This window comes from Solanum dulcamara, chromosome 7 (genome assembly GCF_947179165.1).
Source record: "Solanum dulcamara chromosome 7, daSolDulc1.2, whole genome shotgun sequence".
In the NCBI taxonomy this organism is placed as follows: Eukaryota; Viridiplantae; Streptophyta; class Magnoliopsida; order Solanales; family Solanaceae; genus Solanum; species Solanum dulcamara.
In genome coordinates, this window is record NC_077243.1 from 16,009,594 (window position 1) to 16,066,201 (window position 56,608).

At 34.0% G+C, this 56,608-nt stretch overlaps 4 protein-coding genes across 7 annotated transcripts; 2 read left to right on the forward strand and 2 right to left on the reverse strand.

Annotated features, from left to right (window-relative positions):
- The first annotated feature begins 806 nt into the window (after positions 1–806).
- Positions 807–4,085, forward strand: LOC129896461 (40S ribosomal protein S12-like). Its single transcript, XM_055972376.1, has 5 exons — positions 807–897; positions 1,257–1,300; positions 2,820–3,111; positions 3,558–3,623; positions 3,822–4,085. The coding sequence occupies exons 2-5, from the start codon at positions 1,293–1,295 to the stop codon at positions 3,879–3,881; spliced, it is 426 nt and encodes a 141-aa protein (XP_055828351.1). The 5' UTR covers positions 807–897; positions 1,257–1,292; the 3' UTR covers positions 3,882–4,085.
- Positions 4,086–5,644: 1,559 nt separating this feature from the next.
- LOC129894338 (mediator of RNA polymerase II transcription subunit 22a-like) lies at positions 5,645–7,842 on the reverse strand. 2 transcript variants are annotated; one of them, XM_055969982.1, is made up of 3 exons: positions 7,514–7,842; positions 6,979–7,044; positions 5,645–6,450 (listed from the first exon to the last, which is right to left on the reverse strand). In XM_055969982.1, exons 1-3 carry the CDS (start codon positions 7,661–7,663, stop codon positions 6,193–6,195), a joined length of 474 nt encoding a protein of 157 aa, XP_055825957.1. In that variant the 5' UTR covers positions 7,664–7,842; the 3' UTR covers positions 5,645–6,192. The 2 variants fall into 2 exon arrangements, with proteins under 2 accessions (XP_055825957.1, XP_055825958.1); XM_055969983.1 differs by lacking the exon at positions 6,979–7,044.
- Positions 7,843–8,720: 878 nt separating this feature from the next.
- LOC129894339 (zinc finger transcription factor YY1) lies at positions 8,721–17,337 on the reverse strand. Its single transcript, XM_055969984.1, has 6 exons — positions 17,045–17,337; positions 15,639–15,697; positions 15,260–15,459; positions 12,921–13,010; positions 10,146–10,289; positions 8,721–9,413 (listed from the first exon to the last, which is right to left on the reverse strand). Exons 1-6 carry the CDS (start codon positions 17,128–17,130, stop codon positions 8,868–8,870), a joined length of 1,125 nt encoding a protein of 374 aa, XP_055825959.1. The 5' UTR covers positions 17,131–17,337; the 3' UTR covers positions 8,721–8,867.
- A 34,429-nt stretch (positions 17,338–51,766) lies between these two features.
- On the forward strand, positions 51,767–55,629 carry LOC129896734 (calcineurin B-like protein 4). 3 transcript variants are annotated; one of them, XM_055972693.1, is made up of 9 exons: positions 51,767–51,885; positions 53,506–53,663; positions 53,898–53,980; positions 54,138–54,197; positions 54,370–54,478; positions 54,600–54,652; positions 54,739–54,819; positions 54,916–55,028; positions 55,169–55,629. In XM_055972693.1, the coding sequence occupies exons 2-9, from the start codon at positions 53,582–53,584 to the stop codon at positions 55,230–55,232; spliced, it is 645 nt and encodes a 214-aa protein (XP_055828668.1). In that variant the 5' UTR covers positions 51,767–51,885; positions 53,506–53,581; the 3' UTR covers positions 55,233–55,629. The 3 variants fall into 3 exon arrangements, with proteins under 3 accessions (XP_055828668.1, XP_055828670.1, XP_055828669.1); XM_055972695.1 differs by having other exon boundaries at positions 51,768–51,834; XM_055972694.1 differs by lacking the exon at positions 51,767–51,885 and adding an exon at positions 51,901–52,033.
- The last annotated feature ends 979 nt before the right edge of the window (positions 55,630–56,608 follow it).

The following is a 56,608-nucleotide window of genomic DNA, read 5'->3' on the forward strand; positions in this document are numbered from 1 at the left end:
TGCTAAATGTGAGATTTTTGGACTTGTAGTCCAAACCCCTGAAGGTGTAAAACTAGTTGATTATAAATGGGTTTTTGTGCGTAAACGAAATGAGAGAAATAAATTTGTAAGATACAAGGCACGCCTTGTTGCACAAGGATTCTATCAAAAAAACGGGGTCAACTATGAAGAAACATATCTCCCTGTTATGAATGAAATAACTTTTTGATATCTCATTAGTTTAGTTGTACATAAAAATCTTGAAATACATCTAATAGATGTAGCTACAACTTACCTTTATGGTTCACTTGATAATGAAATTTACTTGAAAATTCTAGAAGGATTAAAATTGCTTGAAACATGTACTAAGTCTCGGGAGATGTACTCAATCAAATTACAAAGATCATTATATGATCTGAAACAATCAGGGCGTATGTGGTATAATCGCATTAGTGAATATTTGATAAATGAAGGTTATATAAATGATGTCATTTGTCCATGTGTTTTCATTAAGAAAACGAAATCAGAATTTGTTATACGCGCCGTTATGTTGATTGTATGTGTGCTATGAATGTCATTTCTGTTTTACAACACCTTATTCCATTATGTCTTATCTATTATTTTACAACACTTCCCCTTGGATATTTATGTAAAAGAAAAATTCTCTTTTCAATTCTCTCTCTCTTACAACGTTCATTTTCACTTTATTATTTTAGTTTAGTTTATAACAAATTCAATAATTAAGGATGCATCAATTTATTTATTATTTAGAGAAAGAAAGGAAAAAATAAAATCATGAAAAGGGTAGTATAGTAAACAGCCACTGCTTTAGGGTTCATAATTGATCATCTCATATAAATTTTCGTCTCTGTCTTCTTCACTCCATTACTAAAGTTCTTGACATCTACATTTTTTGAGGTGACCTCTTTTTACCATTGCTTAATCTTTGCAAAAAGGAACAATCTTTATACTTCAAGATTCATGTTTTGATACAACCCTTTGTTACTCATTGCATAAAATTTTACTGGGTTTTTTCATACTTTGATTTATGCACATTTATCATGTTTTCGATTTGAACTTTATATATATAGTATCAAGTTAATTTTGAAATATATATATGTATATTAAAGATGTAATCTTTGTTAAACTTAGTTGTATTTGGTATCCAAATGTTGGATCTGCATATTGCACGGTATATTTGGGATGAGGGTTTATGGAGTCTATTGTTGATTCTGTTTACCTGACTGAGTTCCGTGTTTTACTTTTGAGAGGAACAGGTTGCAGAGTTTTTGGTATACCATTTTGCTGGAAAAATGTCAGGGTGAGTGGATATCAACTTTATTGTCAATTTCAGTTAGTTTACTTGATTGTATGTGTTGCTATGAATGTCATTTCTGTTTGTTATGATCTTGAGACAACTATTTCATCAGCTTTACCAGTAGTTTTCGCAGCTTAGTGTGCAATTATGTTTGTATGTGTAGTAGTTACTGTTATCCCGTATTCGAGTGCTATTTGAACTGTTCTTTTATAATTACGTTCCTGTGTTTGCGAGGAGTCTTTAGTTTGGTTAGAGATTTGTATGCCAATGTAGGGAATAAGTGTGCTGTTTAGACAATCTCTAGTTTCAGGGAGTTTGTTACAAATTGTTGAGTATTTGAATGAACGTTGTCCAAATACAATGGAATTAATATATTGGGACAGTTGATTGATTGTAGTACACAAGACTATATACAATTGTAACATGTTTTGAGATGTCAGAAAACAAGAAAAAAGAGTGTGTTGACCTTATTAGTTTGTAGTTGTTCTATAAGGAGCTTCAGAAGAACACATTTAGCAGAACCTTGTAGGACTTTGCTGCATTGCTATGTTGATTGCTTGAAGCAGATCCAAATACCACTTGCCTGATAAAACTCCATAGTTTACTACAAACCACCGAAAAACATGCTATCACTACCCCAAATATAGAAGTGAAAGGTATAGCAAGTCTTTTATCCATAGGTTGGCCCTGAAATGAGTGACGACTAGTGATGTTGATAGACAAGACACCGTTATTCTTCACAATGTTTGTCTTGGAGAAAATGGGCTTATTTTGGGGTTTAGTTTTATGGCAATGTAGCGAGTTTGGTGAAATGTTTTATTTGTTGAAGTATGTAGATGAAAAGTGAGGTCCTTTTTCAATGAACAAATGGGAAATTCCCAGTGTAGGAACCTATTAAGCATTGATAATGACTTGAGATGGTCATCAATTCTCTGGGAAATTCTTTTGTTTCCTTCTCCTTTTCCTTCTCTGCCCTCCTCCCTCTTTTCCAGCCTTCAGTATCATCTCTTTATCTGTCTCCTTCGTCATCTTACATGAATATCTTGAGATCGCCCTCCATCTTTTTATGTAGTAGATTTAAAATTTAAACAGGAAATAGAATGGCTCACCACGAAGGTTTTAGTTTATATGGAGCAGCATTCCTTTCCTTGTTTCCGGAAAATTGTAGAATGACCCGTAGATAACAGTTCTCACCTGGTATCAGATGTTTTACTTGTCATGTCAACATTTTAGTTTAGTCCAAAATTATGAGAATCATCTTATGTTTTGGAACTTCAAGTCAAGGGAGGTATTTCTGTTCCCTGGAAACCATCCATTGGAGTTGGTATCTTAAGTTAAGCTCTCTCCCTAGTTTCCCTTTCAGTTTGCCTTTGCTGAAAACTGGACTTTGTTTTTTTCACTTTTCTTCCATTATTTATGCCACAATGGATAGTAATCTGTCAATTAATTTTGTTCGTTTAGTTTTCTGCTACCTTTAACTTTTGCTAGAGGGTACTCTACTTAATATTCCCTTTGACTGTAGAGAGGATGTTGCTGTTGCTGTTGCCGAGGCTCCTGCTCCAGCACTTGGAGAGCCCATGGACATCATGACTGCTTTGCAGCTGGTGCTGAGGAAGTCTAGAGCTCATGGAGGCCTCTCTCGGGGACTACATGAAGGTGCAAAGGTGATTGAGAAGCATGCTGCACAGCTTTGTGTGTTAGCAGAGGACTGTGACCAGCCAGATTATGTCAAATTGGTCAAAGCACTCTGTGCTGATCACAATGTCAGTTTGATTACGGTACCGAATGCAAAAACTCTTGGCGAATGGGCTGGTGTAAGTTTATTTGAGATTGCTACTTGCTACTTTTTAGCTCCAAGTCTCTCTCAGTTACTCTCTGCCACTCTTACCTTTTGATTTCGAAAATGAACTGGAATGTGTGTACAATGAAGGTCCTTCTTACCAATAAACCTACCGATTGTCTAGTGGTACGACCACAACACGTGATGTTGTGTAGGTTAGGAACACGCCTTGCTGAGACAATAGCTTGTTATTTAAGTGGAGAAGGGTAGAGGGGCAGGCACGTTATTCACTGAGTTTCGAATTGTGCGCTATTAGTTATCAAAAGATAGACCTATTGGTTGTTTTCAAAAGAGTTGGCTGCATAGGAGGGTGATAATTATTAACTTCCTGACTTCTCTTGATGTGCATTTTCATCATCTGAATACAAACTTTGTGTCTTTTTTTCCTTCAAAATTCTTATATTTGGAATCTGTTTACAGTTGTGTAAGATCGATTCTGAAGGGAAAGCAAGAAAGGTGGTCGGCTGTGGCTGTGTTGTTGTTAAGGTATATCCATGAACTGCTGCGTATCATAATCTCTTTCTAGCATGTATGTATATAATATGGTTCTATATCTTCCTACTGTTAAAGGAATTTTTCTTAGGCTAGATATCTTTCTTGAAAATGGTGAAATATGAATAGAAACTGATAAGTTGTAAAATGAGAAGATGTTTCATCATAGTTAATCTTCTGATCATTTTGCAGGATTATGGAGAAGAGACTGAGGGTCTTCATATTGTCCAAGAGTACGTGAAGTCCCATTAAATTCGCACTTATCTCCCTACCAAAATGATAATCAACAAGACATTAGTTCTGCAGTTGATTTTCAGTTTTTAAGATTAGGTTGAATTTTGAAACTCTTTAAGCCTAGTGTCCTTCCAGTTTTGTTTACTCGTCTGAAAAGAATATTGATTTACTAGTTGGAAATCGGAAACTCTCTTCTGGTTTATATGTTATGCTGTTCTTTTAGTTTGATGATAACCTTCAAGAGATTTTAGGTATATAGATTGACAGTATATAATAATTATACTATAAAAGTGCAATTAAATTGGATATTGCGGATTTTATTTTAGGTTGCTATGAAAAGTCTTAAAATTTTCTTTTAAACGACTGGTTTAAATAAAATCCATCTATGGTTTCTTAAAGTTGGCACAAATTTTTATTTAGACACCTTAATTAGGCTTTGTTTATTTTAGATATCTTAGATCTTGTTATATCATTTTGACACTCTTTTTATATTTTCAAAATCTGTCTAAGTGCGTACATTCAAATGCCTCCTATTATGTGGAAAAATAAACGAATCACTATGTAACACGTGGACCAAACCCCACGCCCCACCCCTCTTCTTCTTCTTATGCCCTCTTTCCCTTCTCGTTCTTTTCTACCAAAAAGGCAAGAACAAGAACAGGGGTTAATTCACAAAATAAAATAAATTGAAAGAATAACTTAAATTCTATCAAATCGAGAAGTTTTTATGACATTTGAAATAAGTTGATTTCTAGTGTTGCTTTGATTGGGATTTATAATGACAAATAAGTAAAAGAGATTTTTTTTATTTTTTTCAAGTGGAGGTTCTTTATTTCTTTTTTTGTTCCCTTGAAATCAGTTTTATTTCTTAATTTCAATGGAGAAAGTAAAAATATCAATCATTTTTTTCATTTGAAAGAAGTTGATTTCTTTTTTTGTATCCTTGCAATTTGTTTTGTTTCTTAAAATGAAGCAAGATGTAAATTTGATTTTCAAAGAAGATGAAAGAATAAAGAATGTAACCTAGTAAAATTTGTAGAATTTTTAAAAAAGTTGTGTGGTGATGGAGAGTGGTGGAAGGCGGAGAAGATGGAAGGGAGAAAGAGTGATGAAGAAGAAGGAGAAAAAAATATTTATAAAAAATAAAGTCTCTCACGCGCTCAAAATTCGTGCAGCACACGTGCTAAGCTGAGTAAGCGAAAAGTGTCAAAATGACACAACGAGGCTTGACATGAGGTATCTAAAATGAACAAAGCTTAATTAAGATGTCTAAGTGAAACTTGGTGCCAATTTTAGGTGGCCACCGATGGGTTTAGCCTTTAAATAATGGCAAAACTACCGTGATGCAATATTCGGTGGTGAAGGCGAAGCATGAATGTAATGATATACAAATTTTATCTATAGTTTCAAATAATTATGTATCATACCATTTATTAAGAATTTTCTATCATATATTAAGAAAAATACACCTAAATACATGTATTTTTGCTATCAAATACACTAAAATAAAAAGAGAGGTGAGTGAGATATTCATGTAGTCCAGATAAATGTGAATCACACTAGATATACATTAGATATATGTATTTGGTGTGATTCATATGTATATGGGATACTAGATACAAGGGAGAGTAGCCAACAAGATGGGAGAGAGGGTCCATTTCGATACAGTGTATTTAGAACAAATTACACCTAATTTTGACTCATATATCCTGAGATATATGTATCTGGTAAGATTCGTACTATTGCAAACTAGAATATATCTAAATAATTAACTCCTAAACTAGTAAAATAATAAATACATTATACATTTAGTTTCAAAAATTATTGTACTCCCGCAATCTTAGCAACATAAGTATTATCTTTGGGTGTAAACATAGACATCGTGAATGTCATCTTCTCAATGCAAGTAAGCAGAGCAAGAGACAAAATAGAGATAGCAATTAAGAACCAATTCAAACAAGAGTATTTTTGTACTTCCTTTCATTACCTAAAAGACTAGCTCATGTGGTTTTCATGCTCGACTTTAATGAGAACCTTGCAACCAAATAATTCTCCTCACCTTGCTTAGCATGAATCTTCTCAAAATGTACCTTAGCTAGAATGCAGTTGATTTGTTATAACAAATACCTACTTAATGAGGTTTGTTTCACTTGTAAAAGGCCTCATAGTAGTAATAGTTGGTTGGGACCAAATTGGATTTCTCATCATTAGATTGTTTGTCCAGTAACCTCATAATAAGTATAACCACCTTCAAGGTAGACAAATATACTTGGCAAGGGGAGGGAGAGGGAAAACCAACGGGAAAGAAACAAAATGATTGTAGGTATGTTTAGGGCATTGTTTCTTGGTTGTAAGAAAGCAGACTACTGGTTCTTTCTGCAGAAGAATAATAATGTGACTCAAGGTCCTTAAGGCTAGCAGCTGCCTCCTCTCCAATTCTAGATAACATGCATTCTGTTTTTTCAGTCTGTTTGGTAAATTCTTCTGTTCTCTGCTCCACGTGATCATTTAGGGATGCAAATCCTGAAAACATAGCTGTTTGCTTCAACTCCGATACCAACTTAAGCAGTGAATCAGCTGCGTGAACCTGTCATTCATTGCATCCAATACATTATATGAGATAATAGGAGAAAAGTTGTTTTTGAAAGTTTGAGATGCAAGCACAATTTAATAGCTTAAAATCTTTGCATCAGCTTAAAAAGGTTAAAATGACATCAAGTCTTGCTTATAGCAGAAACACAAGAAGCTATGTCAAGGATAATAGATGAATAGCACTCACAAGAAGGCACTGAAGCTATGAGAAGAGTCGGAGAGAGGATCACACTTATAGCCTAAATGCTTCGCTCAAATTGGAGATTACGTTTTCATTAAAAAAAAAACAACTTATGCTCTTTGTCAGTTTGAGAAATCAAGTATCAACTATACAAAAAGAAGTTGATAATGAGTGAAAAAAACTAAATCACAGAACCACTTTAAAATGGCGATGACCTTTGTTTTTGCAATATGTAAGTTCAAGTCAGAGAGCAACTTTTCATACATGAATATTGTCAATTTGCTAATACAAAATGTATTCCACTCATATGCAGATTCACATGTAATTTAATTGAAACCTCACCATCCTAGATGCACGCATCTCCATCATAAATGCTTCTTGTGAATTTCTGACTGGTGGATCATTGACCTATTATAACCAGTTATCATCAAGTGGAGAAAAATACATTAACCATCTGCAAGAATATAAGCAAATATATCTCCTAGTTTCACTTTTAAGAGTTTGAATCTAGCATAATGGCCTTAAAATCAGCAACGGAACAAACGAGCAACAAAAGAGGTGTTCAAGACAAACAAAGATATAGACTTCTTCACTTTTCTCCATATCATGTCATCTCAAAGTTTAATCCATTAATTGTTTACGTTCTCCGTAGAAGTAAGTTAAGTTCATATATGATAATAGAGCAAATTTCATTTGAAACCTACGAATTTCGTTCCCAAATTAACTCTCACATATTAGAGATATCAACAATGATTCCTACGACAACAACATACCCAATAATCTCACAGTCGAAATTTTTAAAAATATAAATTTATACCAAGGGTAATTTGTAACTGTAATGGGCGATCTGTATTTAGTACCGGAAATGGGGGCATACCCGTGCAGCGTTAACAATGAAGCCATAGTTATCAACGATATTCCCAATATCAGCATCCACTCTCTGCAGTAAGCTCTTCTGCTTTTGAGCTGCGGCGGCGGCGGCGGCAGCAGTTGGTCCGCCTCCTCCAACATTTGCTCCTTTATTCATTGTGGGTTGAAACCTAACTACTTTTTTAAATCAAAAATCGCAATACTCAAATTTAACAGAGAGCAGGGGAATAGAAATACAGTGGATTTTTATGCTTAGCTACCTCAACGTGCTGCTACAAATCAAGCCTATTCTACTAATTTCTTATTTTCTTGCACACGGAGAAATACCCACAAGTCACATTTTATATTACTACCTACGTCCCATATATATTAAAAATATTTATCTCATATTACTTGATCACTTACTAAATTAAGATGAAATTAATTATATTTTTCTTATTTTATCCCTACAATTAATATGACTTTGAAGGTAAACAATTCTCAATACTAGCTATTTCTATACTCTATGTATATTGCATTGATATAAACAAGGGCAAAATGATAAAGTCTTTCGATGTATTAATGATTTTTTAATCTACCATGTAAAGTGGAAATTGCTCATCAAATATGAGACAGAGGTAGTACCATGATTTGATGTGATTATGTAATTTTTTTAATCTTTGTTTATTATTTTATTTTATCATTTGCCCTTTTTTATATTGTGATATCACATAATTATGAAAAACGATACAATATATCCAACATTATTTGTATCAAAATAATATTTGATACAATATAATATAATATAATACGATACATTATGAAATAATATATATCGATCATCCAAACAAGTAGTCATTGTATTTGAATATGAATAGAGATATTATTTCATATTTTGCAAATAATTCTTTCTTTACTTCACCAACATCCAGTAATTGCAAATACTGATGACCAAAGTATTTATAAATACCGCGTTCTATATTTACAGCTACTGAAATATTACAAGTGCAGTATTTATGGTCTGTCGTAGAGTAAAGCTCAATTAACAAATTCATGACCATCTTCAAATGTCATATTGAAATTCCATTTAATTGTCCTTTGTATATATTGTTAGAATTATATATATAGGAGATCTCAATTTATGAAATAAAAAATGAATAATAAGCTCACATAGTGATGCAAAGCTTCATGTCCCATGGTACTATGCTGAGAGACAACTAGATATAGTGGGGTTGGGAAATAGCTAAAACCCCATGCTTCATAAAACTTGAAGAAAGCATTTTAGACCAATAACAAGCAAGGTCCAATCCTATTTTCTACAGTGACAACCATTTATCCCAAAACATAGTAGTTGACTACCTATGAGTATGTATGAAATAAGCCTAGTCATCTTCTTCAGTCTCTTCATCATCGTCATCGTTTTCACCATACGTCCATCCATCCCCGACATCATCCCGTTCCTCTTCTGTTTCTTCACTATCTTCTTCATTGTAGTTCTCTTCTTTAAGCGGCCAAGGCTTCTTCGATATACTTAGATTGGCTTGAGAAGCACTAGATGAGCTTTTGCGTGCAACTTTTAAAGGTGGCTGCTTTAAACTTGGTTTTGGCCTGATCTGTTTTTGAATTCTTCCGTTTCCACGTCTTGCAGCATATGCATCCTGATCACTGCCTTCATCCATCTCATTGTCAGCAGTGGATTGAGCATTTCTCGCGTTCTCCTCTGGGAAATGACCAGGGTGCATGTTCCTTAAATGAAGATTCAGCTTGTATTCATGGATGTAAGATTTGTCACAACCTTCATACGGACAGCTGTAAGGGCGGTCAGATGATGATGAGCCATAAGCTGCTGAAGAAGATTTCGGAGTCTTCACCGGCTTCTCCACAGGTGGGGTATACTTTGGTGTATGTGCATGTGCATCTGATGTGTTCTACATGATGAAAAGATTTTAAATTGTAATCAAATCCAGCTTCAAGTGCTACGTTAGAAGATGCAAACCAAGGTGCATCTACATGTGATATCTCTTCAGGAGACAATTAGCTTAAACATCTAGTAAATCATTAAAGGAAACTGTCAACACAAACATCACAAAGGGATCTATTTAGTGATGCATGAAGTGACACAGGACATTAATTCCTGCATAACTACTGTCTTTTCTGGTAAGTCCTGGTTATGAAGTCAACTTCTATTCTGCGCAGTATACTTAAAGGGCCATGAAGCCAACCACTGACAGGACGATAAAAATTCTATCTACACATTCATATCGAGGAAAAGATTACACATTGAAAATCATCTTTTTCCTTTAAAGATCTTTGATGAGGCAATGAAGGGGGAACATGGGGCAGCGAAGGGTGGTGGTTAATATGCAACATACAAAATATCTCCAGCAAGAATATTGGAATTTATGGGCAAAGAAAATCTCAAGATAAATATACTCAAAGAAAGTAAATACATGTGCATGTGAAATCTAAGTTCAGTTAGGTTTACAAAGAGGAATTGGCCCAAATAATGTTAAGAATCCAAAGTTGGGAAGAAACAACAAGTGATTATTGATGAAACATTTAGGACATATAGCACCTTGTTTGCGATCAAAGAGAGCAAAAGTTTAAGTTTGTATTAGTATATCATGGTCAAGACAAGGACGGTAGAGCAAATTGCAAACCTTCTGGTGAGTAGATGAAATATGATTTTTAAGCTTGTACTCATGCGCATATCGCTTTCCACATTCTGGATATGGGCAGATATGATAGTTCTCCTGGGAGTGTGTTTTCATGTGTGATCTTAAGTTGAAATCCAGTGAGAATGCCTGCATTGATGTCGGGAATCCGTGAAATTGAAGCACAATAAGAAGCAGAAGCTTCATAAAAACATATACATACAAGCATGTCTGTGTTCCTTCACATTTATCCCGAACAGAACAAGAAACAAGATGGAATTCCTACAGTAACAGAAAGTATTTGGGAACATTTTTTTGATGGCCAAGATATCCTGAGGGCCATCTGGAGCACAGTTTAAAACTTGGTGGATAATAGGCCATACGCTACCCCTCTCCATTTAAATACCAAGCTTTTATCAAATTATCTGTGACTGGGTTCAGACTCATGATGTGGGTCTAATTCATACTACATGTGTTGCTCTCTTATCAGTAAACCATAGCCCTCGGCCAGAAAGAATTTGGAAACACAAATTAGGGTTATACAAACACTTTGCTGTTTTCAGCTTTTTTGAGTGTTTGACTGGTCAACTTAAAGTCATTTTGTGTTTAAAATAAGCCTCAATAAATAATTGAGTTTGTTTGGATGGACTTATTTTAAGCAGCTTATAAGTTGAAAACAGCTTATAAGTCAAAAAAAATAAGTTGGGTTGCACCTACTTTTTTTTTTATAACTTATAAGCAGTTTCCAACTTATAAGTTACTTAAAATAAGTCCATCCAAACAGGCTCTAATTCTTTTGGAGTTGTGGGACATAGAGGCCCATCATAGGGTGCCTAGTGAGAAGCGAACCTTGCATCTTTTGCATAAAAGAAAGTTTCCACTTTGTTTTTGTTTATCAGGGTTTCTTCTCTTTATTTTATTATTTCCTTTTTCTTTAGTTTTTTGGCAGAGAGAACAGACAGGCTACTCCCCACTCAGCCATGGAGCTGCCAGGAAAGTGCACAATCACACATGTTGTATTTGTTCTTCGCTAAATTACTATGTATCAATATATGTGAACCTATTTGACTGGGCGCAAAATTAAAGAAATAAATGGAAACTTTAGGAACTCGTGGTCTTAAACAAGTAATAACATTTGTATGGTTATTTACCATAACAAGGGGCGAAGCTACACCTTAGCAAGGGTGGTAGATGAACAACCTTCGTCGGAAATTTTTTGCGAGTATACATATTAAATATCAATACTTTTGGATATATACTAATTGTTGAACACCCTTGACCTAGCAAAGAAAGATAACTCAATGGTTAAGGTTGTTCAAAGCTGCCTTAGTGGCCTGGGTTCGAGCCTAGACTTAGGTGTTTTGTTTAATTTTTTTAGTTCCGTTTTTTAACTTAAAAAAGAGAACAAAACATCAGTTTATTTTTTTACTTTCCCTAAAGTATGAATACTCTTGACGAAAATCCTGGCTCCACCACTGAATATAACTCTACCAAGAGAGTGCTTCTTTACGTTTGATCCTATGTACTGATAGAAAGGAAGCTATAAGTAATGCAACTATGAATCTTATGAATTCTTCCCATTCAGAATCCCCCTCCAATCGACGCCAATAACCACACACCCCTCCCATTGTCCCCCCTCCCCCCACCCACTAGTTCTTCCTTCACTCTCACCCCCCCCCCTCCCCCCCAAATGTCTTTCCCAAGACTCGTCTCCTCCCTCTTTTCTTCTTCCTTCCCCTAAGAACCCCCTACTACCCACCATCGGTCACAGTGGTGGCGTGGAGGTTATCCCTGATTGAATGAATTCTACTACGTCCATGTGTGCAGCTGCTAGGGAATAAAGGGTGGTGTCACATGGTGTTTTTAAAGATGAGGAAATGGCATGAAACTGAAAGGGGTGAAGGTTGGGAGGCGTGTATGGTGTAGCGACAGTGAAAACGGATTGTGTGACTGAGAGTGAGTGTAAATGTTTTTGTTGCTGGAGATTCCACAGTTTATGGAAGGAAACTGGTGATTTTGTTTTTTTAGGTGGGGTCTGGTGGTTGTGGTTTCAGATGCCATGAAGGAATTTTGGTCGCTGTTTACATGGTGATGAGTCGCTGAGGATGAAGGTGAGGGAGGTGATTTCAGAGGTTGAAGGTGGCTCTTGGAGTGGTGATTTGAAGGTGCACTAGTGGAGCAACGGTGGACGGAGGAGAAGGGTGGTGGCGACAGAAGGAGGAAGAAGGAGAAGGTGGTGGCAGGCACTGACAGCAATAGTGGAAGGGTGGTGGCGGAAATGGAGAGAAAAATGTGGATTTTTAAGGAAAAAATATAACAATTATTTTGGGATTGATTTAGAAAGAGACCATTCTTTTTGGAACAAACTAAAAAAGAAATAGGGTCACATAAACTAGAACGAAGGGACTACTATTTTCCATTTCAGACAAACATTGAGCACTTTGCAGTGCTTAGGAACCATTCTTGACATTCCAATTTCCAATACGCATCTAAAATCCACATAGCCAATGTTGACAATGTGATGGTTTACATAGTGTGCTTACAGAAGATATATCCTCAAATCATCGAGAAGTTGTTAATAGTTTCTTCCGAAATTCCCACTACAATTATAACTAATATTGGTATTGAAAAATGTCACATATATCACCAATATATGAAAGTTAAAGAATGTAGAAATCTCATTTATATACAAGAGTAAAAGATTGCATTATTATTATAACAGCTGCATTAGAAGCAAAATGTACACCGGGACAAGTATTTGGATAGCAGATGGATTATTACCTTACCACAGCCTTCATGTGGACACACATAGTCTCTTTCTCCAGTGTGAATAAGAAAGTGTCGTTTTAGCTTGGAACTATCCAAAAATTTCTGCAAAAAAATACAAGGATGCAATTATAGACCTGCAATAGAATCACAAAGTAAAAAAAAAACAAAAAAAAAAAACAATAAAGGAAGCATATGCTTGAACTTGCAAATCATAGGAATAAAAGGACTTGTTTTTTTCTTCACCCTAAACAGTTTGACAAACTAAAAATCCAATCATGCATGATTAGCACACACTTAAATCTATCGTCTCGCTTGCTTTTATGCCACCAATAAGACTATTGGTTTTTTTTATGGTAATCTAAAAGATTCACCAACACACTATGCATCGACTCCTATTTTGCGCAAGACTCCTTCGATGCTCAATCTCTTCAGTCCAACAGAAAATCAAACAATGCTCTGAAAAATAGTTACCTAAAGTGAAAGTCTTGGTTTAGCATCATACCTTTTTAAAAGAAGAAATGTACCCACTCCATCCCAAATGATTTACCCCTGAACCTCTTCTTCAATTCCCTAAAGCAGTGTCTACTGACCAAAAATTGACACTATTATACATTTACCCTTGATGGCACTGAATGGAATCTCCACTCCAATTCTTTTTTCCTTCCGTTTGTTTATTCCACAATCCACATTCAAACAAACTTTTGGGATCTCTCATTCTCACTAGGAACAACCATTTCAACTGTTATTAGTTTTATTTATTTCTTGGCCTTTTGGCTAAGATAAATTAGTGATAGTCTAATTACATTTATTTGTTTTTATTAACTATGGTGTCTTCGTTAGCTTGCTCGCACCTTGACTACTCTACCAGGTATCTACATCCTCACCAAGGTTTACAACTATTATTAGTTTTGTTCTTCCCATTCTTCACTTTCTTTGAGATGCTTCCATTTTTGGCCAAACAAACAACATAAAATATTTTAATTTTCTTTATAGTAGGAATGACCTTTCTCCTAGCAAAATCATCCATGGAATAGTTTTCACCAGATCAAACATCATAGTAGAGTTATAGATGGACAGTTTAGGGGAAACCATGATAAAATGGCTGCTTCTCTGAAGTCTGAACGAGTGAGAACAAGCAAAAAGGTGGACAATCAGCATGGAGGGAGTAAGTTTTAATGAGAGACTGTTTCTCGACAAGAGAAGACAGAACTTAGTTATTTGCATAAAACACGTTGAGGACTATTTTATGCAAAAAGAAGTTTGATATGACAAATGTAAAAGCGGACTTTTCCCTGAAAAGTAAGCTTTAAAGTCTCACATTCCAATGCTATTGAATAACGAGAACTGTGTCAATGAGACATCCCATCTGAATATTCTAGAATTGTGTTGCTGAGCTCCAAAGATCCTTAACATCTCGGGTTCTAATCTCCCTGGAAGCAGGGTAACTTCACTTACAGTTAATTCTCCCTTAAAGTGATAACTTTTTGTAAGGTGGTGTCCGAGCAAGCTCTAATGTGATAACTTTATAACCAAGAAGTTGTACACTATCCCACTTAACCAAAAAAAAAAAAAAAAAAAAGAGGAACAAACTACATTGATGGGAATTATTATACTAAAGTATGCTAAAGATCATCTGCATGAAATATGAAATTTCTCAGTCTGTCACGTAAACAATGAAATTTCTAAAAACTCCATTTCTTTCACTGAAAGATAACTCAACATCACAAGAAAGATCTTTGACTCTTCTCAATTCCCTACTTGATAATGAGTAATCCTTGAGATTGAAGTGTAGTAGCAGCTGTTGTACAAACCTAACTGGTTTTCTTTTTTCCCCATTACAACAACATACTCAGAATGATCCCACATGGTGGTGGGTGGGGTGTACACAAACCTTACCTCTTCCTCGTGTAAGATAGAGAGGCTCTTTTCTAGCAAAATCTGAGGCTCAAAATGGTTGAAGACAGTTCAGCAGTAAATGAAACAATGCATTCCCAAAATATAACTTCAGTGAACTTTTGTTTGATAAGTCATAGTGTAATACAAATGCTCAGCCAAGCAATATTTATTACGAAAATATCTTATGAGCTCAAGGAGAACCTATGGTATCTTGAGAAGCAGATTTCTAGAAGGAAGCACTACATGAACAAAGGTAATATAGTTGCGTAAAAAAATGAATTCCATGTGCCCATCTCTTTCTCCCCCCAATCAACCCTGCCGGAGTCCGGAGGATAATGTCATGAAAGCAAAATAAGTAAAATAGATGGTAGAATCAATAGAATGAAATAATCAAGCTCATCCTGATGCTCTAAAGCATTTAGTGCAGTCTCAATGCAAAGACAATAAACTCTTACCTTTCCACAACCCTCATAGTGGCACACATACTGCCTCTCCCCGTGGATGTGAGAATGCTTCCTCAACGCCCCAGCATCAATAAATGTCTTTCCACAACCTTCATAGCTACAAAGAAAAAGAACTTCAGTAGTTGACTCTGGTTCTGACACAGGTACTCCTGGCTCTTTTGGCTTCTCCTTCAGAGCTTTTAATGTGGCCTCTGATAAACAAAATAGACAGGGAGGAATATAAAGTCAAATTCAATGTACAACCCAAAAGCCACAGCATATGATTTAGCATTTGAAAATCCAAAAAAGATAGGAAAAATAATGAATATAAGATTAATCAACACAGGACTATCCGAAAGATGTATAGGAGCTTTCAGAATTCAGAACTTACCATTTACCCACTTTAAGATGTAGCACTTCCCACCAGTTGCTACAACATCTTGTGGGACCCTGGGATAAAAATGATGTTAGTAAAATAACTAAAACATGGTAGGAGTTATAAAGAAAACACATGGCTAAAAACACTCTCATCAGTCGGTGACTAATGACAGATCCTCTGAGATAATTAAAGGATAGGTTATAGAAATCAAACATGTGTCTAACCTACTAAAAGTTCAGGCAAGTTATAGAATGTTAGCAATACAAGGAACACGATCCAATGCGATTTTCTAGTTTATAATTTGTAATCACTCCTCCAGTCCTCCCTAACATGATTGTGAACTGATAAGTTAACTTGGAGCTAAAGAAGCAATTTGTCCTGTGGTCTCTATTGCAGCTTTTAATGGCTGAATTCTAGGTCCTAACCGTCTCCTGATGAAAAATACCCACCGAAGACGTTGCAAATTCGAGGTTGCAAAACAACTGATTCATACTAAATCACATCATCTTTCTCTTGACTAGAAAGACTTCCCTTTTAGCATCTTTACAATTTTTCCCATCTGAGCTTCATAACAAATAGTCAGTCCAATGTACGGATAATGGAGGAGAGTTGTGGTAGGTTAACTGTCACATAAAAATATTCCAACTATGATGAATTCTTTGAATACTGAGATCTAATAGAGTGGAACAGATATAACGGATTTATGCAGCCAATCGGGACTAATTTGTGATTGAGGCTTAGTTGATTGATACTATCCTTGGATAATCATAAATCTATTACTATTTCCTCCATAAATGCCCCATCACAGTCAAATTTACACCCAGTAAGACAGAAGATGAAGCTATCAGATCCTAAACATGATAAAACTATCCCCATAACTCCACCAAAAGCACATTACTGAGACCGACATTGAAAAAAGCGTTCTTTTAATCAAATTCGGTTCATTCTGACAAACTTCTTATTAAAAACTAGCGCAAAGCATGCCCCGTCACGTTACAAACAAATGCCTATCCTTTAACTTCTACCTCATACCTCTAAGTCTCTAATTTGAAAGAAAGAAAACAAGAAGCAAATTCAATTCATAGATATTATTGCTTGTGCACCGCTCCGATAGAGCACTACAAAGGAGCTTCGAGTAGTGAAAAGGTAAAAGATGAACATATGCAACTCATGGTGTATCCCATCAACTAGACCACAATCCCAGGAGATTGGACTCAGATAACTGAATCTCCAGTATCTATCCCCGCTCCATTTCGGTCCTTAAACCAACAGAAATCCTTCTCGCCTCTTCTATCCCATGCTCATGAGTACCATGTTTTGCCATACTCAAACAGGCAGATGAATTTTAACAGAAAAAAAGTATAATTGAACAAATGATTAATACGGAATTGAGATTAATTTTGAACTGTTTAGCTTACCATTCCTTGAACCATTTGGAAGCAGGAGCTTTGGACTTGTATATAGGGCGTCTTTCAAACAGATGGTGAGTCATCTGAGTTTCCATCTCCTCCTTAATCGGTGAACTGCAATTTCTTTTGAGTTTAATTTTCACGATTAGGTTTAGGGTTTGAGTTCATTGTTTGCGGGGGAAATTTATTGTTATTTTTGGGCTCCGACAAGTTAAAGGAGAGAAGTGAATCCGCCATTGTAGCGGCTCTCCCAGAATCCGACTCATGTCGGGTAGAGTGTAATCAACCCGAATAATAAATGGCAACTAATTTTTTTTGCCGAAAAAAAGTTGATAATAATATCTTTGTGTGAAATTTATAATTGGACTAATATATAATCGTGCCCTTTTAACTTTTCAAATAATATTTATGTCCTTTAATTTGTAATTTGTATAAGTAGATACTTAAATAAGTAGATATATGCGTCCTACGTGACAATTCAAATTATATGTGGTGTCCTTCGTGCATTATGTCACATAAAATGTGTGTTTAGTTGTTCAATTCTATACAAATTTAAGCACATGCTTGTGCACGCCCAAAATTGAAGAACATATATGTCAACAAGGTCAAGTTAAATAATTTTGTTAATATATTATGCCTTTATAATAATTTGCTTAATAGTTTAGCTCAACCACAACATATTGACCCATTGAAAAGAAACCTAAAGTTACATGATTTCTTATTTAGATACCTAAATTTAGGATTGTTTCGATTGAACATTCAACCTATTTAAAAGTTGTCTAATTAGACATTCTTTTGAAAATCACCAAAAAGTTAAGGAGAGTCTAATACACTCGCCAATGAAATAATGAAGTAACCAATTAACTTATTACATGTTGTAATTTTTGGTCAGAAAATATTAAAAGATTACAAGAAAAAGAGAAAAAGAAAAATTGTTTAAACTTATTTTTTTTAAAAGATATTCCAGTATTGAAAGAAAAAAAAATCTGAAAAACTCATTCTCATTCATAGGAGTCCCTCCTTACCAAAAAAAAAAAGTGGTGATGCTCAAATTTGATTCTCTTTTCAATGGACATTTTTTTAGATCGAATAATTTTAATTTTAAATAAAATATGTTTTGATAAATGAGAGGAAGGGAGAGAAAAAAAAGTGACTACAGTGGTGTATCTTTATTTTTTTTTGTTGAATAGTAACGGTATTTTTCAAATCTAAAAAATAAAGAAAATGATAATGAAAAGAAATATTTAACTTACAAATTATTTTTAAGTAAAATTTTTTATTAAAAATTAGAAAATAGAAAGCAACAATTGGAATTCGGAGAAAGACTTTGACCCTCTTCCAAACCTTTTTTTTCATTTATTTAATTAAAAAATGTTAATGAAAGAGAAATAATTAAAGTTTTGCCAAACTCAAAAAAACAAAAAATTTATAACACCCCGTATTTTTGAGGTAATAGACTTAGTAAGTTGAAGATTTTCGAATCGATTTGCCCGTTTACGATTGTCCATTAAGACAATAATAAAAAATTAATCCGTGCCACGGTACAGGATATTTGCCGATGGATGGAGTTGTTAGTAATTTGCATTACTAAGATATTTAGAACAACAATTTGGAGAACTTGATAAGAAACAACAAAGTTTAAAGAATATTTTTGAAATAAAAAACTTAAAATCAGTAAAAAAAAATAGAATCTAAAACAGATCAGAAATAGTATAGAAAATATTTTTCTCAAAAAAGAAAATCGAATTCACTTAATGCACAATGTCTCCTAAGAAAATTATTCTCTTCAAATACCCGAATTTAATGAAATATATTCACCCATGACAGAACGATTTTACTCACCATTTAACAACAATAAAGTTACTAGAATTTATTTGTGTAGAAAAAGAAGAAGTTCAGAAAATTCGTTGTTAGAAATAAGAAAAAAGACAACAAAGAATATTATGAACATGTACCCTTCAGAAAAGTCATAACCCTGCAAAATAGTCACAACCTTCATTTTATATTCACACCTTTTAAAATTTATCATTTTCATTCACACCTTTTAAAACCCGACTGTGTGTGCGAAATCGAGTTATAGAGGGATAAGTGAAAGATAGTAAAAAATGGTAGCTTAGAAAAGTCAAAAAAACAAAAGCAAAAGCAACAACTTTTGAAAAAGCAAGCTAGCAAAATTTTCAAAAGTTGACAGCAAAACGCGTATAAAAAGTTGGCAGAAAAATTAACCCGTAGAAATTTTTTGCGCGTTTTTGTTTTCTATAAATAGAGGGTCTTTTGCTTCAAATTATTCAGACAAAGTGAGAGAAAAAAATACAAAGAGAGTTATACACCAAGAAAAATATTGTAGTCTTGAATGTCCTCTTTAGTAGTTGTTCCTTTTACAAGAGAGAAATTTTAATTGTTGTTTTCTCCTTGTATTTGAAAGCAGTGTACTCTCATATTATCATAGTAAAATTCTTTTACCCCGTGGTTTTTCTCCTCTATCTATTTGAGGGGTTTCCACGTAAAATTCTCGTGTTCAATTTATTTTCATTATTTATTATTATATCAAATTTAGTTGTGGTGCTTTCTCCCCCCAATAGTGGTATCAGAGCCAAATTGACTGTTCTCTTTAGTAGTTGTTCATTTTACAAGAGAGAAGTTTTAATTGTTGTTTTCTCCTTGTATTTGAGAACAGTGTACTCAAATATTATCATAGTAAAATTCTTTGACCCCATGATTTTTTCCCTCTGATATCAATGAAAGACAGTGTTACATTCCGTATTTTTGCATTTTGGATTATTCGTAAGCTAACGATTATAAATTCAAGGACTTTTAATTTTGAATTTTAAAAGGACATGATTTGTTGTAGATGCCAAGTTATATGAATAATTTATGTGTAGTAAAATACATCTCAAGAAGGACCCTTAAGCCAAATCAAAATAGAAGCCATCAAATATGTTTTTCTTAAAGTCACGTTTCGGGTAAGCTAACTTCGGGAGGCCATAACCTCTTTATAATTTGAGAATTTGGGAAAACTCTCAAAATGAAAGTTGTAGATAATTGAAATATCTTTTCAACCATAGGTCATAGGACGAAATGTGATATCGGAGTAATAAGATATAGACGTTTTAAGTCTGACAGGCCTAACAAAATAGTGAATTCGGCCCAACCCAATTCTAATTCGGGTCAGGCCCAATACCCACGAAATTAATCTAAATTTTATCTCTTCCTTCATAGTTTAGACTAAGAAAATATCCAGAAAAATTTTCAGAGAGAGAGAGAGGGAAGTTCTTGAGAGAAAAACCAAATCCGACCAAAATTCGAGTCTCGAAATCCGAAGCTCATGAAGAGAAAATTGTTGTACGTCGCGTTGACTTCAATTTGAGCTAGAAATCAGCCAATAAGGAGAAGATTTTATGTGGTTGCTGCAAATTTAAGGTAATATTAAAGTCTCCTTTTCATTGTTAACAAGTTTAGTTAGAGTTTTAACGGATTAGAACGGAGAAAATAGTGTTATAAACTAGTTGGTGATTTGTTGAGATTTATGGGTTGAAGGGTTGTTTTAGGTAGCTTAAATAGATGGAATTAGCTTAGTGATGATGTATAATAATGGTTGATATTGTTTTGATATTGTTGATGAGTTGTTGTTCTTGAATTTGGGGGGAAAAAGTGTATGAAGATTGTGAATGTTCAAACCCATTTTCGGAATTGAGTAGCTGGTAGTAATTCTGGAATATCTCATTGTGTAGACCTTCGATTTTAGATATTAAATATGTTTTGGAAAGCTAATACAGTACCTACAACTCTTATGTTTATGTCTTAGTCTATATCTACTGTTATTATGTCGAAAACTGAGGATGAATCATAAGACAAATTCTGTCCAGATTCTGGATTGAAAAATCTTTCATGTATAGCTGTTCGTATTTTGATGATATCTCTTTGTAGAAAATGATTTTTAAGTTGACTAAGATTCTCATGTTCAATTTATTTTCATTATTTATTATTATATCAAATTTAGTTGTGGTGCTTTCTCCCCCAATAGTGGTATCAGAGCCAAGTTGACTGTCCTCTTTAGTAGTTGTTCATTTTACAAGAGAGAAGTTTTAATTGTTGTTTTCTCCTTGTATTTGAGAACAGTGTACTCAAATATTATCATAGTAAAATTCTTTGACCCCATGATTTTTTCCCTCTGATACCAATGAAAGACAGTGTTACATTCCGTATTTTTGCATTTTAGATTATTCGTAAGGTAACGATTATAAATTCATTCGATTTTAGATATTAAATATGTTTTGGAAAGCTAATACACGTACCTATAACTCTTATGTTTATATCTTAGTCTATATCTACTGTTATTATGTCGAAAACTGAGGATGAATCATAAGACAAATTCTGTCCAGATTCTGGATTGAAAAATCCTTCATGTATAGTTGTTCGTATTTTGATGATATCTCTTTGTAGAAAATTATTTTTGAGTTGATTATTTTTGCATTGGAAACTTAAGACAAAGATCTAAATGTTTCATGAAGGTCATAAAGTCCAGTTTTGCCGTTTGCATTTTCAAAATACGTATGGTACTTGACTTTCCGAATTTACTGCTTTGGTAACATGAGTCAGGTGGAAATATTGTAGGCTTATTGTCAATAATAAATCATATTTTGTGTTAATATTTTGGATTGTTGATGTTGATTGATGATTATATGGCTGGTTTGAAAGTGGGAAAAGTGAGCGGTATAGGGGAGGTGCTGTCCAATTTTTTTTAGAAATAACCTACTAACGATAGACTACGTTTTATTCTTGTTCCTAGCTTAACCATAGTGCTTAACGTTTTAATATAAGTTGAGATAATATTGGACAACATATACGTATAAATTCTAAAGGTATGTAAAGTTAACATTTTCTTCTTTTGGCATGATCCATATGAAACGAACGAATGACATATGCTTAAATTCCAAAGAAACTCTTATTCGTAGATATACTCGAATGACTACCGTTCTTGATTTTCAAAATTTATATTGTTATGTCTTGACTCATGTGTATGATTCCAGCCATCCTAGTTGGTATAACTCATGTTGTGGTATAATTCATATTTTAGTATAATCCATAATTGGTGTGATTTATAATGACTATTGTCTTGGTTTTCAAATGATGGACTGTTTTGCTTATTCTATTAAGTCTCCGATAATGATCAAATTTCACAAGGTTGCTAATGATACCTTATTCGTGCATATTGTTATGGTATTATTCACCGAGTCCTACAATAGGCCGGGTATGTTATCATGTATGGATTTCACTACATTATTCACCGAGTCCCTTACTAGAAAGCCGGGTACGTGATATGATAATATGATATTATGATGATATGACGATATGATTATGGCACCGAGTCATATAATGGGCCGGGTACGGTATTAGTGTATACTACTCTATTCACCGAGTCCCTTGCTAGAGGGCCGGGTATGGTATATATATACATATGACGATATATTGATATAATTGTGGCACCGAGTCCCATAACGGGCCAGGTACGATATATGATGATGATATGCATGTCTTCATTTTATAAGACACAGGTACAGTGATTTATTGATTATGATACTTGACTCCTGAATCTTTATTTCAGATGTGATCTCCTTTACGATATTTTATGCTTTATATACTCGGTACATATTTCGTACTGACCTCCTTCTTCGGGGGGCTGCGTTTCATGCCCGCAGGTACAGATACTCATTTTGGAGAGCCGCCACCTTAGGATTCTACTCAACGGGTTGAAGTGCTTCATTGTCTCGGAGCCTAAACTTTTGGTACTAATCCTTATAATGTATATATTTGTGTATTTAGGGGTACGGCGGGGCCTTGTCCTATCATATGCTATTGTTAATCCTCTTAGAGGTCTGTAGACACATGAGTGGGTTGTATATAGATATTGTCCGGTGTACTAGTATGGCTTATGTTTGTGGACGTTTACATTCGGAGTGGAAGCCTTGTCGGCTTACATATTCTGTTATCTTATTTTTGTCAATTAAAACTCCCCAAGAAATAGCTGATTTTGGTATATATATAAGTGACCGTTTGAGACGACGTGCTACCCATATAAATTCTATATCGTGTTTAATTGTCGATTGATAATAGATAATATGTGTGTATACGAGTGTCCAATTCGGACACTATTCATGGCCTACGGGGCTAGGTCGTGACAGACAGTCAAAAATGGTAGCTTAGAAAAGTCAAAAAAAAACAAAAGTAAAAGCAACAACTTTTGAAAGAGCAAAACCAGCAAAATTTTCAAAAGTTGACAGCAAAACGCGTAGAAAACGTTGGCAGAAAAATTAACGCATAGAATTTTTTTTACGCGTTTTTCTTTCCTATAAATAGAGGGCCTCTTGTCCTCATTCAAATCATTCAGACAAAATGAGAGTAAAACATACAAAGAGAGTTATACACCAAGATAAATATTGTAGTCTTGAGTGTCTTATTTAGTAGTTGTTTCTTTACAAGGAAGAAGTGTTAATTGTTGTTTTCTCTCTAAATTTGAGAGAAGTGTACTCTCATATTATTATAGTAAAATCCTTCTACCCTGTGATTTTTTTCCTTTATCTGTTTGAGGGATTTTCACGTAAAATTCTCGTGTATAATTTATTTTTATTATTTATTATCATATCAAACTTTAGTTGTGATACTTCCTCCCCAATAGTGGTATCAGAGCCCTCGATTATTCTGTCTATTTTATGCGAAGGTACTATTTGTGAATAGTAAATTTTCATGAATAGTAAAATTCGGTGAAAAGTACTATTTACGTGAATAGTAAATTTTGATGACGGTACAGTTTGTCGCGATTGTTCGCAAAAATATTTAAAAATGATCTAGAAGTGTGTGAAGTAAATAACAATGTCGAGTACAATAAATTTTAAATTTGAAAAATTCAATGGGACTAATTTCTCATTGTGGAAAATGAAAATAAAAGCGATACTGAAAAAAGACAATTGCTTAGCTGCAATTGAAGGCAGACCCACAGATTTTATTGATGACAACAAGTGGAATGACATAGACAGCAACGTAGTTGCTGATCTACACTTGGCACTTGCTGATCAAGTGTTGTCTAGTGTGGCTGAAAAGCGGACGACGAAGAAAATATGAGATACTCTTACGGGATTGTATGAGACCAAGTCTTTGCATAATAAAATCTTCTTAAAAAGAAGATTGTATCATCTTCGAATGACAGAGTCCATGTCAGTAATTGAACACATCAATACTTTAAATACTCTATTTTCGTAACTTACAACGATAGGTTGCAAAATAGAGGGGGACTGAACGTGCGGAGCTTATATTTCAAAGTTTGTCTGACTCGTATGATCAACTCATCATCAACTTGACGAACAATACAGACAGTCTAGTTTTTGATGAAATTGCAGCCGCTGTCTTAGAAGAAGAAAATCAGTGCAAAAATAAGGAAGATAGACAAGCAAGTTCGCAGCAAGCTGAAACTTTGATAATGGTGGGAGGAAGACCAATGGAACGTGGCCCCAGTGGAAGTAACAATAATGGTAGATCTCAATCAAGAAGTAAGAAAAATATCAAGTGCTACAACTGTGGCAAGAAAAGGCACTTCAAAAAAGATTGTCGGTTCAAAAAAAAGAGTGAACACCCCGATCCATCAAATGTTCAAGAGAATATTACATGTACCTCGGATGATGGCGATATTTTATGTAGTGAAGCAATATCAAATAATAAAGGCAGAAAATATTTCACTAATGTCTGGATCATGGACACAAGAGCAATATGACACATGACTTTTCGGAGAGAATGGTTCCATCAATATAATCCTATCTCAGGAGGGTCTGTGTTCATGGGAGACGATCATGCTTTGGATGTTATTGGTATTGGGTCCATCAAAATAAAAATGTATGATGGCACGATACGCACTATCCAAGAGGTACGACATGTAAAAGACTTGAGGAAGAATCTATTATCTTTGGGACAATTAGATGATAATGGATCTTCATATAAGACTTATGGTGAAGTCATGAAAATATCCAAAGGAGCGCTTGTATTGATGAAAGCAGAAAAACTTGTTGCAAATCTATATGTGCTTAAAGGTGAAACATACCAAGAAGGTGAAGCATCAACTGCATCAGCAAGTTTATTTGAAGATTCAATGATGATATGGCATCGTAAGCTTGGCCATATGTTGGAACGAGGTCTGAAGATTCTTGCTGAGCAAAATCTTCATCCGGGGCTCAAAAAGGTTTCACTACCTTTTTGTGAGCATTGTGTTACTAGTAAGAAAAATAGACTGAAATTTAGTAGTTCCTCTGCTAAAAGCAAGAAAATATTAGATTTGGTCCACTCTAATGTCTAGCAAGCACCGATGGAGTCCCTAAGAGGAGCGAAATATTTCGTTTCATTTATTGACAATTACTCTAGGAGAAGTTAGATGTATTCAATCAAGAGGAAGTCAGATGTTTTTTCAGTTTTCAAAAAATTCAAAGCGCGGATGAAACTTAAATCTGAGAAAAAGATCAAGTGTTTGAGGACATATAATGGAGGAGAATACACTGGTGATAAATTTGATAACTTCTGTAAATAAGAAGGTATTAAATGGTAGTTTATGGTGGCATATACTCCATAACAAAATGGAGTAGCAGAGCGGACAAAAGCTATGTTGGCAACTACAGGGTTGGAAAAACCATTTTGAGCAGAAGCAGTCAAAATCGTCTGTTATGTGATCAATCGGTCACCATCAACCGCAATTGATCTAAAAACACCAATGGAGATGTGGACAGGAAAACCAATTGATTATTCTCGCTCACATATACTCGAAAGTCCTACTTATGTTATGTACAATACCCAAGAAAAATCAAAGTTGGATCCAAAAACGAGGGAATGCATTTTCTTAGGGTATGCTGATGGAGTCAAGAGGTATCGCTTGTGGGATCCCGCAACCCGCATGGTGGTAATCAACAGGGATGTTGTATTTGTTGAAAACAAGATACAAGCAAAAGAAGGTAGCACTTCAAAAGAAAAATCAGAGACTACTACAGTTGAAGTTGAAGAAATAGAAGAAGTTTCAGTTTCTTCTAAAGCAGCACCAGAGCACGAAGAACAAGTGTAAGCTGAGATCGAAACTCCACAAGTTTGACGGTTAACTAGGGAGAGAAGAGAACCAGCTTGGCACTTAGATTATTCTATGAAGAGCAATATTGCATACTGTCTATTAACAGAGGATGTAGAGCCTTCAAATTTTCACGAGGCTATGAAAGGTCAAGAATCATCTCTGTGGGTGGCAACAATGCAAGAAAAAATTAAAGCTCTTCATAAAAATAAAATATGGGATCTTGTTCAATTACCACAAGGAAGGAAGGCCATTAGAAACAAATGGGTCTACAAGATCAAACGCAATGGTAATGATCAAGTGGAGAAGTATCGTGCAAGATTGATGGTGAAAGAATTCGCTCAGAAAGAAGGTATAAACTTCAACAAGATATTTTCTTCGGTGGTTCGACTCACAACAATTTGAGTGGTCCTCACAATGTGTGCTATATTTGACTTGTACTTGGAGCAGTTAGATGTCAAAACTGCATTTCTTCATGGAGACCTTGAAGAAGAAATTTACATGCTCCAACCAGAAGGTTTTGAATAACAGAGAAAAAAGAACTTGGTTTGCAGGTTGAACAAATCTCTATACGATCTCAAACATGCGCCGAGATATTGGTATAAGAGATTTGATTCCTTCATTATAAGCCTTGGATACAACAGACATAGTTTAGATCCTTGTGTTTATTACAAGAGATTTGGTGATGAAGATTTTGTTATTTTGCTGTTGTATGTTGATGACATGTTGGTAGCAGGCCCCAACAAAGATTGTCTTACAAATTTAAAGACACAGTTGGCTAGGGAGTTTGAAATGAAGGACTTGGGACCAGCAAATAAAATTCTAGGGGTGCAAATTCACCGAGACAGAAATAATAGGAAGATTTGGCTTTCTCAAAAGAATTACTTGAAGAAAATCTTGAGATGCTTCAAGATGCAAGACTGTAAGTCAATTTCTATCCACTTTCTATTAATTTCAAGTTATCCTCAAATATGAGTCCTAGTAATGAAGTAGAGAGGATGGAGATGTCTCGAGTACCGTATGCATCAGCAGTGGGAAATTTAATATTCATCATGATATGTACAAGACCTGACATTGCACAAGCAGTGAGAGTAGTTAGTCGATACATGACTAATTTTGGTAGAGAGCATTGGAATACTGTTAAGAGGATCCTAAGATACATCAAGGGTACCTCAGATATTGCAATGTGTTATGAAGGATCAGACTTTAATATTAAAGGTTATATTGATTCAGATTATGCAGGTGATCTTGATAAAAGCAAGTCCACCACAGGTTATGTGTTTACTCTTGCTGGAGAAGTTGTAAGTTGGGTTACAAAACTGCAATCTATTATGGCTACATCTACGACTGAAGCAGAATATGTAGCAGCTACACAAGCTAGCAAAGAGGCAATATGGATGCAGATGCTACTGGAGGAGCTCGGGCACAAACAAGAGAAGGTTGCTCTGTTTTGTGACAGTCAGAGTGCTTTGCATATTGCAAAGGATCCGGCATTTCATTCAAGGACAAAGCACATACAAGTACAATATCACTTTATTCGTGGGAAGGTGGAAGAAGGCAGTGCGGATATTCAGAAAATTCACACTAGTGACAACCAGACAGATATGTTTACGAAGCCGATCAACAGTAACAAGTTCATATGGTATCGATCTTCTATTGGCCTAGCAAAAACGTAATATTGTAGTAATTGGGTAGAAAGGATGGTGTGAAGACTTAATTCTCAATTAAATCTTCAAGTGGGAGAATGAAAAGTCAACAAAGAGAGCAGCATTTCAATTCAACAAAGGCTGCAAAAGAAGGAAAAACGCGTACAACAAAGGCTGCAAAGTTTGAAGGAAAATGTGTATGCTTTTGAAAAGCAAAAAGTTGACAGAAAACGCGTATAAAATTAAACGCGTTATTTTCTTACCCGTTTTCTTCTCCTTTAAATAGAGGGTCTCTTGCCCTCATTTATATCAACCAGAAAGAGAGAGTAAGAATACAAAGAGAGTTATACACCAAGAAAAATATTGTAGTCTTGAGTGTCCTCTTTAGTAGTTGTTCCTTTTACAAGAGAGAAGTGATTTCATTCCTTAATCCACTAATTTCTTTCTTCATATACCTCCCCACCAATAGATAGAGACAAATAGGAATAACCGAACCAACTCTACAAAATGCCAGTACCATGCAGCTGCTTCAAAGCCAACGTGATGCTCCTTGGTCAGATGACCAAGATATTGGCGAATACCACATATGATCGAGAAAATAGTACTTGTAATCACATGAAAACCATGAAAGCCAATTGCTAAGAAAAAGGTAGAACCATATTCACAGAGGATTCTCCTTTTTTTTCCAGAAAAATATTCCAAGAGAACCCGTATCCTGAAGGAATCAGGTTCTCCTCCCCCCGACGATTCACTGGACGACTAGAGTGTTAATTATTATTTTCTCCTTGTATTTGAGAGCAGTGTACTCTATATTTTAATAGTGAGATCCTTCTACCCCTTGGTTTTTCCCCTCTATCTGTTTGAGAGGTTTCCACGTAAAATTCTTGTGTCCAATTTATTTTCATATTAATTGTTATATCAAATTTTAGTTGTGGTACTTTCTCCGCCTAACAAGAAGGTCAGCACAAATAGCATTTCCCACCAAATTCTCTTTCAGGTCAAAGAATCGATGCAGAAAAAATTTAGTACGATGGAACAACATTGGAACCGGAAGCAAGTGTGTTATATAGCTGAAAATTACAACATCACTATCAACAGCTTGATGGTTTGTTGGCACAAACCTAGTGATGATGCTTGGAAATTGAACACGGATAAAAGCTTCATGAAAGATCAAAACAAGGCAGGGGCTGGCGGAAATGTTAGAAATAGAAATGGGGACTTAGTCATGGCCTTTGCGTATCCGACTCATTTCTACCCTAACAACTTTAGCGAAGCCTATGCCGCCTTAATAGGAATTTCATGGTGCTGTGACAAAAATATCAGGAGCATTGAAATGGAATTGAACTCGATGATCGTTAGCAACATGGTCAAAGGGGTGACCAGACCCTGCATCAGAAGAATATCACGATTAGTCATTGCTATAGAGAAAGTAATGGAGTTGCAGATGCTCTTGCGAAGCATGCCACCACCCTTCAAGAAGATAAAATTTTCCTACACAAAGAAGACCTTCCTAAGGAGGCTATTGGCCCCATTAGAATGGATAAGAAAATGAGGCTACTGGCCCCATTAGAATGGATAAGATGCAGCTTCCATCCTTTCAAAGACGAGCAGAGAAGCATTCTTCTTGGTGCTACGAGCCCCCATGATTCTCCTACTTTTGTAGACGTCAGTATGTTTAGGCTAAATCTAGCTATTGGTTACTTCTATGTTTATCTAGGTTTATAGAACTTCCATGTGTTAGAACTCTTATTGCCAGTTTGGATGGACTTAAAAAAAGTAACTTTTATGTATAAAATATTTTTAGAACTTTGAAGTTCTTGAAAGTTATTTTTATAAATAAGCAGTTGAGTGTTTGGATAAAAGTGCTTAAATGAGGAAAATGATGTGAATTTTAGGGTTAAAAGAATAAAAAGAATAGTTCGGAAATTTACTTAAAATATAAGGGATATAAAAGTAATTTCCATGGTCAAAGAAAATGACTTTAAGAACTTAGAAAAAAAAAGTTAGGAATCCTAATTTTTCATTTTTGACTGACTTTAAGAATTTTATGGCTTAAAGTTAGCATTAGACAAATACATCAAAAAGCTAAAAAGGGACTTTAAATAGATTTTGACCAACTTAAAGCCCATCCAAACAGGCTCTTAGTCTTATAAGGCAAGATCTCTTTGGAGTATTAACTCCACTGGATGCTCTCTTTTTGTGTCTGGAGGTTAGGTTGCCATGTCCCCCCTCTGGTTTTGTAATTTTTGCTAATTTTATTTACATGTTTTAATTTTTAAAAAAATCAAAAAATCAAAAGAGTTAATTCCTAAAGAATGCGTCGATCGAGAAACTAATAAAAAAAGTTATATCGAGAGAAAAATTGAGGTTTTATTTATGTTTAATTCTTGAAGTTAATCAAACAACGGATGTTGAGTCTCTATTTATAGTTGATTCTAGATAATAATCAAAAGAGTCATATCGAGCAAGATGATAAGTTCTTATTCATGGAAGTAATCTAGAAAGTTTCCAGGAATTTAATGTAGAATCGAGTCTCCAATCGTGCTTGAATCTAAAAGTTAAATTGAGAAAGTATATGGATAGTTGAAGAGTCTCTATTCATGACCGTCCTTAAGTCTACTCGTAGTAGTTGAGTCAATATAATATATTATTCATAACTGAAAAGAGTCGTCGAGTCATTTCTTTACAAAGTTACATATCATGAGTTATCTAAGTAAATGAGAAGCTAATATGTTAGTATTTACGAGCATTTGACAATTTTCATTTATTGTATTATTTACGGGTCCTTAACGATGCCTACTTGTTGTATATTTAAGGGCCCCTGATGATGCTCATTTATTGTATTTTTTAACGAGCCAAACCCATGAGTGACCCCTTTAAGTTGACATCAATTTTTACTTAGACACTTTAATCGGACGATGTTCATTTTAGATACCTCATGTAGAGTCCTGCTATGTCATTTTGACACTTTTTACTGACATGACAAAGTGAGTGTGATACACTCAACAATAACGCATGAAAGACTTTATTAAGCCATTTTTTATTTTATTTTCTCTTCTTCTTCTCCATTTCTCAAGGCACCACCTTCCACCATTTTTCCAAGCTTAAACTCCCTCAATGGAGGTCGAATTTTTTATTCAAATCCGTTTTCAAGCCATTTTTTTCTTCTTCATTGTATTGCTTTTCTAAATCTACCATCACCTCCCTCCACCTTTTTCGCCGGAAAAATGGATATCAACACCCATATTTCATACTTCTTCTCTCTTTATTTCTTCCTCTCACTCTTTTCTTCCCACAAAACAACACTAAAAGAAAGAAAAAAAATAGCTATGAAAAGTAAAAGAAAAGAAGAAATTTTTAAAAAAGCACAAAAGAGATTTTTGAGTGTAATAAAAAAAGATGGTTTTCGATGGAAAATGAGGGTAAGGTACCATCATTGCTCTCCACTTTTTTCGCCGGAAAAAATGAATATCAATACTCATATTTATATTTTTTCTTTCTTTCTCTCCCTCCCTCCTCCCCCTCTCTTTTTCTCTCTAAACAACATCAAAATAGAAAGAAAAAAAAGCTCTGAAACAACTTTAAAAAGCAGATTAAGAAAAAATAAAGAAAATTGTTGGGTGTAGTGGAGAAGACAACTACCATTGGGGCGGGGCGGGGCGGGGGGGGGGGGGTTGCAATTGATTTTTTTAGAATAATATTTTTATTTTATTTACTAAGTGAATTTTAAAATAATTTTCAACTTAAAATAACACATGTAATCATTTAATTGGTTGTTTGCCACTTCATCAACGAGTGTATTACACTCTCATTCAGATTTTTGCTTATTGTCAAAAAAGTATCAAAATGACACAGCAGGACCCTACATGAGGTGTCTAAAATGAACATCGACCGGTTGAAGTGTCTAAGTGGAAGTTGGTGCCAACTTTAAGAGGCCACCGATGATTTTTTTTTACGAGCCTTTGATTATGCTCATTTATTACTTTGTTTTTCTAATTTCTCAAGAATGCTTGTAGAATAGAGAGACATTTATACTATAAATTTGCAGTTGTCGCGTATATGAGGTTTTGCAAGACTCTTCACTTTTCAAGTTATACGTACGATGGGACACTTGGGTTTCAGATTGACTCCAACATTTATTGATTACTATTGTCTTTCATATGCTTATTTAATTACATTTCACTCATACTGACGCCCGTTGGTGACGCCGCATTTCGTATTGTAGATTCAAGTAGAGGCCTAGATAGACCTCTCCAATAGGTGACTGTTGAGTTCCTCTTTGGGTTGGTAAGCTCCACTCCTTTTGGAGCTATCGAGTTAGAGATTTTGAGCTATGACTTATGTATGTATTAGGATTGTAAATGACAAATCGATAAACCGCATCAAATCGATAAATCGAATCAAATCGGGAAAAAAATCTGACTAGTGGTTTGGTTTGACTTGGTTTGGTGTTTGAAAAAAACCCCGACCATTATAGGGTTGGTTTGGTTTTAACTAAAAAAAGTCAAACCAAACCCAAACCGATCCGATTATAGATATACTACTTTTAAATTATGTTATACATAAAAATATTTATTAAAATATAATTTATAAATATTTTTTTAAAATTTTTCATAATTTTTGTTTTCTTTCTTACATTTAGATTTAGACTTGAGAAGCTCATCTAAATAATATACAGAAAAAGTCCATCTTATAAAGTTATATTATAAAGTTAAAACATCAAATAATGTTCTGCCTCCATCTTATATGTTGATATTTTGTACTAGAACTCTTTTTAAGAAGCACTGCTCTGTGCTTTTTATTAGATCCAATGAAAAACTCGAGAAACCCGAAAAAATTCAAAAAATCCAAAAAAACTCGAAAAACCCGAAAAAAATTAATATAAAAAAATCTGACTTTTATTGGTTTGGTTTGATTTATAGATTTAATAATCCGACACAAATTGTTTGGTTTGGTTTGTAAAAAATTCGAACCAATCCGGTTCATATACACCCTGGGTATGTACAATCGACGGGTAGGTCCGGACGTTATCGTGGTCATTTGATAGACATTGTATTCTTATAGGCTTGTATACATGTGGTAAATATTAGTATGTTCTTTTGTCTTTGTTTTTTTATCCGATGTCCAGTATCTACGAATAAATCCGAATTCATGCCGGAAAGTCTCTAAAAAGTTTATTAACAATCGTGAGCCCCAAACACAAAGTGCATATATACCCACACAACAATTATTTCATTAAATTATTTATTGAAAAAATTATTGGGAGAACACTTTTTAATAAATAATTACTGATTTTAGAGATTTTTTTTATTTATTATCATCTATAGCAATACATAGCAATATTATGATATATGTGTCATGTATTAAAAGTGAATTATACCTGCAATATAAATATATTATAAGTGTTTTAAAATATATTATATTTATTTGGTAAGAAATTGACACAATATATTATAAGTGTATTAAAGTGTGTGATAAATATATTATCTATGAATAAAACTTGTATTATATGAGTTTTATAAATATAAGTGTATTAAAGTTGTATTAACACTGTATTATAAATGTATTATAAATGCCCAGTAAAAAAAATAATTATTATAAATGATAAATATTTTCTTAATATAGTATAAGTTTCCCTTATTTATTTTTATGGAAATAAAACCTTGTATTTAAAATGATTTTTACGTTTTCTTCGCTTAAATTAAACAAGTAAAAAACATTTTATTCATTCATCTATTTCCATCTCTTGAAAAGATCTAGTAATATTGCAGCGGAATAATGTTGAGATTTTTTATCTTAATATCCACACTTTTTTAAACTATAACAAAAAATGAATCTTCATTCAAAAGGTGGTCATCACAATGATTTTCTTGATTGTGGTTACTAGAAATATGATAACTGCTGGAAAGTGAAAAGTAAGAGGCGTGCGGAAAATAATGTTATAATATATTTATGAATGATACTTTCTTCCATCAATCATCCCACCTCTTTCTCACAATTCTATTTTTAATGTAAGGTTAGATTTAATTATGTCAAGTTGATTTATAATAAAAATTGTGTAAATTTTCACCATATGTGATCCTTTATGTTATTTTCACTAAGATCAGAGTAAACTTGTAAATTGTAATATCTTCCAAAATTTTATGCTAAAATTCCAAAGTATTCATTGTAAGTATAGAGGCGAACTCAGGATTTAATTATAGAGGGAACACCACTATTTTTAGATTATTTTTTTTTAAAAAAAAATCCTTGTATAAGCTCGAACTTGTAGTGATGCAATTAGATACACAGCTTCAACCAATGAAACCAAATGAGTTCTAATTATAAGAATTCACAATTAAATATGTCATTATTTTTTACTATCTAAACATATAAATTAAAAGTTATCGGGTGCACATGCACCCTCATGCAATCAGGTGGGTCCGCTTCTGCGTAAGTGTATCAGCTTGGACCGGGAGATGTCCGACTTGCTCATGTGTGTCTATTCCCAAGTGTAGAAAATGTATCAGATGTGGTTCAGGATCATAAAGGATCTCTAGCACTAAGTCGACTTCATAGTTTTCCTACCGGCTAAGTTTTCGCATGAGTTCATGCAAGGGTTAACTTCAAACGATCATATATCTCAGAATATTAAGAATTAGGAGGCCCATGACCTATCAAAATAAGGTCTATGAGTCTTCTTTCAAACACTACTAATCATTTTTTAATACAAGTAAGGAGTAAAAAGTATGATTGTTTCATTAGAGACACTCCCAGCAGAGATTTCAGGATTTAAGTTTTACGGGTCCAATCTACATTCCGTGAATAAAACTAAGGGTCGTAGTTTGAGCTCGTAAAATGAACTTCTACAACTGTTTTTCAGCCTGCTTTTCATGGATTAAACCACGATCGTAAATTCGGCTCGTATAATGAACTTCTGAGACTTAAAATTTCAGCCTAAATTCCACGAATGGGATCTACAGGCCATAGATCAAACCATGGTCCGTAGATGGCCCCTTGGAATGTTCCAACAACTTTTTAGGTAAGATTGTTTTGGTATTTTCCTACTTTTTTAACTCCTAAATCGCGATGTTTTAGCCTATCTTAAGTGGGGTTAAGGGAAATTCAGTCGACTAAACATTCCCATTCACACTTAACATTTAGAGACATCACAACAGTACGTTCTAAGTTCTCTCAAGCAAAAACTAAAGTTCCTCATTTTCAAGCTTCAAATTCAAGAATTTCATCAAGTATTTTCTTTTCAGATATGGGGGATTACATCAATGAGTATTCTTTCACTCATTGATTCTTAAAGTAAACTTATTTCTTCAGTTAATGACTTTTAAAGTTAGGGGTCTAATGATAGACATGATTTTCATCAAATTTTAGTTCTTTTTCATGGAGTCTTTGATTATACGTTATTATCTATACTTCAGTATTTCTATATAATTATTCCAATGAACTCTTAGGATAAAGATATTTCATGTCTTAGAGCTATATATGTTGTTTTAGATTGCTTGTCTCTTTCGGAATACAAAAATATTCATGTCTACCTTTAAACTCAATTTATTAGTTCGTTAGGTTTAAAGCTACTTTCAGATAAAGTATTTATCAGTTATCATCAAATTTTCAGTATTCATGAGATTCAAAGTATCAGTATTATTATTATCATTAATTTTATCATTTTATTAGTATTATTTAGTCTATTACTATTCCGTTGGGGTGTTACCTAGAACCGAAAGGACATAGGAATTATCAGATGTAATCTCATAATTTTGTCCGGTGAAACTCCATTTTTTCCGATAAGGAGGAATTCCTGTTGATTGAGATGAATTTTCTAGAAAATGATTTTTTTTATTACTGGAATATTTTTTTAAAATAAGTTTAAATAGTTTTTCTTTCTTCTTCTTATAATTTTTTTTTGAACCAAACTGACGTGTCCTCCTTTTATTAGTCAGCATGACATATCACCTGCGAATGGATTACACATATTTTATAATTTTAGCTGATTTGTAAAAATATTGGGTGGTTGCTCCATATGGCGTTGAACTATGGTCCTATTTTAAAATTTTGGTTCCTTTTTGTAAATCGTGGAGTCTGTTTGGTATTAATATTTAAAGGATTTGCTATCAACATATAGAACACGCGAAAGTAAAAAATAGAAAAATTATTTAATTTGATAATTTATACAGCACAGGCCAAAAAAACTGTATCATTTCTGATAACTCCATCAAAGGAGTTAGAGAAAAAATGCAAGATGTCAGATGAAGAAGAAGACGAAAGAAGGAAGAAGAAAGAGGAATATACAAAGAAATGGAGAAGAGAGTTATAGAGAGAAGAGAGAGCAGAGAAGTGTAGAGAGAGAGAGAAAATATTTTGGCAAAATGAAAAGTTATGTATTTCTTATTCATCAGTACACCCTTTTATACTTCTAACTTGTATATGTACAGTATTTATACTCTTATACAAGTTGACATTTAACTACATTTTAACTACCCATAACAACTTGCTAACAAACTCTTAACTACTTTTACCAACTTATAACAAATACTATAACCTCTCTTCAACCTTGGTAGCTTGCAAGGTTAACACTCCTCCTCAAGCTCATGATTTGAAGAGGTTTATAACTCCAAGCTGGTTTAGTAACTGTTGATGTTGAGATTTTTCTAGACTCTTGGTAAGTATATCTGCTAGCTGGTCTTTTGTATGTATGAATTTGGTTTTCAGCAATCCTTGACAGATTCTTTCCCTTACAAAATGACAATCTATATCAATATGTTTGGTTCTCTCATGAAAGATGGGATTTGCAGCAATTTGAATAGCAGCATTGCTATCACAAACCATGTTAACAGGCAGTTCAATCTGGACTCCTAGCTCTTTAAACAGACTTACCAGCCAGGTGACTTCAGCTGCACAGTTGGCCATACTTCTAAACTCAGCCTCTGCTGAGCTTCTTGATACTGTCTCTTGTTTCTTTGATTTCCAGGAAATTAGTGATCCACCAAACTTTACTAGGTATCCAGTAACAGATCTTCTTATTTCCAGACAAGCACCCCAGTCAGAATCACAGTAGGCAGTCAAAGTATTTGTACTTTTAGATGGCATTAATAGCCCAAGGCCTGGAGCTTCCTTGAGGTACCTGACAACTCTTAGTGCAGATTCCATATGTGACTCCTTGGGATTGTGCATATATTGACTCAACACCTGGACTGGGAAAGCTATGTCAGGTCTAGTCATAGTGAGATACAAGAGTCTTCCCACAAGTCTCTGGTACCTTTCAGGGTGCTGCAGTTGTTGGTCATCAACTCTGCCTTCATGTGACAAGTGTTCATCATATTTTACTGATGTCAGCTTCTTATTTTGTTTTAATAGTGTTTCTGCAGATTTAGCTCCTCCTAGCCCACATTCAACAATCAGTTCCAGTGCATATTTTCTCTGAGACATGTGAATTCCTTGACTGGATCTAGCACATTCAATGCCTAGAAAGAACTTCAACTCACCTAAGTCTTTCATTTTGAATTGCTTTTGTAGGCCATTTTTGTGTCATCTACTAGACCAGTGTTGCTACCTGTAACCAGTAAGTCATCCACATATACCAGTACAATAAGTATATCACTATCAACTTGCCTGGTGAACAAGGAGTAGTCATAGTGGCTTTGATGAAATCCCAGCTTCAGTAAGGCCTCAGTCAGCTTCAAGTTTCACTGCCTGAGAGCTTGTTTGAGTCCATACAAGGACTTGTGGAGTTTGCAGACCTTGGTATGAGACTCTCCCTGTCTAGCAAACCCATCAGGGATGGTCATATAGACCTCTTCCAGCAGGTCCCCATTGAGAAATGCATTGTGAACATCCATTTAGTGAATAAACCACCCCCTAGATGCAGCAAGGGCCACAACAGCTCTGACAGTAACCATTTTGGCAACTGGACTGAAGGTTTTACTGTAGTCTAGGCCTTCTTGTTGGTTGAAACCTTTGGCCACCAGTCTAGCTTTTAGCCTTTCAACCTCATCTGTGGATTTATACTTAATTTTGTACACTCACTTACAGCCAATAGGTCTCTTGCCAGGGGGTAAATCAACTAGAGACTAGGTATGATTAGCCTCCAAATCATCAATTTCCAACTACATTGCCTGAACCCATTGAGGATCAAGAGAGGCAGTTTTATAGGATGAAGGTTCAGTGATGGATGAGTAAGAAGCTAGACAAGAGCTGTAAGAAGGAGAGACATGAGAGTAGGATATGTGTGTTGTAATAGGATAGGAACAAGAATTGCCTGTAGAGGTGGTGATAAAGTCTTGAAGCCAAGATGGTGGCTTACTGGGTCTAGAGGATTTTCTGGGTGGGACAGGAAGGGAAGGAGACTGAGATAGTAGCTCAGGAGGTGATGCAGGAGGTAGAGGTGATTGGATGGACTCTGAGTGTGACTGTGGAGGGAGATAAGAGGTGTCTAGAAGTGTAAGGACTGGGAATAAAGGATTAGAGGAGACTTGGGCATCCTTGAAAGAAAAAATATCTTCTTTGAACACTGCATGTCTATTTACAAAGAAGAATTTGGAGTGAAGATCATACAGGAGGTACCCCTTTTTTGATGAGGAGTATCCCATAAGGACAGCTGGTATGGCTCTAGAAGAGAATTTGTCATGAATGTGTGAGGCTGTGGCATAGCAAAGACAACCAAAGACTTTAATGTGGGCTAAGGAAGGAAAGTGTAAATGAAGTATTTCAAAAGGAGTTTTGAACTAAAGGAGTTTTGAGGGGATTCTGTTAAGGAGATAGACTGCAGTAGTGACACACTCACCCCAAAATTTCCGAGGGACATAGGATTGGAACCTGAGTGCCCTGGCCATCTCCAGGATAGTTCTATGCTTCCTCTCAGCAACACCATTTTGTTGAGGAGTATACACACAAGTGGTCTGATGAAGGATGCCAAGTGTAGACAGCATATTTTGGAATGCAGCACTCAGAAACTCATAGCCATTATCAGTTCTCAAAGTCTTCACAGTTGTAGAAAATAAGTTGTGAACCTGTGTGAAAAAATTTCTTAACACCACAATAGTGTCAGATTTAGAGTCTATAAGAAAAATCCAAGTAAACCTAGAGTAATCATCAACTACAGTCACAAATTATTTCTTTCCATCATGAGTGGGTACCCTGTAGGGACCCCAAATGTCACAATAAACAAGTTCAAACACAGCATTTGACACATGAGAGCTTAAAGGAAAAGGAAGTTTAGTTTGCTTAGCAAGTGGGCAAACTGTATAAGTAGAATGTTCAGTGTCTAGTATCTCAATACTGGATGATTTCTTTATTATATCTACAGGTATATGGCCTAGTCTTAGATGCCATAGAGTAGTTTTGGCAAGTCTGCTAGCTGGGATGACACTGCTACTTGTGGAGTTTGCAGGAGCTACACCTTGGAATTGAGTTGCACAACCATTGACTTCTACATTTGGAGCACCTTTCTTCAGAATGTAAAGCCCTTTATCCTCTTTACCAATCCCCTTGACCTGACCACTGAAGAGATCCTGGAAAACACAGAAGTCAGGGAAGAAAGCTGTCATACATTTGAGTTCTTTGGTGAGCTGTGATACAGAAAGAAGATTACACTTGAAGTCAGGTACAAACAAAACATTTCCAATGGATTGATTCCCAAGAATGTTTGTACTACCAACATGTGAGACTGACACAACATTTCCAGTAGGCAACATTACTTGTCTCCTTTCAAATGGTGATATAGTGTGAAAGTCATTTAGAAGTTCAGTCTTAGATGTCATATAATTTATTGCTCCAGTATCAACTATCCAGCTTTTATCTATATATTTTGAGACTAAAGCAGATAGAGCACTACCTGCTGTAGCTGCTTTAGCTGAGTGTTCTCTTCCATTTTTAACTCCTCTAGCCAGCATCTGCAAAATCTGATTGTACTGATCCTGTGTGAAAAAGGCTGCAGGTGAAGATGTGTCACCTGTGGAATTTTGATCTCGACATTGAGTAACCTCATCTTGATTAGCATATGAGTTTGAATTGAATTATTCCCTCTTCTTCTTTGACTTCCATCCAGCTGGATAGCCTTTCACTTTAAAACATTGTTCCTTAGAGTGTCCCCTGTAGCCACAGACCTCACACACAATAGTTGACTTCTGGAATTTTTGTGGCTTGTATTGGTTGTCATAGTGCCCTCTTCTTGGGTTGCCATCACCCCCTGGTTGATGTCCAAAGTTGCCACCCTGATTAGTACCATTTCACTTATTTTTACTGAATAGAGCAGTACTTTCAACCATTTCAGAAGTAACACTTTCATGACATGAACTTGCTAGGTTTCTTTGGCTTTCATGATCTACTATTAGTGAATAAGCTTTGTTTAGGTTGGGAATTGGACTTTGCATCAATATCTAACCTCTAGTAGCTGAATAGAACTCATTCAGTCCCATAAGAAACTCAAGCAGTCTCTGGTATTCAAAGTATTCTTAGAACCTCTTTGATTCAGCACACGAACACCCTGGGCATGGCATGATAGAATCAAACTCATTCCACAGCCCTCTCAAATGTGTGTAGTATTCTGTAATAGTCATAGTTCCTTGAGTAAAACTATGACTTTCCTTGTGCAGTTGAAACACATGCGCACCATTAATTTTGTCAAATCTCTCTTTTAGATCACTCCAGACCTTGTATGCACCACCAGCATAAACAATACTACTCAACAATCCAGGTGTAACAGCATTCATTATCCAGGACAACACCACAGCATTACACTTTTCCCAGACATCAAACAACTCAGGCGCAAACTAAGACTTAGGAAACCATCCATCAACAAAGCCTAATTTGCCTTTCCCTAACAATTCAATGCGCATAGATCTACTCCAAACCGCATAGTTTTTCGAACCTATGAGCTGAAGTGAGATTAGAGAGCTACCTGGAGTATTATTCGGATGGAGATATAGAGGATGATTGTGTCCTACAGTTGGAGATTCAAAGATGGTTGGACCAGCAGTTGCACGTGCTCCATTTAGGTTTGCATCACCAGTTTCTATAGATTCGGACGTAGTCTCAGCTGTGTACATATCTATTGACAGCTTAAACCCTAGCTCACAGTTTGACTTCTTCTACTGGAGTCTAGACCGCCGATTGTAGTCTTTTTCTTCTATCCTACGATCCTTGTAGGCTCTAATACCATGATAACTCCATCAAAGGAGTTAGAGAAAAAATGCAAGATGTCAGATGAAGAAGAAGACGAAAGAAAGAAGAAGAAAGAGGAATATACAGAGAAATGGAGAAGAGAGTTATAGAGAGAAGAGAGAGCAGAGAAGTGTAGAGAGAGAAAATATCTTGGCAAAATGAAAAGTTATGTATTTCTTATTCATCAGTACACCCTTTTATACTTCTAACTTGTATATGTACAGTATTTATACTCTTATACAAGTTGACATTTAACTACATTTTAACTACCCATAACAACTTGCTAACAAACTCTTAACTACTTTTACCAACTTATAACAAATATTATAACCTCTCTTCAACCTTGGTAGCTTGCAAGGTTAACAATTTCTTTGATAGTTTTGACCTAAATTATATGTATTTATTTATTAAATATGTAACATTAAAATTTTGAACCCAATAATTTAAAGGTTTAATTTATTTGGACATTCAAACTATAATTTATTTCAATTGAACATCTGAACACATGATAAAGTGTTTCTATTGGATACTTCTGATTCAAATATTAAAAAACTTTTGTGCATAATCTTAAGTGTCATTTGATAGATAGTCAATTACGTAAAATATGTTATCTCATTTAATTATACACAACATCCTCGATTGGAACATACATGAGATTTTATGATTTATGGAACAAATGTGATATATTTTAAGTGGTTAACCGATCTATGTAATGAGCATTTGAGTGCACAAGCAAAACTATTTCCAAGAAGTTGAACCAAAAATGTTTAATAAGAACACTATGTCATCGGCATGTGTTCATGTGCTCGATTGGAACAAACCATAATTGAAGTGTCTAAATTAAATTTACTGATAAATTTGAGAGATTTTCAATGTATTATGCCTAATTTAAATGACTACATAATAGATTTAGTTGCATCCACAAACCCTTGACATTTAGATTCAATTTAAGTATTCAATTTGAGTGTTTGACTGACCAACTTAAATTTATTTTGTGCTTAAAATAAGTCCAAAAAAATAATTGAGTTTGTTTGACTTAGCTTATCTAAAACAGCTTATAAACAAAAATAAATAAATTACCCCAACATTTCTTTTTGCTTATAAATAATTTTCAACTTATAATAAGCTCATTAAAATAAGTTAAGTGACACAATCGCTAACTCATTTTCAAAAGTTGAATCACAAAATATAATGTGGAAAAAAGGTTAGTATTTTTAATGCAAATAATTAATATATAATTCATCTGCATCAATGAATAACATGTGGAGGTCCATTTGAAAAGTTTGCTCTAAAATGACATGTTCTAAGGCTACAAATGCAATATCATTTTTCTTTATCCATTCCTTAGTTTCCTCATCAATGAAAAAAGCAGCAACGTCAGCCGACAAGCATTGGCCGCATCCGTATGGATCATACAAAAATGTGGCAAAATCAGCGGCGCCAAGAAATATCATTTTTCTTTATTTTCATTCAATATTTATATTAAAATCTCGATCAATTTAAATTCGTATAGCCTCCCGCTGGAATATGTTCCATTGGGTGGAGGAATGGTGACCAAAAAGTGAAGGGAAATGTCACTATTCACTATAGCTAGCCCAACCTTCACATAAGACTACTACGTGACCAAAAAGTACACAATGTCATTGTTAAATACTTCAATTCTGTCCCTCTCTTCCCCAGCATCAATGCTGAAACGCAAGGATCAATACTTATGGATTAGATACTTAATATCTTATCTTCGTACTTGTATCTTGCACGTTTTTAATTTATGACCTTTTGCATTAGTGGTAGAATCAGAATTTTGAGGTGTCAAAATATAAAGTGGTAAAATTGCATATAAATCAAAAAGTGTTGAAATGTAATATATACACATAAAAATGTATTTTTCCTAACTATACCGTGTAATATTCTGATGAAAGGATGTTGATTGTCAACCCCCTCGAGTATATATATATATGTGAACCGCCACTGCTTTGCATCATTGTTTACCTACCAATTTGACTTCCTTTTTGAACAAAAAAAGAAAAGAAGGAACGTTACATGTATCTTCTAAGTGAATGTTTCATAATTGTCGTATTAGAAATATGTACCATTCTGAGTCTCTGGAGAAAAATGGCTTCTGTTGCCCAAAAATGACATTATGACATTTCTCTTTACACAGAATAGTAAATGATACATTAGTTTCCCTAAAGTATGAATTTAAACAATGATATAAGTTCCGATCCGAGGTTGGTTTTCGGATCCATAAACTTATGCCAACGTATACAAATTTGGGAAAATTAAGTAACTACACAACTTAAAGATAACATAATATCTAAAAATTTCTATCATTTAAATTAATTACAAAAATCTCTATTTTCTTTCTCTCTTTCTTAACATCCGGATACATCACTTAATAGACCAAATTCATTAGGTCAGTCCATTTAATTGAGGAGCCCATTTATTAGCAATGGTTCATTAGATGGTAGCAATTTCTCCGTCACATTTTGTTTTGGTACTGTCATTTCATTTTCACACTTTTCCTTAAGAGCTTTCATTTTATTTTATTTTAATTTTTGATAACTCAACCCACAATTCTAAAATAAAAAATGAAGTATACTTACCGTATTAGCAACTCTTCTCGTGTTAGACATAATTTCACATGATAATTACACTACAATTTGTTTGCAAATCAATTCTAGTGTTTACTTTCACCTAACCCAAGTTGGTTGGTGAGGCTGAGAGCTTAGATTCCCAAAACGACAAAATAAAAAAAAAAAGCAAAGTGACAGGTCACTGACCAATTACTTAAAAAGAGGAAAGTAGTGTTAATAGGAAATTGAACGCCTTTATTCTGAACTAGAAGAGAAAGGCGGGGATAAAAAATTATTCAAGCTAGTCAGGGCGCGGGAGAGAAGGGCACGCGATGTGGATCAAGTGAAGTGTATTAAGGATGAGCATGGAAAAATATTGGTAGACGAGACCTCATTAAACAGAGATGACAGTCCTACTTCCATAAACTCTTGAATGAAGAAGGGGACAGAGAGATTGTGTTGATTTGGAACATACAGGGAGGCGTCACGATTTTGGATGTTGCAGGAGTATTACGATCGAGGAGGTAAGGGTGTTGTTCGTAGAATACGCTGGGGAAGAGCGACTGGACCTGACGAGATTCCTGTGGAATTTTGGAAGAGCGCGAGCTCGATAGGTTTGGAGTGGCTGACTAGCCTATTTAATGTTATCTTTAAGACGACAACGATGTCCGAAGAATGGAGGTCGAGCGTAATGATCCCTCTATACAAAAATAAGGGGGATATCCAGAGTTGCAACAACTATAGAGGTATCAAGCTTCTAGGCCATACTATGAAAGTGTGGGAAAAAGTGGTGGAGATGAGGGTGATGAGAGGCGTATCTATTTCAGAGAATCAGTTCCGATTTATGCTGGGACGCTCAACTATAGAAGCTATCCATCTTATGAGGAGACTGGTGGAGCAGTATAGGGAGAGGAAGAGGGACTTGCATATGATATTCATCGACCTAGAAAAGGCTTACGATAAAGTGTCACGAGAGATAGTTGTTGACTTTGATGTTAGATGATATTTGAATTTTTGTCTTCGTTGACCTAATATACGTATATGTGTTGAGCTATTTTTTGTGCAGATTATCCTGTATAGAGACAGTATTGGATCTGTGTAGTTGACTTAGTTGGTTGAGCTTATGTGGTTATATGGCGGCCTCGTCCGCTCAAGAGATTCCATGAGTTTAATTATATGAGTTATGTTTGGTTCATTAGGTCAGATGAGGCACTGGGTGTCAGTCGCACCCTTCTCCAGGTTTGGGGCGTGACAAAATTATTGTTTGAAATCCATTAACGTACCTAAGAAAAGTGAGCAATACTTTTTTTATTATGTTAGTATTTTGTGTCTAATATGACAGTTTTGATATAGGTGAAGTGTTCAATCAAAACAATCTAAATTTAGGTGTCTAAATGAAAAATTGTGTTAACTTTAGATATCTCCAGATGGTTCAACCTTAATTAGGCAAATAATGTTTTTGTTTTACACAAAATTTTATCGAGCATAATTAGAAGAATAATAAGAACGTATTTGTACGTACATGCATCTATTACAGATATTATTTGATTCAATTTAGTTCTTGACTATAGTTATGCAATAACTTGTGAAATTATAGTAAAATTCTTCACCAATTAAAAACATCAGATATGAACATGTTAAGTTGTTTTTAAGCAACTTGATGTGTCATTTTGTACGTTTAAATTAAAATATTTAAACAATGATATCATTATTATATTATCATAAAACAAGAAAATTGAACGCATTCACAATTCCAAATGCACAAACAATGTTTGTGTGGTCATAAATGTTCTTCTTCTTTTTTCAAATATCTTTCTTTTACTTTTAATTTTATATCCAATCAAACAACTTCATATAAATTAAAACTAACAATATAACATTTTAAAATTGATTCTTTTTAACACTCCTCATTATAGGTGTACATAAGTTGATTTGGTTTGAGTTTTGATTAAAAAATAACTAAATCAATTATATCAATTTATTAAATCTATAAATCAAATCAAATCAATCTAATGTTTTTTTTTTTTCGGTTTTAATCAATTCTTTTGATTTTTTTGATTTTTTTTACAACTATACCGTGATTGAAAAAAGATCAAATTGAAAAGGTTGTTTTCTTGATCGTGTGATTTAATGTCGCAGTTGAAGTTCTCAATTGAGGTTTGTTCCCTTGATCGTGTGATTATGTTGCTTAATGGCATCTTTAAGACGCTTGAATAAAAAAAACAAAATAAAAATCAGATGTACAATGTCATCTTCAAGACATTGTCTTAGGAAAACATACCAAAAACTAACAAAAAGACACAACACGTGTCACTTCTTTTCGTCATATTACAAGTCCAAATATAGAATAATCTAAACATTAAAAGTTATAAATTAATTTTTAAAAATATTTACAAAGCATATTATAATAATATTTTGTTTGTGTATAAAAAAATAAAATTATATATATTATGTCTGTTTGATTTGAATTCTATTTGACTTTTCTTACTGTTAATATCAAATCAAATCAATAATAATCGATTTATTTTTTTCAACGTCAAATCAATCAAAACAAACCACAAATCAATTTCAACTTTTTTTATTAATGTAACTTGATTCATCAATTCAATTTAACTTGACGATTTGACTCGTACACTCCTATTCCTAAATCGTCGTCCCCTAGCACTAACCCTTTTCTCCCCAAAAAAGGTTAGAAATACTTTATCCAAAAGTTCTTTCAAACTTTTGCAAATGATAAAGAGTACATTTTTTTCCTCCTGAATCATGCATAACAAGTCAACATCATACAAAACAAGACAAAAAGAAAAAAGTTTACACTAAATAATTTAGGAAATTTACTCAACAAAAGACTTTTTAGAAAAGTAAAACATTTCAAGGTCTGTCAATCGATACATGAGCTGATGTTCTCTTTTGAGACAAATTCACGTCAACCACAACAAATAATTATTTGTACATATGAATCATTTTCTTGAACTCATATTTATTGGGAGTTTAGTGGAAAATCCACAACGGACAAGGTGCATGCTTGTATCAAGGGCGCAACATCAAATTTTTATGAAGAGAAAATACATAGAGTCTCTTTTAAATTTGTACCTATTTTTTAAGTAGATATTTAAAGTTTCCGAGGATTTTATTATCCCATAAAATCATTTTCAACCGTTATAAATATACCATTTTGACAACAATGTTAATCTCAAAATCAACGCGTGTGTTCACTCTCAAATAAAATAATATAATTATATTTTTTGTTATCTATTGATAAAGGATCGGGCAAAACCCCAATTTATTCATATTTTGACCCTCAAACCAACCGAATAACTCATTTCACTCTCCCCTCCCTCCTTTCCTCTCAAACTACTGTGGAACTCTTTTCTCTTTTTTTAAAACTAATGCCACCGTAAACAAGAAAAGATCAATTGCAAATTATAGCAAAACAAAGAATAAATTTGATGTTTCCATTATAAATTGGTCCTTCGGTGTTGATCCAAAATGCTTACTCGGCACATTTTGTATCTTTATCATATACTGCGAAAATTGGTCACTCTTTAATGGCTTCAATTTAATTTATTTTTTAGAAATTTTGAAGTCATTGTAAATCGATCAAATTTCACTATTTAAATTATGGTTATTTATTTCAGATTGAATTTCATTGGAGAAATTCAGTTGTAACTGGTTGCACAGTGTTAGCCGCCGGCGAAGAATTTCATCGATGGCTAGCTGGTATCCCCTTTGATTGTTTTAGCCTCTGATTTTACTGTTTTAGCCTTTGATTTCTTCTCCTCCTGCTTGGCCGGCGGGGGTGGCCGTGGAGCAGCAAGAGCATCTTCAACAACTACTTCAACTCCGCTAAAGTCCTTTGCTCAGGATTTGGGAATTCTTCACATTTGTCACTCTCTTCCTCAAACGAAGAAGATGCAGTAATTGGGGGTTCAAATTGGCAATACTAAGTGTCATTTATGCACTGGTCTGGAGCTGAATTTTATTCATTCACGCGCTTCTCAAATATGATATCACAGTTGCCGTGAAAATGGATTAAAATGGTGTTTTTATAATGGTTGAAAATGGTTCCGTGAGGTAATAGGACCCACACAAATTTTAGGTGTCTACTTAAAAAACAGGTATAAGTTTAGGGGGGACTTTATGTATTTTCTCTTTTAAGAACTTAATATTTTTGTTTAAATTTGTCTATCATACGCACAAAGAAAGTATCTGAATCTAATATACATAAGTAAATCTAATATTTGTTACGATTCAAGTTTATGACACGAATTGTTCATTTTGACGTAGTATATTTCACAGATATGTTTTATGTCGATTATCCCACCTAAAAATACATATATTGTATATGTATAAAGGACAGTGCGGTGCACTAAAGCCCTCGCTATGTGCGGGGTCCGGAGAAGGACTTGACCATAAGGGTCTATTGTACGCAGGCTTACCTTGCATTTCTGCCGGAGACTATTTCCAAGACTTGAACCCGTGACCTTCTGTTCACATGGCAGCAATAAAATTCTTCACGTAATTCACCTAGTGTCATGCTTATCTCTTTTTCATTCACTCACTAGCCTAACAGCCAAGTATTATAGATATGTCTAGACAACTATTTTTTATGAAAAATATAGTATAACCTTTCTAAAAAAATATTCAGGTGCGTATTACTATAAAATGATTACATAGACCAACACATATATAAAAATTGTTGGTTCAGTTCTATTATTTTTAAAATTAAATCAAATTGAATATTATAATATTTTTATACATAAATACATACCAATTTTATGTCGGTTTGATTCAATTATTGACTTGCTTGATTTTTCACTTTTTCTTGAACATCCTAATTAATTCTGTCAATTTGGCAAAAAAGTGTTTCAACTTTTTATTGAATTTTTTACATAAATGTTGATGTGAAAGCTTTGCAACTTGTTTTGACAATACAAGAAAGACAACTCATCTTGTGCTACAAATTACAATAGTATTCAGATGCAATTGTTTTCTAAAGATACTTTATTTTAAAATAGTCATCTAGAAACATTTAATTTTAAAGGCATTTTCCCAAAAAAAATAATAAAAAGTTATATTTTCAGATGAACTTTTAAAACCCAAAATTGTCACCTCACGTACTTTACTTTGTCCTCGTTGAACAAATAAAAATGGGATATATATAGGACAAAAATACGTAGAAATAGTACTCATGACTTGTGATTTTTCTGCGAGTTTTGTAAACAAACAAAACTTGGTGAAAAAAATAAAATATATAGACATAATTGTAAAAAATCCTACCAATGACGTAATTCATTTAATTTTTATAATTTGGTCACATATTCTTACTACACGATATACTAGCCCCCATGGAGTGACAATTTACGAAGGATAGTGAGATAAACATCATTTCTTCAAAAATTATTTTGTATGTGTGAGTTAAATATAGATTTAAGATTGTATATAAAATTTTGAATACCTTTAACGAGATTACTGACTTTATCATTTGTATACATGCAATAATAACTAAACTTGGTGCATACTTTTTTTTACAAGAAAATAAAATCTCTTGACCACTTATAAATTGAATAGAAGAAAATGACTTTTCAGATCTCTTATATATGAAATTGAAAGTATTCTATCTCCAAGTGACACTTGAACTTTGAAGAGCTACCATCAACATAAATTAATTCTTGTCACCAATATGGATCGTGGTGCAGTCGTGGGATTACTTCTCTCTTAATTAGAGGTCTCGGATTCAAGCTCTGGGTATGGAGAAAACCTTGTTGGGAGCGTTATCCTTGAATGAGCTCTATAATGCGCGATTCAAATTTAATCAGAACTCCAATTCGGACTCCAAATACTGAATGAAAAAACAAAAAGATATATTTTTAACTCTTGTCGAGATGGGCCATTGACTATTGAATAGAAAAAAGGAAAAATAGAAGGAAAAAAAAGATTGTTGATATGGTCTTATATGGTCTGCAAATTTACAAGCATTATCAATGAGTGATGATGGTCCCAATTATTTAGACCTTAATATATCCCAATTATTCTAGTCTTTCATTTTCTACTAATAATAATAATAGTGCATATTTCAATCAATTGGTGAATCATAGATACAGACACGAGACATCAAATAGTTAAACAATAAGTGTTGCATTCAATTAATTAGGAGCAGCCATTGTAATTTTTTTTTAAAAAAGTACTTTTTGTTTTCAAATTATGAATATAAATTGAAGTTATTTTTGATTTTTTATAAGTAATTTAAAGAGAAAAACACATTTTTATTGTTCAAATTCTTAAAAATTTTAGAATTCAACATGCAGAATTTTATGGCTAAACGTATTCTCCAAAGTTCAACTTCAAACAAATAATAAAAAGTTTTCATGGCCAAACCCTATTATAACCCATAGAATATGGATAATCTCAAGTTCTTTGTTTTATTTCTAATAGTATAAACTATAAAAGATGTGTTGCCCTCGATTTGTTAATCTAGCTATCCGATCTCTATCAATTTTTTTTAATCTCTAAAGTAATCAATTCTTGATGTATTAGTTAAGTTTTATTGATCTTGGAGCTATTAGAATTTAGGCCTATTTAATTTATTTTGTTTATTAGAAAACAAACATAATAAATAAAATCGAATAGAGTAATTTCATACTTTATTATTTGATAAGGAAGGGAGCAGGTAAAATGCCAACGAAATGGGGATAACAGATAGCGAAATTTTGTGACATTTTAATTGGACTTAAAATATATAATACCGACATTGTAAATAGTTAAATATGATGAAGTACTTATCATGTTGATACAATTCTCTTTAAAATTTGTCAATTTTTTTTTGCATTTTATATTTAAAAATAATTTGATTTTAAAAAAAAAATAAAGTCTCAAAGTTAATACAAGCAACAACAACAATATCTTTGGTGTAATCCCATAAATAGAAATGGCAATTTCAGTCCATATAAATAAAATGAGTCCATTTAATCCATATTAAATTAAGTGGATCGCTCATATTTTCTTAAATGGATAACTATGGGCTTCAACATATTTAAGCTCATACAAATATGGACAAAATGAGTAAAACATGAAATCCATATATACTCATATATCACCACTTATAATAAAAAATTCTAATTGCATTGCACTATTTGTTTTTTTAAAATAAAAATAAAAAATTGGGAGGGGGATGGATGTGGGGTAGGGATGAAAAAAATTGATTTTTTTTAAAAAGTTTTTTTATAGAATTTTTTTGGTTGTGGGATGGGGGTGGGGGTTGTCCCGGGGGGTGGATGGGCAATTTTTTTTTGGAAAAACAATTAAAGTTTTTTTTGAAAATCTTTTTGGGGGAGGGAGGTTGGGGGTAGGGTGGGCAATTTATTATTTTTTTTCAAAAAAAGTATTTTTATGTTGAATTTTTTTTTGGCAGGGGTATGAGTGAGGGGTTGGGGCGGGTAATTTTTTTTTTTTTGTCAAAAAAATTATTTTTTTTGAATTTTCTTTTGGAGGGGGTATGGGTGGGAGGTGGCTTGGGGAGGGGTGGGGGTGCAGAGTAAAAAAAAATAATTCTTCTTTTGTATGAAAAATTATTTAAAAAATACTAATAATATAGGGATGGGGTGAGGTGGCAGGAGTTGAGGTATTAACAATTTAGCTATGATTTAATATTTTTTTTGGCTTTAGGAGATTAAAGGTGGTTACAATCATTTTATCGAAATCATATTTGACTAAATTCATATTTATCCATATTTTATATGGGTGGATTGTGATACAATTCATCTTAACTCAATTCATATTCAATCCATGCAAATCTAATTCAATTCACTCATTTGCCACCCCTACCCACAAGTCAATTTCTGAGAAGTTAAAGGGAACACAAATTTTATCTCTACCTCATAGAGATAGAAATGTTATTTCCATTAGATCCTATGTTTAAACTAAATCATTTCCAAGTAATTTAAAAAAAGAAATATATAAATGAGAGCAATATCAATAACAAAATAGTGTGATAACTAAAGCACAAAAAACATAGGTGATAATCGAAAATGAAGAATAAAAAGCTATAAAAATAGTGTTAATATCACTAGTAAGAAAGAAGGTCCAAATACGGTCACCAAGCCTATTCCACTTGAAAAAGAGAAAAAGTCAACTAACAACCAATTTTTTATGCTAATCCGCGACCTCTAAAACCTCTGTTTTTTCGATACTTTTATCATGTCTTCAATAAATTCAAAATATATAGATTCTATTTATTTCGATCGGCCTCTAGGGCGGCAGTTGCTAAATAAAAAGGTGGTGCCATCTCCAACCAACCTATATCTACACTTCTCTTTTCACATATATACAAATGTAAAATACAGACATTCCTTCATTACCTGAAGTTGTTTTTATCATGTCTTTGTGAGTCATTCCTTACTTTTTTGACTCATCTTTACCCTTTTCGGCTTAAACAAGTATTTATATATGGTTTGATTTTAAGAAAGCTATAAATCTGTGCGCTTAATTATGAACTTTGGTCTTCACAGTTTACCGAGCAATGCAACATAAGGTAATTAAATCTTTCTTCCATTTCAGCAAGCATTTTCATAATCTTGAATCTTGATAGAGCCTGTCCCTTATATCAATGGCAACAGAATCTAGTTTTATGTCCTGATTTATAGCTAAAGATCACATTTTTAGTGATCAAGTTTCCTAAATATTCTCAATACTCCAAGAAGCTAGCTTGTGAGAAGAGGTTAGATTTGCTTACACATTTGGCAGGATATAGCGGGTAAGAGGAGAGTCACAGGTAGGCCGAAAAAGTATTGAGTAGAGGTGATTGACAGAACATGACACAGCTCTAGATTATCGAGGACATGACCTTAGATAGGAGGGTGTGAAGATCGTTCTTGATTTTTGAGGGATTTAGCCGTTTTCTTATAGAGTCTTGCTTTTGATTCCACCATCATTTGTTGTTTGATTGAGTTTAGGTTATAGCATTATTTTGTGGTTGTTACTGTTTCCTTGTTAGTTGCTTTGTTTCTCCACTGTCATTTCCCCTTTTTCATTATTCTGATATGTTATACTCGAGCCAAGGGTCTTCGGAAACAGTCTCCTTACCTCCATGAGGTACGGATATGATTTGCATATACTCTACCTTCCCTAGACCCTACTTGTGGGATTTATGTTGTTGTATATTGCCTTCCACTCGATACAGATGGATTTTTCTATTTTTTCCCCTTGTAGTATAGATTTTTCGTAATCGTAATAATCTTTTTCTACCTATGTCCCATCTGAATTTTTGACTTGAACAATGTTCCTATGGTAATTTCATTTGGGCCCTTAAACTTGGTCTCTGACTGCAAACAAGCTTTCTATGTCTGTGTGTTAATGTCTTTGTCTGTTTAGAGCCATCCTCTTTTCTCTTTTATGTTTGCTGTAATTTATTTTCTTTCAGAGCTATGGTATTTTAGTTCCATAAATATTAGTATCTCAGTTTATTTGTGAAAAGAAAAAAAGTGTTTAGGTCATAACCAAATCTCTTTGCATTGTCAAGGCTAAGTAAATTAATTGCGAAAATAGAATGGTATAGTGCTGCTGAAGAAATAAGATGCAAGTTTTGAAGTAATCTCTTGCTGAGTTGAATGGACTCTGCCAACATGAGTGAAGGCAATTGCTTAGAGCTAGAAACTTTGATCATTTTTTCTATATTCTTGTTTTTAGCTTATTTAAGTAAGCTATACATTTGATGTCTCGGTGATTATCCTGAACCTGACAAAGTAGCACAAATCTGTAGTTCTCAGAGCACTCTTAAGGGTATATTTCACACTGTAGGGCTAAAATGGTCCAAGAATACTCTTAAAACGGTGTTAAGAGGGTGCAAAGCTTGATAGATGATGGACCTACTTAGATTTTAATACTCTCTCTGATGATGCTTAATGATTGCCTTCTTTCTGCTATTCTGCTGTATCATTTTGACTTCGACATATTATGCATGACTTATTTGCTCAATTCCTGCTGAGATTGTATTTGTATTGTCAGGTAGCTGTTCAATGAAGTATCACTATATTGGATATATTGTCCGTTAACAACATTTTATTGTTAACTCTGTCTTTTGATGGGCTGCTTTCACTCAAAAATCTGCCGACACAGTACCCCTGGTTACGAGGAGCCAACACTGCTCGCTGCTGAGACATTTTGTGAGTATATATGCATATCCTTAGCAAACTGGTTTTTTTTTTTCGTTCAGTTTTGTTATGTCTGCTTTTTCCCCGCCCTCAAGTTCTGGTTCTTAAGAAGTCATTCAGACACCTCTAGATTTCCTCTTTGCAGTAGAGCCTCATAGTCAGACACCAGCAGCAAGTTATGGTCTGCTTTTATTCAAATCCCAAACAGCCAATTAATCAATCTGTTCAACGGTTTATGCATTGCAGTTACGGTGAGTGAAGTTGAAGCATTATATGAGCTATTCAAGAAAATAAGCAGCTCTATAATTGATGATGGACTAATTCACAAGGTATAATTTCTCTACTACTTGCCATTACTATTAACCATATATCATTATGTGTTATTAGAGTTCTACGTTTAAAATTTACTTAGTATTGAACTCTTTGATTACGCCTAGAATATGTTAATAGAGTTACCTATTAACTTCTGTGCCACTCCGTCATCAGGAAGAATTTCAGCTGGCAATTTTCAAGAACCAAAACAGGAGAAATCTTTTCGCAGACAGGGTAAGTTCTGTTGATTCACTTTTTCTTTGAAATGGATTCTCCGCGTTGCTGATTAAGCATTACAACTCTTATGTCTTGGTATATCGTTTCTGCTTCAACCGACCATTCTTTGGCTTTAATCTGGCTTATACTTGCTGAGTTTTTCTTTCCCTCTCTTCCTGGAATTATGCAGATTTTTGATCTATTTGATTTCAAGCGCAATGGAGTGATTGAATTTGGAGAATTTGTCAGATCATTGAGTGTGTTCCATCCAAATGCACCAGTAGCCGATAAAATTGCATGTAGGGAATGATTTTGCATGACTTATATTCACTATCTACAGCTTTAGAATTCTAGACATGATCTTTTGTAACCTCTTCTGCAACATTATTAATGTGTACGTACGGTGGATTCTTTCTGCAGTTGCATTCCAATTATATGATCTAAGGCAGACTGGGTATATTGAGAGAGAAGAGGTAGGTGTTGCAACCATACTTATACTGGTTTACTCCCTTGTCATGAACTTTAGTAATATTCGCTGCTTGCTTGGTTTTAATTGCAGCTGAAAGAGATGGTTTTGGCGCTGCTGAATGAATCGGACTTGATTCTTTCAGATGATATAGTTGAAATGATTGTTGATAAGGTTGACTTCTCGATTCCATGATCGTCTACTCAGATGTTTAATTATGTGCCTTTTTGCTGTTCATATTGACCACCTACTTTTTATCTTGTGCACCAGACATTTGATGAAGCAGATAAAAAGAATGATGGAAAGATAGATCAAGAAGAGTGGAAGGAGTTTGTTTCAATGAATCCCTCTCTTCTAAAGAATATGACCCTTCCATATCTCAAGTAAGTTATAACATCGAACTGCATTAGTGTTTGTTAATGCAGCTTGAATATTTGCATTATCTTTTTCCCTTTCCTCTTGAAATGTTGAAACATCGAGCTGCATTAATGTTCGTTAATAAGTGGCCTTGCTTTTATTATAGGGATATAACTTTAGCATTTCCTAGCTTTGTGATGAGCTCTGAGGTGGAAGATTCGGAAGTCTAGACTCATGCTTTTAGCATATAACACGCGTAGTTGAAGGTCTGTCGTATCAGGTAATCTCTTCCAAACTGGCGATGCAACAGAAATGCAAAGAGGTCAAGAATCAGAAAGACATCAAATTTTGCATTGAATTATTTGGAAGTTAAGCAACACAAGATTGAACTATCAGTTTTCTGCCATGTTCAAATGCTAGTCTGCTTAAGTTTGAAGTTTTGTTCAAATGTCATAAATAAACACAAATTTCAAATTACATGGCCAAATGGGCCCTATAGTTCTTCAAAATCTCGTCGCCGCGCTAGGCTAAAACTTTTGACACGGCTTGTTCCGTTTTCCCTCCTCACTTCTCAAGTACTTACATGTATGTATAATCTTTGAGAAACAGCATTCTTTGTGATGAAAATACTATTTTTTTTCTTGTCAAATAATAAGATGTAAAAAAAGTGTTATATCTAGTAAGTAGTAATGTTGATTCTTGATGCATAAAGACTAATTTAATTTATTTGACAGTGAATTTTAAAGTGCTGAACTTGAATCATTTTTTTCCTAATTAAGGATATATCACAACCTTTGAGGTAGGAGAACTTGAAATTCGTAAATGTCAAGTGTGTAGTGGGGGGTGTTACTAGGTTGGTGGGTTAGTGGTCAAAATTAAAACCAAAATTAAATTAATCAATTTTTAAATTATTAAAATTGAATTAAACTAAATATAATATATATTTTTATCGGTTTGATAGATATTGATTTTGTTCGATTGTTCAGTTATTAATCATACATGAAAATAAAATGGTAAATTTCATAAATATATAATAAAATAATTTCATTTGCACCAAATATACCCAATTTTTCATTTACATAAAAAAAAGAGGCAAAAATTAGCGATATGTATGTACATGCAACAAAAAATACTTTCAACAAAATGGTTTTATATATATAAAATGTATATTCGTGTATTAATGATGTATAACTATATATCAGAGATATATATACATTTATCTATATTGTTGATATGATAAAGTCTACATTGCATATCAATTTTTTTTAATCCCAACCAATTCAATCTCCTATAAACAATCCCAAATTTTAGATATGGTCTGGGGGTAGGTTATGTAGGCGATAACTGTTCATAGTTGCTCGATCAGGCCAAATAACCGATTAGTAGCTTCTTTCAATGTTTTGTCTCTTTTGATATATTATTCACTCAAAACGATTCACGTTTAGGGCATATTGATTTTAAAATTTGAACTTTGAACATGAAAGAAAGAAAAGGAGGAGGAGAAGGAAAACAACGAAGAAGAAGGAGGAAGGAATGAAGAAGAAGTCATTAATGATCGGAAGAAGAAGACCAAAGAAGGCGATGAAGAAAATGCGTATTATACTTC

Excerpts from the sequence above, each read along its gene's own strand:
- LOC129896461 (XM_055972376.1), top strand. Across the intron at positions 3,112-3,557 it reads CTCTTGGCGAATGGGCTGGT|TTGTGTAAGATCGATTCTGA; the intron begins GTAAGTTTATTT and ends ATCTGTTTACAG. Across the intron at positions 3,624-3,821 it reads GTGGCTGTGTTGTTGTTAAG|GATTATGGAGAAGAGACTGA; the intron begins GTATATCCATGA and ends ATCATTTTGCAG.
- LOC129894338 (XM_055969982.1), bottom strand. The coding sequence starts at position 7,663 with ATGAATAAAGGAGCAAATGTTGGAGGAGGCGGACCAACTGCTGCCGCC. Across the intron at positions 7,045-7,513 it reads TCATTGTTAACGCTGCACGG|GTCAATGATCCACCAGTCAG; the intron begins GTATGCCCCCAT and ends TGGTTATAATAG. Across the intron at positions 6,451-6,978 it reads AGATGCGTGCATCTAGGATG|GTTCACGCAGCTGATTCACT; the intron begins GTGAGGTTTCAA and ends AATGAATGACAG.
- LOC129894339 (XM_055969984.1), bottom strand. The coding sequence starts at position 17,130 with ATGGAAACTCAGATGACTCACCATCTGTTTGAAAGACGCCCTATATAC. Across the intron at positions 15,698-17,044 it reads TCCAAATGGTTCAAGGAATG|GGTCCCACAAGATGTTGTAG; the intron begins GTAAGCTAAACA and ends TTTTTATCCCAG. Across the intron at positions 10,290-12,920 it reads CACATGAAGGCTGTGGTAAG|GCATTCTCACTGGATTTCAA; the intron begins GTAATAATCCAT and ends ACATCAATGCAG.
- LOC129896734 (XM_055972693.1), top strand. The coding sequence starts at position 53,582 with ATGGGCTGCTTTCACTCAAAAATCTGCCGACACAGTACCCCTGGTTAC. Across the intron at positions 53,981-54,137 it reads ATGATGGACTAATTCACAAG|GAAGAATTTCAGCTGGCAAT; the intron begins GTATAATTTCTC and ends CTCCGTCATCAG. Across the intron at positions 55,029-55,168 it reads ATGACCCTTCCATATCTCAA|GGATATAACTTTAGCATTTC; the intron begins GTAAGTTATAAC and ends CTTTTATTATAG.